General features: G+C 36.4%; 1 protein-coding gene across 1 annotated transcript; it reads left to right on the forward strand.

Annotated features, from left to right (window-relative positions):
• The first annotated feature begins 752 nt into the window (after positions 1-752).
• On the forward strand, positions 753-54,443 carry LOC142344176 (uncharacterized). Its single transcript, XM_075395708.1, has 10 exons — positions 753-1,002; positions 8,987-9,166; positions 10,946-11,412; positions 27,046-27,211; positions 27,583-27,650; positions 33,807-33,945; positions 42,124-42,324; positions 42,880-43,093; positions 53,276-53,524; positions 54,041-54,443. Exons 1-10 carry the CDS (start codon positions 793-795, stop codon positions 54,148-54,150), a joined length of 2,004 nt encoding a protein of 667 aa, XP_075251823.1. The 5' UTR covers positions 753-792; the 3' UTR covers positions 54,151-54,443.
• Positions 54,444-72,089: the final 17,646 nt, after the last annotated feature.

The following is a 72,089-nucleotide window of genomic DNA, read 5'->3' on the forward strand; positions in this document are numbered from 1 at the left end:
TAGTCTTAGTTACCATCTCTTTTGCTTATTGGTATTGATAGTGGTCCCTGTAGCCTCTCTCTAAGAAACAGAAGTATGTTCAATTACGAAATGCCATCAAAATAAATCGGACTTAAAAAATGTTTTTGTACAAAAATCTTTTTTTTTCAATACCCTCTATCCTTTCAATCCCAACCATGCTTATTGGAATCAACGGCGGCTATTTTCCTGCAATCTGCCGGGTATGTTTTGTTTTTGTGAGCATATTTGTCATATATTGACTTCCAATTATTAGTTCATAATTTTTCAAATGAGTTGATTTAGTAGGTCTAGTTTTTTTTTGAAAGAATAGCTTGATGACGGGGACTACCTGTTTCCGACATTTTTCCGGCTACGTTAATTCGGTCGAAATGTTCTGAGACATTTAGTTGGTTTCTGGCGAATTTTCACTTCGAGTCGATTCCGGACTTTTCCGTTATGTTTTTGAGATTTGTGCACACATTTTTCATGAAGGCAAATTGGAGTAGTGATTTTGGCCACGCCGAAACAGGTACTTTAGCGCAAAAATAAATGGTTTGCGGCTTGGAATTTGCAACTTTGTACTCAAAACTGGAAAAATTAAATAGAGAAAGTCTGTTGAACCAGATATTTTGATACATTGCTAGAATTAACTTCGAAACTCTGACTAAACATCTCTAATTGATACGCGGTGCAGGATGTACGTCAGAAGTGTGCGATGACTTCAATCAGAGTCATGTAACCTATGTAATTGACTAAACTGCGTTTGCAGGTTCTGCTAAAAAGTTCATTGACATGAACAGAGAAGCACTGGAGAGTGAGTACGTGTCTGAGAACTTGCATCAGTGGATAGACTTAATATTTGGGTACAAGCAGAAAGGAGACACGGCGGACCAGTTTGACAACCTCTTTCATCCACTAACTTACGAGGGGGGATACGAAGAGGCATTGAGGGGCTGTGGGGAGTTTGTGGGTAGCAACACCGCAGCAGCCCTCAAAACTCAGGTTATTAAAGATTGCTGTTGTGATTTGGTAACCATTCAAATATTCAGGGAGAGCTGAAGTGGCTGGTAAATTTTTCAGGCTATTAGGCTCGCACCTATTGTTGTCTTTCAAGCGATGAATCGTTGAATTTAGGCAGACCGGATTAAGCGTTGTGTGATAGTTTGTAAGTTTGTAACGACTTGTCGTTATTTGAATACTGTCATTGGGAGACGAGTGATTATTTCAAATATAGCGTAAATTTTGGTTTAAATCCTGGCGGCATACAACCACCGAAGCAAGTAGCTTTGGCTATCAACGAGATAATAATTTTTGCTGAGAACTGCATTTTAATTGCAATAATAATACTTAGTTTGATGAGCCTAGTGGTACAAAATATTCAGCAAATCTTGATCCTGATCCTTATTCAGTTGGATTAAAATTGAGTACACCAAAATTGTTTGATTACACTAAAGTTGATCGATGCACACCATAGTTGTGTTGGCCTATATTCAACTTTTGATTGACTTCTCGACTCCTTGGCATTTTGATTGACAAAGCTGTAAGTGAGAGCAATAATTATCTGATGGGAGAATTTGATGTCAACTATCTTGGTGGTAGAGAAAAATTTGTGTATACAAGTCTGACACCATTTAACTTAGAACCCTGTAACGAACAAACCGCACGTCCAAAATTACAAAGAAGCATATTAATAGACGCCGTCAACCTCTCAAAGGCTTTATCTAGGCGCTCTTTTTTACAATCCGAAGGATTTTGATTGTACTGTTGCGCTTTTGAATTGCTCTGGAACAAAGTTTGAAGCATTTATTATAAACGTGTGTCTTTGTTAATGAAAAATTTTTGCTTGATCGTTTTGTCGCGACCTGATAGTCGGGTGGTTAATGCTGCCGTCAATTCACTGTTGATAGCAAATATATACTTTATTAATAGCCGCCCTCATCTTCTCAGCCGGCTATTATTGCGCTCCTAATTTTTTTTTACTTCGTCGAACTTTTTTTGCTTTACCATTTTGCCGCTTTTCCGACATTTTGCGTGAAATCTTTTTGACTTCTCTAGGCTAGTTTCTCTCTTCTCATTCTGCTAAAAGTGAATTTGAACATCAGTTCCTCAGCAAAGCAATTCAAAATGAACAGAGTCAGTATAAAAAATTGAAGTCAGAAATAGAAACGGGATAAACCCATAAAGCCCAATTTTAGATGCCTGCTATTTGAACGTCGTTCCTATAAGTCTTAGTTACCATATCTTATGATTATTGGTATTGATAGTAGCCCCTGTAGCCTCTCTCTAAGAAACAGAAATATGTTCAACTACAAAATGCCATCAAAATAAATCGGACTTAAAGAATAATTTTGTACAAAAATCTTTTTTCAATATCTTCTATTCTTTCAATCCCAATCATGCTTATTGGAATCAACGGCGGCTATTTTCCGGCAATCTGCCGGGTATGTTTTTTAGTTCTCTCAAATTGCCTGTTTTCTCAAATTCAGGGAGGCAAGTATATTTTCGCTTTGAAACTAGTACTTTTGTATATATACTTCTTCCTGCGATACACCAAAAATTCAACTGCACGAAACATCGATTTATCTGAAAGAAACATGAACCAAGACAATGCCTTTGAAATGAGTGAACCCAATGTATCGGTAAATGAAGCAGTGGCAACTAACGATGAGTTACGGGAATGCCCATTAAAGAGCAACGAAAACCAAGAAGTCCTGCCAACTTTAAAATTTCAAGGCAACACGCCCTCTTGTCTTGATGTGCAAACGAACACTCGTCCCGTAATCCATCAACAAACACCACTTAATAAAGGAATGGAAAGAGGATGTGCTGTGTTAAGTCCCGTAAACGAAATTTCACTAGAACCAGCTGTGGTGAAACCAGCTAGATGAGAGCATTCACAAATCAATCACTAGCCTTATTCGAACTATCATGGAAACTATTCGCAGCGAATTGAGAGTGACGATAGAAGAAATAGTTGACAAAAACGTAAATTAGCTGAGATCAGAAATGCAGTGCGAGCTGGATATACAAGCTGCGGACGCCAAATTAAAAACCTTCGCAGAAACAGAAATTCTTGAAACATACAATAGAAGGGACAATATTAAAATCATTGGGTTACAATCAATACATCGCGAATCTTATGAGGAAACGGCCAATTTAATCAATGACTAGCTACTCAAATGAATGCTCAAATATTTATATAAAGAGATATTTGGTTTGCACATCGGTTACCATCAAAAAGTGCAAACAAACCAGTAATTGTCAAGTTTACTAGACGTCTTATTTGGTCTTCCAGCAAATATGAAAATGTACGAATTTACGAAGACCTGAGCAAAGCGCGTTTAAATTTTTAAATTTAATAAAAAATGCCCCGAGAATTGAAAGCGCGTGGTCGAGAGAGGGTGTAATTTTTACAACTGGAAACTTGACTGAAAAACTTATAAGTTCAATGATCTCTATGACGCCGGAGTAAGCCTTGACTATAGTGTTGGATTAATGCTGAATTGTTTCAATGACTTGATGCTTTCCTCAAAAACGAATTACCACACGACTTCCACCCAACTTCCGAAGCCAATCAAATGGAAATAAGAACGGATTGGCATCAAAACGAACAAATATTTTTTCGTCGCTAATGATAATGTAAAAATTAACAACCCTTTGAATTACATAAATATTGTAAACGTTAATATTAGATCAAGAGGGAAGCATTTCAATGATCTGGAGGCATCTGTTTTAAGTCAACAGTGTCAACCTGATGAGCTTTGTATAACGGAAACATGGCTTACTGATGAAGACGACGCTGGTTGCATGCTAATTGCAGGATATACGAGTTTCCTTGTAAAAAATCGGAAATTTAGAGGGGGTGGGGTAATGATTCAATGCAAACCAAGTTGCCAAGTTATTAAGGAACGCGAAACAAGTTTTGATGAATCACTCTTTGCTGACATTAATATAAAGGGTTACAATTTGAGATTAGCTGTTATTTACAATCCACCCAGAAAGAATAAAATTGACTTCATTGAAAAATTCGATCGATTTTTAGAGAACAATAATTCAGCCGATCAACCAATGATCGTCTGTGGGGATATGAACCTCGACATACGCTCCAGAAACCGACGAACTCAAAACTATTTTAATTGCATTGAAGCAATTAATTTCAATATAAAACCACTCGAAGCAACACCTGTGACCCTGAGCTCAAAATCATGCTTGGACGATTTTATTTATCAAAGTTTGTTTAATGAAAAAGTTGAAGTGCTTGAACTGCAAGGTATTGCTGATCATTACCCAGTTAAAATAATGCTGTCAGCAAAAATTGTCAATGCGAAAATAGCAGAAAGTTTTTTCGTGATGTTAGTTTTACAAAAAGCCCTAGTCTTGTATTTGAATATAAAAATTCATTGCTACAACATATACAAGCCAATGAAGATCTCATATATCAAAATAATTGTCCTTGCTCAACTTTCAGCGAATTCTCTCGACTTTTTCCATGAAGTAACTGATTTTGCGCCAATAAGAAATGCAAAGAAGAAATCCAAAATGCCCGTATGGTTTAATAAACGTTTAAAGAATTTACGAAACAAGCGGAACGAGGCACTTTTCAAATGGAAAAGAGAAAAGGAAATCACGAAACTACTTGAGCAGTTTAGAAATCGAAGACATTTGCTTTAGCAGGAAATAAAAATGGCAAAAAGGTCCTTCTATCTGAATAAATTTTATTCTTATTTAGGAAATTCTCGACAGACTAAATGAGTTGAAAGACAAATCGTCAAATTCAACTAATATACCGTTTTTGAGATCAATCATCAACGACAAAACTGAACCAACAGTTGAAGATAATGCAAGTCTTTTCAATAAATTCTTCGCCACTATTGGATATAACATAAGTAAACACTTAAAAAAGCCTTTTACTCCGAATTTTTCATCTGAAGAAACCTCCGTTTTTTACCAGACAAATAGAATCGAAATAAAAGGAATTGTGGCACAGCTGGACAACAAATTTTTGTCAGGCGATGATCTAATGAATAATGTTCTAATTAAGACTTCGGTGGAAGTGGTAATACAATACTTAGTCTTCTTGTACTTAATTTTTCTATTCAGAGGGGAATTTTCCCAAAAGAATTGGCAAAAGCAAAAGTTTTCCCGCTTCACAAAAGGAGATTCCAAACTCAAAGAAAACAACTATCGAGCAATTTCACTTCTAAATGCCTGGAGTAAAATTTATGAGCGTGTTGTTTTTAATCGAATTTACTATTACTTCGAATCACGACAACTCTTTTACTGTAAACAATTTGCCTTTAGATCTAAACATTGTACTGTTGATGCGTTAGTTGAACTTACTGAGAAAGTGAGAATGAGACAGAGCTCCTCAAACGTTTTATGTTTTTTTCTAGACCTGAAGAAAACTTTTGACACAATTAACCGCGATATCTTACTTTATAAACTTGAAAGATACGGACTAAGGTAATTGTTTGAGTTTGTTAAGATCATATTTGGAAAACACATATCAAAGAGTTGAAGTAAATGGAGTATCATCAACTTGGAGAGATATTAACCAAGGAGTTCCTCAAGGATCAATGATAGGACCGTTATTATTTCTAATTTTTATAAATGACATGCCAAACGTCTTTAAAAGTGTTAACATTATTCTTTTTGCCGATGTTACAAATAATGAAACCATAGGATGTACAAACAAAGAAATTGAATCAGATTTTGAAGCAATCAATGATTGGCTTGTATGGAACAAATTAGTACTAAACTTGGAAAAAACAGTTAAGATGAATCTGAAATCATTATCTGTAGACACGATATTTTACCTGAACTCCAATAATATACCAATGAAAACTGTGTGAAAATACTTAGGTATAAATTTAGACAGAAAATTCTCATTTCAGTCCCATATTGACTATTTGAAGGAAAAACTCAGTAGGAATCGTCTCTAAGCTCAGACCTTATATACAACAAAAAATTGTTTGAATATTATATTACTAATGTTGCTCCTATTTTGCAATATGGTGCTTTTTTTTATTGCTGCTGCAGCTACTCGTCTCTAAAACCCATCTCTCTTTTACAAAAGAAGATAATTAAAGTTATTCACTTCAGAAAACAAGCGATCACTGCGACAACTTATTTGCGAAGAATTCAATCTTAACAGTGTATGAACTACACATTTACGAACTTCTCAAGTTTGTTCTGACAGCTATAAACAGTCAACACACACAAAATTTTTGCAATAATCTTTTCACTTTTAAACAATCCTGCGTAAGGGTAACCAGAAGTTCCCAACTGAAATTGTTAGAAGAGCCCTTTTGTAAACGAAAGATTGATCAAAATTCTATTCGGTTTCGAGGTGCTAAACTTTATAACAGAATGATTAAATTTGAGTTATTTCATCAGACTTGAATTTGTCTTCTGGATAGAAATTATCCAATTTTTGCCACCAAGTAAAAATCACCTATTTAGTCAATAATTATGAACTAACAAGGTTCATATTTGAATGAAAGTCAAACATCTTAGATATTTGAAAATCAAAAATTTAACTCGACTGCAATATGATGACTACTCAATCTCTGCATCATGTTTTATTGTAACAAATTTTTCCCCGCTGGACTTTGCATTAATCTCTTTAGAAATACATATCATTAATACTACTCCAATTGTTTGTTATTTCGAAATACTAGGTTTGTTTGATTGATACTAGGTTTTTAATACATTATGATTGTTTCGTGATTGTTTATTTGTAATTAGTGGCTGATTGAAACTGCAGATCAGCTTGATCTCGTTTTCTGTCCTCGCTTATTGTTGATTTGTATCACAATAAGGAAATTAATTCTTTCTTATTACGGTTCGGGGTGGGGGGTGGGACACCTATTTAGTCGGAAATTTTTGCACCCGTAAAAAATATTTAGGCTACAGATTTCTCGAAATTAAATTACCCGCCTGTCATTCGAGAGCAATTTGCCCGACGTTAGTCGGTTTTGTTTTTCAAGATATATATTCACTTTTTTAGACTTTGGAAGTCACATTTGGAGCCGTGATTTTAATCTCTAAGTAGTAAAGAGAGCGAAAAAGCGAGTAGTTGAAAGCTGGGAATTTGTTGATGTTGGACAAATTTTCGGTTTTTTGCTAGTATAAAGTCGTTTAAGGCATAGCAAAAAAACAGGCCTCATGGGCGAGTGGTCAGTGCATCTGGTTATGGATCGGGAGGTCAGTAGTTCGTATCCCGGCGGGGTCAAATGTTTTTCTACCCGCCTGTCGTTCGAGAGCAATTCTTCCGACATTAGTTGGTTTATGTTAGTATTGGGCTTGATACCCTTCAGTTAAGAAGCTGAAGTAAGGATAGGTTCAGAATTTAAATGAAATTGCACACTGAATGAGAACAATTTTTGAATTTTCTTCATCCTGATGTGCGTCTAGCGCGTCAACGGCGGCTATGTTCCGGCAATCTGCCGGCTGTGTAACAGGTTTTCGAATGGTATATAGATTCATTTTTGTGTACTCCCTAATGACAGCTAATAGTTTTTTTGGTTTAAACACAATTTGGTTGCAAAAATTATTAGTGCATTTGAGTTTTGGTCGATTTTTTTATCACTGAATATTTCTAATAAGAAGTGTTGTCTGCTTCCTATTGAGGTGTAATTGAAACTTTTGAATGTTTTCAGTTGATAGCTAATAGTTTACATATTGACAAATTTACCTGTTTTCAAAAACTGATAGTGATATTTGCCCGTATTTTCTTTTTATGTTATGTTGTCCTATAGTTTCATTGGAGATAGATCCAATTGATTTTCTAGCGAGAAATAATTTGAAATATATGTTTTTTGTTAATATAGATTAACGACTATTCTAATCGGTTTTCTAATGAAAAGAAAGTGAACTCATTTAATATAACAGTCTGATTTGGTTTTTATGATTTGACACTTTGTTTCCATAAAAGTTTGTTGGATTTTTGAGTTTGGCCCATTTTTTTTGTTTTTGTCTGGAAGAGGGCTCATCGGGTTTCTTATGCAGCCAAATTTTTCACTCCTGTTTGGTTTAGGATGTTGTTAATGTTTGTTTTTACTTGAAAAAGATTTATTTGATTAATTGAGATTTTTAGTTTTAGAAACTTTGCTTGCCGCTGTAACTTTTCGTTGTCTCTGTGGAAAATAAATAAGATTTTTTATGCTAACCAAACACGATCATGATGTTTTCTATGAGTTTAATATGTGTTTAATCATTGTGAAGTAACTTTTTTTAAATATTTGGTACTTTGCCAGATATCTGTTTTTTTAAGCTTTATCTGGGTTTTTGTAACTTTGTTTCTCATTTGTTTTCCTTGAAATCGGCAATTTTGTCCTCCTTTTTTGCCTTTCGTACTATCCGTCGTCTGAAACGGTCTTGTCTGGTCGTTATTTTTTGATAATTTTGGCACCACAGTTTTTCAAAATACGTATTATGTATTTAAATTCTTTCGTTCACTTTTATGCATGTATGGGCATATGCTTAATGGTTTTTCCTTCCTATATTTCTGCTGATGGTTAGGATGTATTTTTGTTCAATTTTAGTTTGTTCAATTAGATAAATTCGACTTATACGTTTGATTTCTGACTTATCTCCCTCACTGTTTCAATTGAATGGAATGTAGAATTCATTCAGCAAATTTACAAGAATACGTTCAAGGTCAAAAAGCGAAATCAAAAGCATTTGGATGAGTCAATAAAGCCTCTAACCCTAACCCTATCTTGGCCGATTTCAACATTTCAGTCGAGTTCATTGAAACTGCAGACCAAATTAGAACACGTGTTGACACTAAAAAATAAGGGTGCCGTCAAATTTTTTCTAACTGTTTCAATTCCAACGTCGTTCAATGGTGGCTATTTTTCGACAAATGGCAGGCTATTTTTGTTTATATCATTAATGATTTCTTAAATAAAATGGGATACAATAATATCTCCAAATCTAATCTCGGAAATTTTGTGTTGTTAAATGAATTTTATTTGGTCAGGTGTTAGAGTTCGGCCAGTGTCCTGTGCAGCTATTCTCTAAACCACACGTGAGTCGGAACGAGAATGGGCTGAAGAGTACTTGTACACGTAATCCTTTGAATCCATCTGCAGACACGTCTAAGAGTAGCAGTGATCAATCCAAACATATCATCAACCACTCAGCACTTTCTGCTATGTCTGTAAGTATTTACGCTCCTCTGATTTCACTGAAATTCTTGTTTCTGATTCAGTATCAGCGAAGCGTCAGGAAGTTTATTTTTGATTTTCTCGTACTTTTTCTAGCTCGTCGTTTTTATCAAATTTTGAGCATGCGACATCGATTACACATCAAAAGCTTAATATAAGTAATTTTTACAGCTCGTGGCATCATACTTTGTTTTATGAGATGCCTTGAAAATAGTTGATTGAAAGCGCTCTCCTTTTTACAACTCGAAGAGGAGCTATGGGGATCTGTTTTTAGGACTCGAAGAGGAGTTATGGTTTTCTGTTTTTTTTTGATAAGTGAGCGAGCAAGAAAACTGAACTTCAGGGAGTAAATGAAATTTGCAAAAGTTATTTTAGTGACCAAATTCGAAGTGCGGAGAAAAGAGGGAGTGGTTTTTTTGTGCATGCAATCTTTTGAAACAGAGCGAGAAATGTAGGTGTGAAAAATTTCGCTAAGCGAGTTCGTGTGCGGCTTTTTCAATCGTTTTTTTTTTGTTTTTTGAAACTTTTATGTTGTCTAAGAGCTTATTTCAGGCTGAAGTTATAGTTTTAAGGCTGTTTTGATAGCATTTTGTAGGTTTTTGTAATTAAAGGGAGTTTTACGCTGTTTTGAAAGTTTTTCAAATAATTTTTCGATTTTAATGCTATTTTAGCGATTTCTGGCCAATTATTGTATTGTATCGCTTTTACTTGTTACTAAATGTTTTTGTGCTTTTTTGTGCTTGTCCGTATTTGTATGAGCAGTTAAATTGTCTCGATTACTTGCAATATTGTTTTACCTTTGTCTTTGTACAAATCAAAAAGTTAATTAAATTTTTGTTTTTTGTCCAAGTTACTTTTTAGTTAATTTTTTTAAATTCATTTAAAATAATTTTCTCTTCTTTGATGCTCACTGCGATGCGAAACTAGAAATTCAGGCTGTTTTTTTGGCGAAGGTATCTTGGAGTCTTTGCTCGAATTCTGCCGGCTATGTTAAATTGCTCTTGAACGAAGCATGCTGCAATTGATTAGAGCTCTCTCAATCACAATTTCAAGCAGCTGAACTCAATTGGCGGCAATTTAATACTGAAAGTCAAATGAAAAGTGCGCTGAAACTGGTGACGTTTTCCACTTTAAATCTTAATAATAGTGGTATATCTTAACATCTGTTGTTATTTGAAGCCCACTATTGAACTCCTAGTCCCATTTAGGCTCCCCTCCTCCCCCCGCCCCCGACTGAAGCAGGCGCAGGCTGCAATTGATTAGAGCTCCCACTAGTCGTTCGAGAGCAATTCTTCCGACGTTTAGTCGGTTATGTTTTTAATCGGTGACTGCTTTTCACAGGATGCAATGTCAAATGTCGCACGTGAAAACAATTGTTTAGTACGAACTGCTGAATAAAAGTCAAAAGCAGTGCGAAGGAGAGAGTGGTTTTAGTTCATGCAGTATTCTAAGAGAGAGCGAGAAGTGTGAAAAGTGTGAAAAACTTTTCACTGAGCGAGCGATAATGTTTCTCCCAATCATTATGGCTACTAAAAATATGTATGAAAGCATGTTTTACTATGTGAGGCAAATACACGGATTTCAAGTTCAATCATGGATGCATGGATACCAAGTTCAATCAGACTTGAACACGCTTCATTATTCTATTCAATTTGAAAATGGCAACGTAGATTGCAGGTTTTTCTTTCTGGTATACTTTTTTCAATCTTTAGTGTGATCATTGGTATCAATCGCAGACACTTTGAGGATAATAATTGCCTTTTGTATTTGAGGTGCCAAATTTAATCAGCAACCCCTACTTCGATGCACCCAGCATATCATTTATGACCAATAGCAACCATCACAGCGGAGGCTACAACCTCAACACGCCGCTCTCAGTGTCAACTAACTTCGAAAAATTCGAGAACAGCACTAGTAAAGAGATCAATTTGACGTCGTCAACCAAAGAAACATCTACCCAAGAGTCACAGTCAGTAGGTAGAGGAGGGCTCTTCAGCTCTGCTTGGAGAAAAATGACCAGAACATCAGCTGCGACAAGTCCAGAAGATAAAACGTCTAATAGCACCTCAATATTTGGTCTCAGCTACCCCTCTGCAACCACGTCCCCAACCGCCCCGGTAGCAAATAATCTTAATGTCAGTTCTGGTTGGGGTTCTGGCTACAAACATAAATCGGATTACGATTTGAGTCAGACTAGGAGCACTCACCCAATAGAAAATATATCACAGTTGACTCAACCGTGAGTACTTTAGTTTCTAATCTAGTTCTGACGTAGCGCGTATTTGGTACGTAGTACACTATTGAAGTGATTAAGTTGCCTCAAAATATTTAGTACGGCAGTCTGATTTGTTAGTATGTTATATTCTATATATGGATTCATCTGTTAATTTCGAATCTGTTACTATTGCAGGGAAGGGGGGCGTCGATATTAATAGGCATTCTATCATTTTAAGGGCCGAGAAATGAAGTGCTGCGAACCCCTTAAAGCGACATGATAACGTTTTTTCGTCATGTAAATTCTTTCCAATTTACCTGACAAGTTTTTTTTACAATTGCCCCAAAACTCCATGGTCAGGTGTTCAAATTATTTTCTCAATGGAATGATATTTTAAAGACGTATTTCGGAGAAAAAAAGAAGAGAAACTCGGAATAAATAAGGCTTTTAGCCCCCAAAAGATTAGGTAGATTAATTTTATGACAGAGGGAGCCTGCTAACTACACCAGTAACTATCGAATTATTCGGAGCCCCAAATAATTGCATACTTTTGGATAGCCACCGTCATCGCAGCCTTCTATTATTGCGCTCCGTTTTGGTTTCTTCGTCTCGATATTTTGCGTGAAGGCTTCTCTCTGCTAGTTGTACTCCTCGTTCCGCTCAAGTGGTTTTTAGACGGAGATGCTCAGTAAAGCAATCTAAAACGAATGGAGCCAAGGTCAAAAAATGAAATAAAAAATATAAAACCACAACGTCCATGTTTAGAACGGTCAGCAACGAAACGAACGCAGCAATAGGAACCAGATCAACGCAAATATAAATTGGTTGTGCTATCAATTTTTTTCGTGACTAAATTTTAAAGAAAATTTACTTCTGCGGAAATAATAAACTCGATGACGTCATCTGAAGCCCCTTTAGTAAACTTGGTTGCCCCCATTCAAGCAGACTGCAAATAATGCAAGCGCTCACTAGTCATTCAAGAGCAATTTTTACCACGTTATTCGGTTGTGTTTCTGTATTCTCGTGGAGCATAGTTCATGCCTGATAAATTTTTTGATAGTGGTTACATCGGCCATAATTTCTGTTTCCGTATCCTTGAGCAGTTCATTTCAATAAACTCTTAAATTAAGTCTCTTTTTAGTTTCTCTAATGTATGCATGAGTTTGTGATTTGCACAGTTTTTTAAAAAAATGTGTGATGCTATCATTTTATGAAATTAAATTGTCTGATTAAACTTAACAAGCAGTTTCATTCAAGTTCTAAATCATTTGGTAGCCAAAGTTCTAAAGAAATTGGATATTTTGGCTAATTTTGTTTTTATTATTTGCCTTGTTTTCTATCTCAGTGTTATGCGCCTCTTATACATTCGTGTCATGCTCGAACTTATTGGTGCAATTCATGCCCGTGCATTTACCCCATTGTTAGTAAGCTTAACTCATTCACAAGTCCATAAAAATCCGAGATTATAAAGATAAAATTGTGCAATGCTCTTACTATATCTCGTGCAAATATTTAACATCGAATGTTGTGCTCTTGTCTACTTGCCAACTTAAAAACAAAAACCTGGGAAAACCAAAATATCTAGCACCTTCAAAATTGTTCTGATATAGATAGCTAATATACAAGGAAAATGTCACTTGGGTATAGCCAGGCCGCCGTTGACATGGTGACAGGAGTTTTTTGGCAAATTGTGAGTCGAAATTTTTTCTCTTAAAATAAAAATGGCGCCAAATCTAAGTGATAATAAAATCATAAAACTCTGCAATCTCTGTTGTTGTAAACTATGGCGATTCTGCAGCCTTTTCTCAATTTGACACCTTTTTCGGGATCAGAGAAAGACAACTCTACTCAATTTGAGTGACAACTTTGAAGTTGCATTGGATTGGCAGCAGTTGACGAGGATCAACATCGCTACCTGCATCTTCATCTTAATAGTAATGCTTTCTTTTTTTGGCTTACAGAGGCCGTATGCGAAGACTTAGATCAAACACTAGACGCATTGGGAAACCGGTATGTAAATGCTGATAGAATAGAACTTTATAAACTCCAATTCTAAATCAGAAAACTGAAGCCATCGGAGGAAAGCATTCATGATTTTTTAACGGAGTTACAGCATCTAGTTATTCTTGCTTTTCCAAATAAAGCTGCAGGGCCTGCAGCTGCTGGAGAGCCAGTAGTTGCTGCTGAATTTCGTTCTAATGAGCGAGTCAGAAGGGTAAAGGAGAGCTTTTTAAATGGTTTACCAAATAAGCTTAAAAAATATCTACTCACTCTTCCTGATCACACCACTGGGTCAGAAGACTTATGTGAAGGCGCATCTAGAACGGCGATGCTTGAAGATCAATACCCTAAAGAAAGATGATGCTGGAAGGGCATTTAGTGAAATTTCAGCGTCACAAATGACATCACTTATCCAGAGTATGAGTGCTTTAAATAAATATCGAACAGTTAAGACATAAATTAGCGAAGTCGCTGGAGGAGGATAAAAGTCAAAACATGAATGCAAACTCTAATGGTTCGAATTGTTCTTTTTAGACAGACTACTAACCACACCACTGGGTAAGAAGACTTATGTGAACGTGCATCTAGAACGGCGATGCTTAAGAGCAATACCCTAAAGATGATGCTGGAATAGCATTTTGTGAAGTTTCAGCGTCACAAATGACTTCACTTATCCAGAGTATGAGTGCTATAAACAAAAATCGAACAGTTAAGACAACAGACAAATTAGCAAAGTCACTGGAGGAGCATAAAAGTCAAAGCTCTAATGCAAACTCTAATGCTTCCAGTAGTCTTTTTAGACAGCCGTTTGATTTCTACCGAAACAAAGGTCGATTTTACCCAAGACAGCGATTTAATACGCCCTACCTGTTTAACATAAACAGGCAAATGCAAGAACCCTGCCAACAACGAAGTTGGTTTCCAAATAGTCAGAGTCACGATGCACCAGGCCCTCAAAGACCGGGCTACCCAATAACAGGAAAACGGCAGCCATGCTACCTGGCTTATGGTTATCAGTCTCAAGGCCAACGGTCAGCAACATCGGAAGACGCCGGAAACGTCAGACTATACATCTTATGCAGGACGTTGCACTGGTCAAAACACAGTGCACCCAGAAACCAGAAATATTGACAAAATTGTGAACAATACGGAAACACGGAAACAGTGCAGTATTGCTGGTTCGAACCTCAGCCTTATAGAAACAAGCAACTGCCATTCGATCAACAAAAGACTATGTCAACCACATTTATAACAAACCCCATTCATTTGTAACTGCTGTTATGCTTCCTTTTTCCTCAAATCTATTTTTTTTAATCCCTTTGACGTTTAAATCATTATCCTTAAAGTTCTTACTGGACTCTGTTGTTTTTGCTGATGCGTTTACACTGGCCATGCTTGAAAAAATCAAGTTATCTGCAGCGCAGAGATTTAAATACATTAATACAAAGCTCAATAAGAGGTGAATTCAACTCCTCTTCAATAAGTGATGAATTCAACTCCTGCAAAAACCCTAGGTCAAGTTGAAATCACTTCACTCTCCCTAATCAAGTATTTCCAGGGAAGTTTTTGTTGCCCAAAATGAATGACCCAATTTAAGGTTTTCATTCTATAGAAGCAACAAAATTCTAATTGACGTAGCATCGCAAAAGCTATACCTGCCTGGTATTCTTCGCAAAGTTTAGAACTGACAAAGGGTAATGGCAAAAGTAGAATGAAATTAAAAAAAACACATGTTCTCAATACAACCCAAAAGTTAAACATTTTCCCCAAGAGTCAGGAAACAGTGGATTGTTGTCTCGACAACATTTTAGGCGATGATACAATTGCAATAGTAGATCCTACTCCACGTTTCAACAGGTCTTTGCCTAACTAGCTCCAACTAACTTCAGAAATCCAATCTTCAAAAAGGAAAATCGCATTCTTAAATGTAGTTACCGTTACCCCAAATGTAGTTACAGTAAGGAGTAGTAGTCACTCGATTTACCATTTTAACGCCTAAACAAGCAAAATACTTGCAACCAATTGATCCAGCTCTCTTTAATGTAGACAGCAGCGACATGAACGAGCTTGTTGACAACTCCCAGCAAAGTTTACCATAGCCAATAAAACTGTTTTTGGTTTCCTACCCCTGGAACTTGTGGGGATCCAAATGCATGAACAGGTAATCACCAAAGAGTATTTGAGACAATCAAATTCTTGAAAGAAAAAGAAAAGCTTGACCCAACAAAGATTTTGAGTCTAGGAAAAAATGTCTTTTTCTTCTTTGGGTGGGGAAAATCAATTTTAATTGCAAAAAAAAGATCAGATCAAAGAACTTTTAGTTTGTTTCCAAGATGTTCTTGCGCGACACAATTGTGATGTCGGTGGAAGTGTCCAGTTCAAGGTCAGGCAAACACCTGAGACACAGCAGCGACCAGTCTATACTCAGAGCTCATTCACTGCCATTCAATTGCGCGAGGAAATCCTTGTTGATTTAACGGTAATGTAATATTTTGGAGAAGGGCAGTGTATTAATACACACTACCCTACTCTAAATACTCGAGCCCCCATGGCTTTTGGTTCTAAGATTTTTTATATATATTGCAACTGAAATTATAGATTTACGCAAAAGGGTTTGCACGGAGTTCATCCTGCTTTTGAAAATTTTGGACACCTTATGGGGGACTAAAGATCATTCTCAGTGTTGACTGTTAATAAAAGTTCGACCATCTTTTTCCAGGCAAAGACAATTTCAAGTTCCCTGTGGAATGCAATAAATAGATTACGTCCTTAATTGCAGTTTTGTTCTGGGACATGTCCCAGTTAAAGCTAATTTTGCCCTAAAATTTTTGTCTAGAATTTTTAATAATCCGGCTACCAAGCTTCATCTGTAATTGGACACGAGAATTCGAATTCCCACCAAATATTAGCGGCAAGAGTTTCAGGCTTGCAGTGTTACTTAGATGACCCAGAGTCTGATATAATTCCAGTGTTTGACTTTTCCTTGGATCTGCCCTTGATTGAATTCACTTGCAGAAGCTAATTTCTTTGAGTTTGATCTCAGCAGTAACAATCAGCCTGTTCTTTGAAGAGAAACAAAGAGATAGCAATAATTAAACGCTTATCAATTGGAATAAGAGAAATTGAAACTATCGAATTTTTTTCGATAATACTGGACAAAACTTTTTAAGTGATATTGTTATTCCACAAAATTTTTGTGAAGAAATTTTGTTCGCAATCCACAATAGTAAGTTTATAGGACATATAGGACCAGAAGAAACTGCTCAGTTTTGACAGAGATTCCATTTCCCGTCATTTACAGAAACCCGGCTCGATTATAATTCAATTTGTTCATCATGCTTGCAAACAAAATCAGAACAGCGAAAAAGTCTGAGGACACTATTTCTACGAATAGCGTCCGCACATTGTTTTCCAGGATACTTACTTGAATTAGATATAGTAGACAAATTATATCCCGCTGGAGGTTACGGTCACATCCTCTCCGCTACAGAAGTTTTTAGTCGCTACTGGTTGGTACTTCCAAAGAGGAACGCAGGTGCAGAAACAGTCGCTAAATTGCTTTACAAATTAGAAGTCGAAATGAAATTGACATTAGTGAAGCATGTTCAAACAATCAGTGAACTGGAACGTAGTCATGCTATAGTAAAGCGATTTTTGCATATTTACGAGGACATAATTGTAAAGGACTGGCACCACTACACTACGTTGATATTGCAGCTTTTGTGTAAAACACCACTTATAATCCTTCAATAGGGCGCCCCCGAATCTGCTTTTTCATGGCTCTCAGCCAAAACCTCCTGATATGCGATTCATTAACTTAACCATCAAAAAGGCACCTCCAACAAAAAGGCACCGCCAACAGGACTTTTTTCAACAAAGTCAAGACCGAACGAAGACACTTTTTGCTGATGCTAGGGACAATTCCATATAACAATGTAGCCTTTTTTAAAAAAAATCCCTTTCCAAACCTCTAGAAGTGCATTCACAATGTCTTAATGATCCGAAAATCAGTGGTACTAAAGACTTTGCCTTCAAATCGGTAACTAAATGTTTACCAGTCTATCGTTTTGAGCAAGATTTAACAATTTAAAATTATATAGTCCGCAATGTTAATACTAACGATACACAACTCCTACACCGTATTCGTTTACGTCCAATCAATCCAATATACGAGTTTAAAGATTTGAAAGACGTTGATCCCAAAATCCCGACCCAGTCGCAAAATTAGTTAGTGATCTTCAACTTTTTAAGACAAACATTAAAATTTGTAGCCTCTCACCACTCGCCAATCATAGTGGGATCATCTAAAGGTTCCTCAATCATGCATTTTGGTGTGAGGTCACGTTTTAATGCTCCAGCACACCTTGCATGTTATCCTGAACTCACATGAAATACAAACCGATTTGAAATTGAAGATAACACAAATTTAGCTGCTGATAGAAAAATTTCAGACCCCATATTACAATAATCAGAGGATTAGAAACCCACTTTGAGAGCTTTATAGACCCAAAACCTGGAAAACAGTTCAGGTTTTTGTCACAAGTACAGAAATAATAAGGCAATTACCACTGAAAAATACTATTGGCTGAAAAGTTTGAACAGAATCATTTCGGGTTGCCTTTTCCTACTTTCGACCTAACAATTGATATATTTATCTCTAATGTCGCTTAAAGAATGGACCTACTCTGGACACAACTTCACGTCGCAATGGTTTCTTGTAGAAGTCCTTGCAGAGAAAGAAAAATCTCAGAACGACTCGGTGGAACTGCAGCAAGAACTGACATAGCTGTTTCCCTCAAAAATTAGAGCATCAACATCAAGAACGAAGGGGTATTCCAGTTGCCCTAGTGCCAAGTGCTGCAGCTGGAATCTTTGGCTGGACGTGGGATTTACAGAGAAATGATCTTGTACATTAGGACGAATCTTTGTTGGATGCAACCAGGTTGGTAATAGAAATAAAGTAGATATCCCTGCGACAGTTTGATGACGCTGCTCCGTTTTCTTTGGACTCTGTTCCCAACTCTCCTACTGGCAGTTGTTCGCTGCTGCGTCCCCTGTTCGGAATCTGAGTGCTACTTGTCGTTGGCTCTAAGATTTCATTGATTTGATAATTTTCATTTTTATTTCATTGTTTTTTGTTTATGTAAAAGTAAAATTCAGACCAAACTGCTAGATAAGGGACCACAGTTTTTTGTCGTGAGCTCTGGGATTATGTGCACAGTGTGATATGGGTGAAATTATCTGTTTTTTTACTCAAATATTTTTTATATAATGTTTTTTGGCAGAGGTGTATTGTTACTAGCATCTTTAATACGAAAGCCTGACTGATCTATTGGCTCACTTGTTCCATATTCTCTACAGAACTCTTTAGTCTGCTTATTCACGTCGTATGACTACTTATATTTTTGTTCTAATTGAGCTCACTTTTCCTCGGAATGTGTTTTAATCCTTCAGTGTTTGCAATTCTTGAAACAAAGACCTGGCTGTTGTGCTAAACCAAACATAGCCATTCTCAAGCCAACCTTATTTTTAACCTGATTCGTGTTAAATGGGTAGTAGTTTTTATTCGATTGATTATTTTATTGTTTCAAAGAGTATTTGAGACAATCAAATTCTTGAAAGAAAAAGAAAAGCTTGACCCAACAAAGATTTTGAGTCTAGGAAAAAATGTCTTTTTCTTCATTGGGTGGGGAAAATCAATTTTAATTGCAAAAAAAGATCAGATCAAAGAAATTTTAGTTTGTTTACAAGATGTTCTGGCGCGACACAATTGTGATGTCGGTGGAAGCGTCCAGTTCAAGGTCAAGCTAACACCTGAGACACAGCAGCGACCAGTCTATACTCAGAGCTCATTCACTGCCATTCAATTGCGCGAGGAAATCCTCGTTGATTTAACGGTAATGTAATTTTTTGGAGAAGGGCAGTGTATTTATACACACTACCCTACTCCAAATACTCGAGCCCCCCATGGCTTCATCCTGCTTTTGAAAATTTTGGACACCTTATGGGGGACTAAAGATCATTCTCAGTGTTGACTGTTAATAAAAGTTCGACCATCTTTTTCCAGGCAAAGACAATTTCAAGTTCCCTGTGGAATGCAATAAATAGATTACGTCCTTAATTGCAGTTTTGTTCTGGGACATGTCCCAGTTAAAGCTAATTCTGCCCTAAAATTTTTGTCTAGAATTTTTAATAATCCGGCTACCAAGCTTCATCTGTAATTGGACACGAGAATTCGAATTCCCAACAAATATTAGCGGCAAGAGTTTCAGGCTTGCAGTGTTACTTAGATGACCCAGATTCTGATATAATTCCAGTGTTTGACTTTTCCTTGGATCTGCCCTTGATTGAATTCAATGTTAATATTAACGATACACAACTCCTACACCGTATTCGTTTACGTCCAATCAATCCAATATACGAGTTTGAAGATTTGAAAGACGTTGATCCCAAAATCCCGACCCAGTCGCAAAATTAGTTAGTGATCTTCAACTTTTTAAGACAAACATTAAAATTTATAGCCTCTCACCACTCGCCAATCATAGTGGGATCATCTAAAGGTTCCTCAATCATGCATTTTGGTTTGAGATCACGTTTTAATGCTCCAGCACACCTTGCATGTTATCCTGAACTCACATGAAATACAAACCGATTTGAAATTGAAGATAACACAAATTTAGCTGCTGATAGAAAAATTTCAGACCCCATATTACAATAATCAGAGGATTAGAAACCCACTTTGAGAGCTTTATAGACCCAAAACCTGGAAAACAGTTCAGGTTTTTGTCACAAGTACAGAAATAATAAGGCAATTACCACTGAAAAATACTATTGGCTGAAAAGTTTGAACAGAATCATTTCGGGTTGCCTTTTCCTACTTTCGACCTAACAATTGATATATTTATCTCTAATGTCGCTTAAAGAATGGACACACTCTGGACACAACTTCACGTCGCAATGGTTTCTTGTAGAAGTCCTTGCAGAAAAAGAAAAGTCTCAGAATGACTCGGTGGAACTGCAGCAAGAACTGACATAGCTGTTTCCCTCAAAAATTAGAGCATCAACATCAAGAACGAAGAGGTATTCCAGTTGCCCTGGTGCCAAGTGCTGCAGCTGGAATCTTTGGCTGGACGTGGGATTTACAGAGAAATGATCTTGTACATTAGGACGAATCTTTGTTTGATGCAACCAGATTGGTAATAGAAGTAAAGTAGATACCCCTGCGACAGTTTGATGACGCTGCTCCGTTTTCTTTGGACTCTGTCCCCAACTCTCCTACTGGCAGTTGTTCGCTGCTGCGTCCCCTGTTCGGAATCTGAGTGCTACTTGTCGTTGGCTCTAAGATTTCATTGATTTGATAATTTTCATTTTTATTTCATTGTTTTTTGTTTATGTAAAAATAAAATTCAGACCAAACTGCTAGATAAGGGACCACAGTTTTTTTGTCGTGAGCCCTGGGATTATGTGCACAGTGTGATATGGGTGAAATTATCTGTTTTTTTTACTCAAATATTTTTTATTTAATGTTTTTTGGCAGAGGTGTATTGTTACTAGCATCTTTAATACGAAAGCCTGACTGATCTATTGGCTCACTTGTTCCATATTCTCTACAGAACTCTTTAGTCTGCTTATTCATGTCGTATGACTACTTATATTTTTGTTCTAATTGAGCTCACTTTTCCTCGGAATGTGTTTTAATCCTTCAGTGTTTGCAATTCTTGAAACAAAGACCTGGCTGTTGTGCTAAACCAAACATAGCCATTCTCAAGCCAACCTTATTTTTAACCTGATTCGTGTTAAATGGGTAGTAGTTTTTATTCGATTGATTATTTTATTGTTTCAAAGAGTATTTTAGACAATCAAATTCTTGAAAGAAAAAGAAAAGCTTGACCCAACAAAGATTTTGAGTCTAGGAAAAAATGTTTTTTTCTTCTTTGGGTGGGGAAAATCAATTTTAATTGCAAAAAAAAGATCAGATCAAAGAAATTTTAGTTTGTTTACAATATGTTCTTGCGCGACACAATTGTGATGTCGGTGGAATTGTCCAGTTCAAGGTCAAGCTAACACCTGAGACACAGCAGCGACCAGTCTATACTCAGAGCTCATTCACTGCCATTCAATTGCGCGAGGAAATCCTCGTTGATTTAACGGTAATGTAATATTTTGGAGAAGGGCAGTGTATTAATACACACTACCCTACTCCAAATACTTGAGCCCCCATGGCTTTTGGTTCTAAGATTTTCTATATATATTGCAACTGAAATTATAGATTTACGCAAAAGGGTTTGCACGGAGTTCATCCTGCTTTTGAAAATTTTGGACACCTTATGGGGGACTAAAGATCATTCTCAGTGTTGACTGTTAATAAAAGTTCGACCATCTTTTTCCAGGCAAAGACAATTTCAAGTTACCTGTGGAATGCAATAAATAGATTACGTCCTTAATTGCAGTTTTGTTCTTGGACATGTCCCAGTTAAAGCTAATTTTGCCCTAAAATTTTTGTCTAGAATTTTTAATAATTCGGCTACCAAGCTTCATCTGTAATTGGACACGAGAATTCGAATTCCCACCAAATATTAGCGGCAAGAGTTTCAGGCTTGCAGTGTTACTTAGATGACCCAGATTCTGACATAATTCCAGTGTTTGACTTTTCCTTGGATCTGCCCTTGATTGAATTCACTTGCAGAAGCTAATTTTTTTGAGTTTGATCTCAGCAGTAACAATCAGCCTGTACTTTGAAGAGAAACAAAGAGATAGCAATAATTAAACGCTTATCAATTGGAATAAGAAAAATTGAAACTGTATCGAATTTTTTTCGATAATACTGGACAAAACTTTTTAAGTGATATTGTTATTCCACAAAATTTTTGCAAAGAAATTTTGTTCGGAATCCACAATAGTAAGTTTATGGGACATATAGGACCAGAAGAATCTGCTCAGTTTTGACAGAGATTCCATTTCCCGTCATTTACAGAAACCCGGCTCGATTTTAATTCAATTTGTTCATCATGCTTGCAAACAAAATCAGAACAACGAAAAAATCTGAGGACACTATTTCTACGAATAGCGTCCGCACATTGTTTTCCAGGATACTTACTTGAATTAGATATAGTAGACAAATTATATCCCTCTGGAGGTTACGGTCACATCCTCTCCGCTACAGAAGTTTTTAGTCGCTACTGGTTGGTACTTCCAAAGAGGAACGCAGGTGCAGAAACAGTCGCTAAATTGCTTTACAAATTTTCATGCGACCTTCATACTTACCCACGACAATTCTCTTGTGATTGGGCTCAGTTTTTACGTCAAAAGTGAAAGAAACTTTGTGAATTGCTAGAAGTCGAAATGAAATTGACATTTGAGAAGCATGTTCAAACAATCAGTGAACTGGAACGTAGTCATGCTATAGTAAAGCGATTTTTGCATATTTACGAGGACATAATTGTAAAGGACTGGCACCACTACGTTGATATTGCAGCTTTTGTGTAAAACACCACTTATAATTCGTCAATAGGGCGCCCCCGAATCTGCTTTTTCATGGCTCTCAGCCAAAACCTCCTGATATGCGATTCAATAACTTAACCATCAAAAAGGCACCTCCAACAAAAAGGCACCGCCAACAGGACTTTTTCCAACAAAGTCAAGACCGGACGAAGACACTTTTTGCTGATGCTAGGGACAATTCCATATAACAATGTAGCCCTTTTTAATAAAAAAATCCCTTTCCAAACCTCTAGAAGTGCATTCACAATGTCTTAATGATCCGAAAATCAGTGGTACTAAAGACATTGCCTTCAAATCGGTAACTAAATGTTTACCAGTCTATCGTTTTGAGCAAGATTTAACAATTTCAAACTATATAGTCCGCAATGTTAATACTAACGATACACAACTCCTACACCGTATTCGTTTACGTCCAATCAATCCAATATACGAGTTTGAAGATTTGAAAGACGTTGATCCCAAAATCCCGACCCAGTCGCAAAATTAGTTAGTGATCTTCAACTTTTTAAGACAAACATTAAAATTTATAGCCTCTCACCACTCGCCAATCATAGTGGGATCATCTAAAGGTTCCTCAATCATGCATTTTGGTGTGAGATCACGTTTTAATGCTCCAGCACACCTTGCATGTTATCCTGAACTCACATGAAATACAGACCGATTTGAAATTGAAGATAACACAAATTTAGCTGCTGATAGAAAAATTTCAGACCCCATATTACAATAATCAGAGGATTAGAAACCCACTTTGAGAGCTTTATAGACCCAAAACCTGGAAAACAGTTCAGGTTTTTGTCACAAGTACAGAAATAATAAGGCAATTACCACTGAAAAATACTATTGGCTGAAAAGTTTGAACAGAATCATTTCGGGTTGCCTTTTCCTACTTTCGACCTAACAATTGATATATTTATCTCTAATGTCGCTTAAAGAATGGACACACTCTGGACACAACTTCACGTCGCAATGGTTTCTTGTAGAAGTCCTTGCAGAGAAAGAAAAATCTCAGAATGACTCGGTGGAACTGCAGCAAGAACTGACATAGCTGTTTCCCTCAAAAATTAGAGCATCAACATCAAGAACGAAGAGGTATTCCAGTTGCCCTGGTGCCAAGTGCTGCAGCTGGAATCTTTGGCTGGACGTGGGATTTACAGAGAAATGATCTTGTACATTAGGACGAATCTTTGTTTGATGCAACCAGATTGGTAATAGAAGTAAAGTAGATACCCCTGCGACAGTTTGATGACGCTGCTCCGTTTTCTTTGGACTCTGTCCCCAACTCTCCTACTGGCAGTTGTTCGCTGCTGCGTCCCCTGTTCGGAATCTGAGTGCTACTTGTCGTTGGCTCTAAGATTTCATTGATTTGATAATTTTCATTCTTATTTCATTGTTTTTTGTTTATGTAAAAATAAAATTCAGACCAAACTGCTAGATAAGGGACCACAGTTTTTTGTCGTGAGCTCTGGGATTATGTGCACAGTGTGATATGGGTGAAATTATCTATTTTTTTACTCAAATGTTTTTTATTTAATGTTTTTTGGAAGAGGTGTATTGTTACTAGCATCTTTAATACGAAAGCCTGACTGATCTATTGGCTCACTTGTTCCACATTTCTCTACAGAACTCTTTAGTCTGCTTATTCACGTCGTATGACTACTTAAGCTCAATATTTTTGTTCTAATTGAGCTCACTTTTCCTCGGATTGTGTTTTAATCCTTCAGTGTTTGCAATTCTTGAAACAAAGACCTGGCTGTTGTGCTAAACCATACATAGCCATTCTCAAGCCAACCTAATTTTTAACCTGATTCGTGTTAAATGGGTAGTAGTTTTTATTCGATTGATTATTTTTTTGTTTCTAATGAAAAAAATGTTTTTAGATAAAAGTTTGTTGCAGTTAAGACAAAAGCCTCGAAGCGGTTTGTTCAAATGCTTCCTTTTTCTTAACAGACTTCTAAGCTTTTCCCTTGTGTTACGTTCGTATTTCTGTAGTCACTAGACATCATAAACGAGCTAAAACCCTAATTTCATGTTTTTTAAACAGTTTTATAAGAAATATCATATAAAAACAACTGTAAAAGATAGGGCTGTCATTTTTGAGTTTGCTAGTGATCATAGTAACATCGTGCTATATGCCCTTATTCACGTGATTTTGCGCACCACACTATGTTTTATTTCACCTTTATCGGAACTGTATGTCATTTATAAATCTTTTTACAAAATACCAAAAACAAAAGCCTCGGCTTGTTATTTGCGCTACGCAACTCAAATTCAATACACTGAGTTCAAACCTTATACCACGTGATATATGGGTATTACCGCAACTACATTATGATTTCAGACTCACAATTTTTTATCCAATAATATTTGAAAAAAGTGCAGTAAAATTTGATACCGTTTGTCATTAAGCTAATTTTTTGAGCGCTTTGTTCTTTCGAACCGGGACTTCTTCTTCTGTTTCCTCTTACGAGCTGGACTACCAGCACGACTACCGGATGAAGCGATCCAACTTAACCCGTGTAACATCTGGAGACATATCCGTGATCATTGGTGACAATATCCGTGATCACTGGTGACGATAGCAGCCACTGATCCCATGTTCGATGCCTGGGAGACCATTGAAAATGAGGACCATAGTGTCAGCTAATGAACAAGGAACCCGTCAAAACGAACTATAAAATACGCTGCACATCTCTTTTAATTCCGACACTCTGATGAAAGCTGCCGTGTCTGTTTCGACGTTTGGGCATACAATCCAGAGCTTCACGCCACAGAGAAGAACGGGAAGCTCAGGTGGCATGGTTTTGGAATCGACATGAGGCCCTCGGTATGTGTACGAGTTGGCAACTAAAGGCACTGGTCATAGAGACGTTCGTACACAAACACTCGGAAATGAAGAAGCCGGAGAGGTTTTCAGTGTGTTGTGGCCTCGGGTGGTAACTTCGGATGTCACGAGGATACACACCCTCGCTCACCACGACTGAAGCGCCCAATCGGACCTGGTCTTTTCGTTGCTGGTGATGCGTCCCTCGTAATCCAATGGCACATTCTTTTTCGTTGCCAAATGCCTCTACAATTCATGCGATGGACAACAACTACGCCACTACTGCTACATCTATACGTGCTTCAATATTCTTACTTGCATCTCGGAGCTGCCGAACTCCATCAGGAGAATGCCCACACTTACACTCTAGCGCTCAATTTCATCGCGGGTCGTCTCTTACGCAGACAACACCCTTCCACTCGAAACGAAGTTGCTTAGCTCCCTCGCCCACTCTTACATTTTTGATGCTTCTCATCGGATGCTGATTCGCACACAGATATAACATCCTGCGCCTCACCGGCATCACAGTTCATGGTGAATAATGAAGATCAAACATTGAATACTGAAATTTGGAAACTTGACTTTAGTTTTTCAGGAGTGTCATGCCCTTCATACACATTCGTGTCACGCTTGAACATATTTGTACAATACATGCCCTTGTCTGTACCCCATTCTTAATAAGCTCAACTCATTCACACACCCTTATACATCCGGGATTATTAAGATAAAACTGTACAATGCTCTTACTCAATCTCGTGTAAATATTTAACATCGAATGCTGTGCTCTAATCTAATTGCTACTCTCACAGCAGAGAGAACTATAGCTACGGCCCGGTCAACTTGTGAAAAAAAGCTTTTTATCTGGCTCTATAAATATTTTACGACACGCAAGGCTTTGGCATCTAGCTTGGAAATATGCTGGCCGGGTTATTCTACTTTACCTTACCATTAATCTGGAAAGCTTTTGAATAATGAAATTCACGGCTTTTCGTTGCCCAGGGTCGAGAAAATCATGCTGTTGGATCCTAGTATCTACAATTTGGGAATAAAATGTTTGAATTATAAGAGGACAGGCTGTCCAAACATTTTATTCCATCACTTTGTAATATACGACCCCTAGAATCCAACAGCATGGTTTTCTAGACTCTGGGCAATGAAAAGCCGTGAATTTCATTAAAAAGCTTTCCAGATTAATGGTAAGCTGAAGTGGAATAACCCGGTCAGCATATTTCTTAAAATAGTGGCCAAATCTTTGCAAGGAACTGACCATAATCACCGAGAAAAGAGCAGTGTAGCAGAAAAGAGCAGTTTGAAATATGTAAGTGCTGTTTCAGTTTGTGCCTGTCACTTGGCGATAACAAGAGACAGAAGCTGAGAGTGAATGCGGTGGATGTGAGCTGGTCAGGGGACCTGTTCGCACTCGCTATGGCTGACGGAAGAGCTCTTGTGTTGTCAGGCAAAGACAACAAGCCCAAACTCTCACTCAGAGTATCAAGAATGGTACGTAAAACACGCGCAATTGTTGCTATTGCATCAGCTTATTTAGTTATGCCACGTAGAGAATTCATGGAGTATTATTTTATTCCCCAGTAATAATCATAATCTAGAAAAGGACCCAGGATTGTTGTTACATCTTAGGTTTTCTGTTGATTTCCATCTTTTTTATCTATACGGAAATAAGAATAGATGGTTGTGGCATTGTTCTGACGCAGTGCTTTACTGACATTGTTCTGACGCAGTGCTTTACTGACGAGTTTTGCCAATATAAAAATTTATCGAAAAGATCTCGATTGATGCTAATGCTAAGATGCAGATTCCTACTTTATTACACATATAAAGAGGTGAAGCATAAAAATACTTTGTTGTTTCAGCCTGCGACCTGTTGTAAATTTCTCAACCGAAATAACCTTCTGGTCTACACAGCAGAAGACGGAAACATGTAAGACTTGTTGATGCTCGCTGCTTTCGAAACGAAACACAATTTGAACGATACAATAGATTCCTTTATGAGAAGTACAATTTTTCGTACTTAAGCTCAGCCTTGTTCTACTTGTTAATAGCCGCCTCATCTTCTCAGCCGGCTATTATAGCGCTCCTATTTTTTTTTTTACTTCGTCGAATAAAAAAAATTTTCGCTTTACCTCATTTTGCCGCTTTTTCAACATTTTGCGTGATATCTTTTTGACTTCTCTAGACTAGTTTCTCTCTTCTCTCATTCTGCTAAAAGTGATTTTGAACATCAGTTGCTCAGCAAAGCAATTCAAAATGAACAGAGTCAGTATAAAAAATTGAAGTCAGAATTAGAAACGGGATAAACCCATAAAGCCCAATTTTAGATGCCCGCTATTTGAACGTCGTTACTATAAGTCTTAGTTACCATCTCTAATGCTTATTGGTATTGATAGTAGCCCCTGTAGCCTCTCTCTAAGAAACAGAAGTACGTTATCTTCAACTACGAAATGCCATCAAAATAAATCGGACTTAAAAAATGTTTTTGTACAAAAATCTTTTTTTTTTCAATATCTTCTATTCTTTCAATCCCAATCGTGCTTATTGGAATCAACGGCGGCTATTTTCCGGCAATCTGCCGGGTATGTTTATTAATAGCCGCGCTCATCTCCTCAGCCGGGTATTATGGCGCTCCTAATTTTTTTTACTTCGTCGAACTTTTTTTCGCGTTACCCATTTTGCCGCTTTTTCGACATTTTGCGTGAAACGTTTTTAATAGCCGCCCTCATCTTCTCAGCTGGCTATTATAGCGCTCCTATTTTTTTTTACTTCGTCGAATAAAAAAATGTTTCGCTTTACCTCATTTTGCCGCTTTTTCAACATTTTGCGTAATATCTTTTTGACTTCTCTAGGCTAGTTTCTCTCTTCTCTCATTCTGCTAAAAGTGATTTTGAACATCAGTTGCTCAGCAAAGCAATTCAAAATGAACAGAGTCAGTATAAAAAATTGAAGTCACAAGTACAAACGGGATAAACCCATAAAGCCCAAATTTATGTGCCCGCTATTTGAACGTCGTTCCTATAAGTCTTAGTTACCACCTCTAATGCTTATTGGTATTGATAGTAGCCCCTGTAGCCTCTGTCTAAGAAACAGAAGTACGTTATGTTCAACTACAAAATTCCATCAAAATAAATCTGACTTAAAAAAATGTTTTTGTACAAAAATCTTTTTTTTTTCAATATCTTCTATTCTTTCAATCCCAATCATGCTTATTGGAATCAACGGCGGCTATTTTCCGGCAATCTACCGGGTATTTTTGACTTCTCTAGGCTAGTGTCATTCTTCTCAAAGTCTTTTTAAACAGCAGCTGCTCAGCAAAGCAATTCAAAATGAAGAGAGACAGTATAAAATATCAAAGTCAGAAACAGAAACAGGATAAACCCATAAAGCCACTTTTTAGATGCCCGGTACTTGAACTTTGTTCTCAAGTTTTAGTTACTATCTATAATGCTTATTGGTATTGATACTAGACCTTGTAGCCTCTCACTGAGAGACAGGAGTATGTTCGATTAAGAAATGACATCAAAATAAATCGCACTTAAAAATGTTTTTATACAAAAATCACTTTTGTTAATATTTTTTTCTTTCAGTCCCAATAGAGTTATGGGAATCAATGGCGGCTATTTTCCGGCAATCTGCCGGGTATGTTTGTAAATAGCCGCGTCCTCATTTCCAGGCGGCTATTATAGTGCTCCTATTTTTTTTTTACTTCGTCTAACAGATTTTTGTTTCGTCTTACCCTGACTTCTTGGAATTGACTTTTTCAATGACTTAACTCACTCAAAAAAATGGCTTCTGAACTCACTTATGGAACTTTAAATTTTATGAACATTTACTTGTTAAAGGTCAATAGTGTGCATCTAAGTAGTGCCAAACATATATGCCCTAATTCTTGATCATTAGAGTCTTGAGTTTTTGATTTTGAATATTAATTTTGGGATCTTCTCCGTTTGTGCCCCGAGTACGTTATGCGCCCCCAGTTACAGAGCTCGTGCCATTACATAGTAAGTCATTATGTAAAAAAGATTGCACGTGCATCTGTGGGTGCAAATAATATGCGCCCACTAAGCTGAGGGGGCACAAACGGAAGAGATCCTAGTTTTGAATAGCCCTATTAGGGTTTTCTCCTTACAGAGCTTGTGTGTCATAAAAATGACAGTCCAAAGCTAACCCAAAAAGTTTAGTGGTCTATTAAAGGGCTGGTGGTCGATCTGGCTATCTAATCTCTTTAGTTGTTTCAATTCATGTAAGGCCCCATGCGTCTATCGGCTATTTTCCGGCAATCTGCCGGCTATGTTTATTAATAGCCGAACAGCGATAGCTTGGGCAATTATTGGCCTTCTCTTGGTTTTTACGACTCGAAGAGGAGTAATGATAATCTACAGTTTTTTTTTTAGCAGAAAGCAAGTTTGTTCATGACTTGAATTTTGACTTCTTTCTGTTCGAGAATTTACCTCCGTTTTTGATTGTTGACTTCTGTTTTCGAACATTGGATTTTAACAGTAGCTTCGTTTGTAATGTATAGTAATTAGGAGCTGCTGGTAATGTTCAAGGTGAAGAGGTCATTTTTTGTTCCTATATATGTCACCCCTAATTATCTAAATTACATCGCACAACCCCCCCCCCCGCCCCACAACCTATCTACTCCCCCCCCCCCCAACGACTACCTACCCCCCCCCCCCAACCGCACCCCCCCCCCCCGCCACCGCACCCAAATCCCCCCACCACCCTGCTACCCCCGCCCCATCTTTAATGTGGTTTCTTGGGCTACTTTTGTTTTTTTTTCTCTTGTCTATTTTGATATTCTGATTTCGGTAAGGTTGGGTTAGAGATTATGATGCACGACGATTCGAGTCGTTTCCGGTATTCTACCGGCTATGTTTTATTTCGTCGCGATTTTTGTTACGACCATGTGACGTCACAACCACTTCAAATCTGCTTTTTGTTCAATATTCATGCAATTTCAACTAGAGTGCGTGCGTGACGTCATTTTTCGCTCTTAGTAGAGCGAGTTTTTTGTTCGTTTGCGTGATTAAATCTTTGGTCACACGTTTTTTACCTCTATCAAAAATGACTTCCTTTCTCTGAAATTGACTTTTTTAAGTTTCATTCAAAGATAAGGTCAATTGAGTGTATGCCACTTTAATTGAAGGTTATTTAAGAGCAGCTAATAGAAGCAGCAATAAGTTATACAGATTCGTAATCAAAATATAACATCTCAGCTTTTAATGAATTTTTTTCGTCTCTTTCTCTTACTATCTTTTTGAGATTGCAGATCTACGAAGCTATTGTGGCTATGTTCTGGCAACCTGCCAGCTATGTTTGAATTTTCTGTGACTCGAAGCGTATTGGTTTTCTTAAGGTTTTTTTAACCGGAAGTACAATTTGTTCAGGCGCCGTTTTTACCTAATAGTGAAAGTGAGTAAATTTTCCGAGTGAACTAACTTCTTCTGAGCGAGAAAAGTTTGTTCATGCGCTGCGTTGATCGAATGAATTTTTGACTCTGAAAAGTTTTTTGAGAGATTGGCGCTTTTAGATGACTTCGTAGCCGTGCTTTTGTCCGCGCTTTTAGATGACTTCCTAGCCGTGCTTTTGTCCAAGTGGCCCAATTTTTTTAGTGTAACTTTTTTTTGTAGAAGTAAATTTTGATCGATGCCGCATAAATATTCAGCCCTCTGAAATCGATACTACATTATTTTTGAGAGCCTAATAATGCATTTCAAGTGCAAGATTGGCACATATTTCTCATTTATTTGGTCAATTTTTGGCTTTTTACTTTATTTTTTTTCTTTTTTCGGATCTTTGATTTTTCTGTATTGGATCTTTGAGCGTGAGCGGACTTTTGTTCTGACAAATAATAAATATGCTAACTTCTTTTTGATAATTCCTGAATTGGATGCATTTTTTTGATGTGAGGTATTTCTGTTTTATCAAAATGTACCCATACTTATCCAATGCTGGCGATTTGTCCAAGTTTTCTAAATTTATTGTTCGTAGCTTAGTTTTAGTTACAAGAAAGTCTTTTTGTTCGCTGTCTTTATTTTGTTTCACTATTAATCGAACTATTTTATGGCGTTAGGTCTTTTCGATTTAGTGAAAATTTTTTCAGAAGTGCCATTTTAAAAAAAGTTTGATTTTGTTTTTCTATTTTTACATTTTTGATTATTTTTGAGCTTAATTTCCATAAAAAGTCTTTTAATGCACCGTTGGTGATTTTGGTTTCGTTTTGTTGCAATTGAATTTTTTTTGGCGATGAATGTTTGAAATTCAGTGAAATTTTTTACCATGTCTTGGACTTATCAAATTTTTTTTACTGTTACGCAAGTGAGCTGTTTTCGAAGATGGCTATAAACCTCAATTGCTCAATAATAACAACGGAAAAATCCATGAGTTTCCATTTTAACGTCTAATTTGACTTTTCGTATTTTACCAAATTGGTTTTTTCATATTTTTCACAAAATCTGTATTCTCCACATCCTAGAATAATTCTCGTAAGATCTATAGTTTTTTTCGACCTGCCTTTACTAGATTGAAAATGATCGATTTGAACTAGTAATTAGGGTCTTTTACCGTATGTGTATATGACGCTCATTTTGCTTCATTCACTTCGCGGAAAATCCTAGGGCTTGGTTTTGGTTGTATACGGTTTATTGCGTTTGAATTGTGTTCTGTCTCTTTATTCTTTCTCTTGATTAATTTCGATTTGATAAAATATTGGCCATTGTATAGTTTTATTTAGTTCATTGTCATTTAAAGCGACCACTAATATTCAAAGGGTATTAGTTACCAATTAATTACTGTTTTATTTTGTAAAGTGTTTCGATTGAGAGAACTTACGGAAATTGATAAATTTTGTAATAATTTCTAGCCATTTCCAGCAGTATTCAATTTTTTTTCCAGAAACAAAGTTTTGGGAGCCTAACATGGCTTGACTTTTGCTGCTTGCCCATTTTGATGTTTTCAATTGCGTTCAAAGTTTGGATAGTTTTATATATAGGAGTAATGTATTTTTTGAATTAGTTGGTTTTATAGGCTATTTTTTTTTTTACTGAATTTGGTTTTGGTAGTCTCTTTAGTAGGTACCAATTGATTTAAGAGGTAACTGTTTCACGAAGACGACTCTTTGAGGAATTCTTACGGCTATGTTTTTACAATTCAAAGAAATTGAATTGTATTGGGGCGCTGTCTTTTTTTAAGATCTGTTCGCACATTCTCATGATTTTTGAAGTCAAATTGGAGTAGTGATTTTGGTCACGACGAAACAGGAAGTGGAGCGAAAAAGCGAGTGGCTTTGCGGCGTGAAATTTTTTTGCTCTTATTTTAAAGTAGAGTGAGAAAACGGTGTTTGAACAAAAATTTGCTTTCTCGCTAGTGGTTTTTTTGTTCACATGCTGCAAGTTAACTTCGGTTTTTCCGGTTTTTTTCGATTTTTTGAATCGAATCTTTTCTAAATGGTTTTCCCAATCCATTCATAGTCCGTTTTAGGTCTAGTTTTCTGTTTCGTTAAAGAAAATTCTTTGATTGGTACGTCAGGACTTGTCCTGCTATGTTTTTTTAGTCATCTGACGCTCTTTTTCGTTCTACATTTGTTCACACAGCAAAGCTGAAAAAGTCATTTTTCTGACTGACTTCTTCCTCTCACTAACGGCCCTTGCGCCTGTAACGTCATTGCTCACTCATTTTAGCCAATGTTTTTAGGTCACTTGCGTGGTTAGATTTTGGTCATACGTGACTTCTTCGTGATTTTGGTCATACGTGACTCAATAAAGTGACTTTTGGACTTTAAAACTTAAGTTTATTTCGAGTTTGTATAAGGTCAAAGGAACTCATATGTGTAATAAAGGTCCCTAATGAAAGGCTTCTGTAGAATGAATTTTAAACAATCTTTATTAATTTATCCCGGAATATTTTTTTACTTAGCTTTCTGAGCGGTGTCAATTTTTTTTTCAATTTAGATCTGTATCTTTCTATCACTATTATACGGCACGCAAGTCTATTCTTTCGCAGCCATTCCGGCAATCTGCCGGCTATGTTTTAAGTTGTTTTATGTTCAAAAATGTGCACAATAACCGATGCTTGTTTTCAGCTGCGTGGTCTCATTGAAGTCGTGCAAAATCATCTCTAAGTTTGAGGCCTTTAACCACCTAGGCCCAATTGCTCGCGTATCAGTCTGTCACTCTAACTCACTTCTGGCTGTGGCCTTTGCACGCAGAAACATCATCAAGGTATGTAATATAATGTTATAATACAATTTACATAACTTTTATTGTATGGCTAGGAAATGTAACAGCAACTCCCATCTCTTTTTTGGAGGCGAGAGGAAGACACATTTCAAATAAAATTCAATTGTTTAAACGCAGTTAGTAGCTCAAGTATGCTAGAAGTAAGTATGCTAGAGCTATAGATTGCCGGTGTGTTCAAAGCTTAAAATTGAGTGTAATTAACTTCAACCAAGTTTTAGTTGTGGTGTACAGCTGTCTTTTGGGCAAATTAATTCAATCATATGATGATTTGAATATCAACTAAATCGCTATAAAGCTGAGCGACTGCTCCTGTTATTTGTTCGAGATAATTTCCCTGTGAATTGTTTGGTACATATTAGGTTCACAACTAATTTGCTTGTGGTTATTGGTTTGTTAACGAAGCTGAGTTGAGACGAGCCGATTCGGAGCTCAAGCAAGGCATTGTACTATAAATGGTTTTTTAAAAGTAATCCACGTAGAATATGTTCGATGAGTTCCCTAATCAATTTAAAGTCTCCTGACACGTCCCTTGTGCTTTGTTTACTTTGGTCGATAACCTGGCTGGCTGTTATATTGTCAATGACACTATTTATGAGCCGTCGCTATTTTAGGTTATTTGCGTCTTTTTAATAAGCAAGTAGTGATTAAGTTCACAAGTAGTCAATAGCTGCCGTCATTTACTTAAATTGTAGATTTAGACGCCCTAATCCTGTTTTAATAAAGGGCTCTCAAACGAAGTTTGGAGCAATTATTTCCGTTCTATTTTTATGCAATTTTTCGCTTGACCGTTTTTTTGTCTGACCCCTTTTACTTTTCGTCCTCGGAAACGGGATAAACTGGTAACGCCCGGAGGGCAGTAAGTGCGCTTATGGTCTTTAGGATTACTAGGTTCCGGGTATGCAATTTACTGCAGCTGCTTTGGAGACATCATTGGGCGGTTATTAGAGTTTGACCCACCACAAAACACTTCATCCCACCCACATCACCAACCCTGGACATTGATCCGCTCGTAGCCCGGCGCGCTCCAAACCCCTCCCTGTATAACCCACGCCCCTTTAATTAAGTTAAAGCTACCCTCCCTCAACCGTAGCTAGCTACCCAGGAAACCAACCTCTCGCCAATTGTTTAAGAGCATTTCGCGCGTTCGTTGTTAGTCGGTGATGTTTTAAAGATTGTGACATGTATTGGCGTCCTCGTTGATTTTTAATTGCTCTTGAGCGAAGTTCATAGCAATTATTGTTAACGCGTTGGTCTTTTTTTAATGCAAATTTTTCGCTTGACCATTTTGCGCTTTTCTTCTAGAACATTCTTTGACTTCTCAAGTGACTTCTTCTAGCTTTCGTTCTTCATTTGATCTCTATTGTTCTCACTAAAGCTTTTTGCTAATATGAAATGGATTGAAGCAACGCAAATATAAGGGCCTGATAGCCGAGTGGGCAGTGCATCTGGTTATGGAGCGGGAGGTCCGTGATTCGAATCCCGGTGGGGTTAAATGTTTTCCACCCGCCTGTCGTTTTAGAGCAATTCTTCCGACATTAGTCGGTTCATGTTTATCAACTGTGAAGCTGTAAGCTACGCGTAGATATATTACGATGCTCTTGTTTTTTTTGCGTTTTGTCGTTTGACGCTGTTTTAGTTGCTCTCAAACGAAGATTGTAGCAATTATATTAGTCCTGCTAATCTTTTTTCTGTTATGCGATTTTTCGCTTGACCGATTTTTCGTCTGACGCTTTTGACTTTTCTTCCTCAAAAACGGGATAAACAGGTAGCGCCCAGCGGGCATTAAGTGCTCTTAGAGCCTTTCAGCTGTTTCAGCTCAAACTGTTTAGGAGACTTATACTTGTAGTGTGAAGGGCGGAAGAGAGTTTGAGGATACCCCCCCCCCCCCCCCCTGTTGACCCCCGCCACTATTGCCCCAACCCCCCCCCCCCCACCGCAATGTTTCCCACCCCACACCCTCTCCATCAGCCCTCCGCTGCACCCCACCCCCTCTCCCCCACCGTGCCTACGTTCGAACAACCGATTGCAAAAAACACTCAATTTTATACTAATTTTATCATTTTCAAGTTTTCACAACCAGTTTCAAACATTTGAACGTCACGAATGTTAGCATTTTTTTTTACAAAACGTTCAAATTCTTTCAATTTTTTCATTTAGTTCTCATTATTCAAATTTTTACAGAACCAGGGGCCAGCAAACCTCCTCAAGGTTTTAAAAATGGGTCACTGAAAAATTTCATCGGCCAGGAAATAGTTTTAAGTTTTTTATTGTCACAAATTTCAATTTTCAAGTTTTTTAAAAAAATTTGTGTCGGTTTCTAGGTTTCTCTCGCCTCAAGAGCCGAGGAACCTCCTATAGGGTTGGAAAATAGGTTACTGTTTAGTTACTAAGTGTAATGGAATGTTTCTCATGATTTCAACAGCACGAGTTTTAGCATTTTTTAAAAACTTGCTTTCTTTTTTTTTAACTTTTTGACATTTATTGTCATTATTCAGGTTTTTCAGCCTAACTCTCCAGTAAATCTCCGTGAGGGTTTGATAATCAAGTACTGGGATATCTTTATTTGTCATAGATTAGTTTTCAACTTCTATTATCACAAAATTTTGCAGTTTTTTTATGCAACTTGCAGTTTTTTTGTTTTGAATTTTTTGGTCTGTTTTTGGGTTTCTCTAGTCTCAAGAGCCACTTAAAGTCCGATTGGTTTTTTTTTATAGGTTACTGTATAAAATACTTCCAGATGTAATCAAATATTTTTCAAGATTTTAATATCAGCAATTATTAAAAAAAATTTTGCCTTTTTTCAAGTTTTTGAATCTTTTTCAATTTTTCCGGTCCTAGGGACCTCAATTTTTATCATTTTTCTCGAGTCCTAGGGACCTCCTCCAAGCGTTGTCGATAAGTTTTTGCATAGTTGTTTGAGTTAATGGAATGTTTATCAATATTTTTATGTCTCCAGCTTTAGCAATTTTTTGATAAAATTAATTTGTTTTCAAATTTTCGAAAATTAATATCATGTTCCAAATTTATGAATCTTTATGAGCCTGTGAAAATATTTAAAGCTTGAAATAAAGATAAAGGATAGTCTCTTGAGACAATGAAATGATTTTGATCATTTTATTATCTTGAATTTAAGCAAGATTTTGTTAAAATTTGCGATTGTTTTCAAAATTAAAAAGTTATTTTTGTCTTTTTCTGAGTTTAGAGTAAGATCTTTACTGGCCAACGAATCTTTTCAATTCTTGCAGATGGGTTACTTGACAGAACTCCAGAGACAAAAAATGGCTTTAATATTTTTTACTGCGAAATCTGGAAACTTCTGTTTTTAAATGCAATATTTAGCAACTTTTATAAAATATCAGTTTTTTCTTTGATATGTTTACTAACAGGGCTAGAAAACTAAAAATTGAAGAGTCGAATCAAGCTAAAGCTAGCCTCACTAAACCGTGGCTAGCTACTGACGAAGCCAACAGCTCGCCTTTCGTTAGAGAGCAATTCGCCCGACGTTAGTGGGTTATGTTTATCAACGTTTCTTTCCGCAAAAGAAATGATGATCTTTTTATGCAGCTATTCCACCGCTCCTTTGCTGCTTTTATCTGCGTGACGTTATTTCTTAAACTAGTTGGTGGTGAGTTTTAAGCTGAACTGTGTGATAACTTTTTGATCAAAAGTGACATGCCTTGCTAACTAAATGACTTCTAACTTTATTAAGGTCATTTTAGATTACTCTAACGCCTTCCAAGCTCAATAGATAACTACTATATAATGATCAATGTTGACAATAAAGAATGACAACAAAAATAAAATAACGGATTTCATTTTTAATAGTTGCCTTCGTGTTCTCAGCCTGTTATACCTATTTTTTTTTACTTCGTCGAACTAATTTGTTTCGCTTTGAGTCAGTTGCTTGCTTCTTTTTCGACGTTTTGCATGAAAACTTTTTTTTACTTCTCGCCGTTAGTCAGCATCCCCAATGCCTTTTGTATTAATACTTGGCCCTGTATCCTCTCATCAAGAAGCAGGCTTATGTTTATTTACGAAATCAATCAAAATAACGCTCACTTAACAATATTTTGTAATTTGTTTTTCATTTTTTTCCTTTTCTTTCAATCACATCCTGAGTTATGGGAATAAATGACTGCCTCTTTCCGGTGATTTGCGGGTATGTTTTTCATCAACTTTTTTAGTATGAAAACATTTTGGCGTCAATAATAATTTAACCCATTTTCAATCAGAAAAGTTTTTGCCTTTGGGTTAGTTTGAAACCCTATTGACTCCCCTAACATCATGAGGTAGCTGATTTGGACACTCTATAACAAACTGTTGTTTGACAGCAAGTCGTGATGAATCCGTTGGCCATATTTCACACTGCAATCAGAATTTGATCTGCTGTCTAGGTTATTATGTTTAATTGCTCTCAAACGAAGTTTGTAGCAATTATATTAGTCCTGTTGGTCTTTGTTTATGCGATTTTTCGCTTGACCGATTTTTCGTCTGACGCTTTTGACTTTTCGTCCTCAAAAACGGGATAAACAGGTAGCGCCCAGCGGGCATTAAGTGCTCTTAGAGCCTTTCAGCTCTGTTTCAGCTCAAACTGTTTTGGAGACTTATACTTATACTTATGGTGTGAAGGGCGGTTCTGAGAGGTTGAGAACCCCCCCCCCCCGTTGACCCCCATACCCACCGCGCTGTTGCCCCCCCCAACCCAGTGTTGCCCCCACCAGCCCCCAGTGCACCCCCCCCCCCCCGTGGCTAGCTACTGACGAAGCCAACCGCTCGCCGGTCGTTTGAGAGCAATTCGTCCGACGTTAGTCGGCTATGTTTTGTATTTTTTATCAGTATTGTTGCCATTAACACGTTAGTCGGTTATTTTTTTCTGTTGATTGATCTGGCGCTTTAAAAAAGTTCAATCTATTCTCTAAGAGGGGCTAATATTTTTAAACACTGTATTTTGTGTTTTTATAGCTGCGAAGCTGTAAGCTGAGCGAAGCTATATTGCGGTGCTCTTGGTTTTTTACAATTCAAAGAATTTTTACAATTCAAAGAATTTGAATTGTATTGGGGCGCTGTCTTTTTTTTTAAGATCTGTTCACACATTTTCACGATTTTTGAAGTCAAATTGGAGTAGTGATTTTGGTCACGCCGAAACAGGAAGTGGAGCGAAAAAGCGAGTGGTTTTGCGGCGTGAAATTTTTTCGCTCTAATTTTAAAGTAGAGTGAGAAAATGGTGTTTGAACAAAAATTCGCTTTCTCGCTAGTGGTTTTTTGTTCACATGCGGCAATTTCACTTTGATTTTTACTGTTTTTTTCGATTTTTTTGGATCAGGTTTTTTCTAAATGGTTTTCCCAATCCATTAATAGCTCCTTCTAGGCCTAGTTTTTGTTTAGTCAATGAAAATTCTTTGAATTGTACGTCAGGACTTGTCCTGCTATGTTTTTTTGTTTCGTCGTCTGACGCTCTTTTTTCGTTTTACATTTGTTCACACAGCAAAGCTGAAAAAGTCAATTTTTCTGAATGACTTCTTCCTCTCACTAACGGCATTGGCGCGCGTGACGTCATTTCTTACTCGCTTTAGCAAAAGTTTTTAGGTTATTTGCGTGATTAGATTTTGATCATACGTGACTTACCTCACTCAATAAAATGACTTTTGCACTTTAAAACTTAAGTTTAGTTTGAATTTGTTTAAGGTCAAAGGATCTCATTTGTGCAGTAAAGGTCTCTAATAAGAGGCTTCTGCGGAATGAATTTTAACAAGCTTTATTAATTTATCGCTGAATGTTTTTTACTTAGTTTTTTGAGCGGCGTCGATTTTTTTTCAATTTAGATCTGTATCTGTTTCTACCTCTACTATATGGCACGCAGGTCTATTCTTTCGCAGCTATTCCGGCAATCTGCCGGCTATGTTTTTTTAATTTTTAATAGCCGACCTCATCTTAGCCGGCTAATATTGCAGGCCTATTTTCTTAAAATCGACTGTATTGGTGCGCTGTCTTTTTATAAAGATCTGATCTCACTTTTTTCGGTCTTTTCACGTCAATGATAAGTCAAATTAGAGTGGTGATTATAATCATGATGGTGTAGTAAAGTGAGCAAAAAGCGAGTAAGTTTGTTCCTGTTTTTTTTTGTTAAACTACCTAATTTGTCAAACTACCTAACCAAGTTGGTAATTAAATATTTTGGAAGCGACTTTGTTCACGTGCCGCAATTTGATTTCTTTTTTCGGTATTTCTTCTCTAGAGCGATGGTAGTATTATACATATATCTCTAATTCGGCTATTTTCCGGCAATCTGCCGGCTATGTTTTAAAGAAAAATCTTGCAGTTTTTCAAGTTTTTTGATATTGTTTGAAATTTTTTGGCACCAAGGGCCCCGAAACCTCCTCCAGGGTTTGATGATAAGTTCCCGGATAGTTGTTAGAGATTATTATTAATATTTTATTAATACGAGTTTCAGCAATTCTTTGAGAAAATTTATTTTCTCAAATTTTCTGGCTATTGTTATGTTCCAAGTACATCGAACTTTATGAGCGAGTGAAACTATTCAAGGCTTTAAATAGGGTTACTGGATAGTATCTGGAGCCAATGAAATGGTTCTGAATATATTTTTTTTCACGACTTTTAGCAAGATTTTGTTGAGATTTTATATTGTTTGCAATTTTTTTGAGTTTTTATTTTCTGACTTTAACGATCTTTACTACTTGCCAACAAAACTTTTTAAGTCTTGCAGATGTATTACATGACAGAACTTGAGAGGCAAAAATGGTTTTCAACATGTTTTTCACTGCGGAACTTTACGACTTTTCTGAACTTTTCAGTTTTTTTAAACATTTGTTTTTTTTACGTTTAGCGGCGAATAAATCTCTTTAAAGGCTTGTGTTTGATTTAATGATGATATTGAATGGTCTCATAATTGGCCTTCAAGGTAAAAGCTGCAAGAGTTTTAGCAATGATTAATTTTTGTTTAATTTTTATTTTAGTTTTTCCTGAAATTTTGTCTTGCTGGGTTTGTTCAATTGATCTGCTGGTGAGGTACATTAGTTCTCAATTTTCATTCAATTCTTTGGATTGTTTTTCAGGACTTGTCCTGCTCTGTTCCTCTTTACTTTAATCCACAGCTTGTTCAACATTTTGCGTGAAATCGTTTTCACTTCTCTCAGCTAGTTCCACTCTTCTCTCATTCTGCTAATTGTTTTTAGACAAGTTGCTCAGCAAAACAATTCAAAATGAACTGAGTCAGTATGAAAAACGAAATCAGAAATGGAAACGGGATAAACCCATAAAGCACAATTTTAGATGCCCGTCACTCGAACTTCTTAGTTGCCATCTCTATTTTTCGACAATCTGCCGGGTATGTTTCTCATGGCAGGTGTCATCGATTGCTAATGAAGATTTAGTTTATTCGAATAGTTGTTTCTGCCCTGAGATATATTTCTCACTATTTCTCAAAAAATATTTTGACGGGTTTTGCAGAAATTGGTTGTATTTTTGTATCATTTAATCCCACTAATGACTTGTTCTACTGGTTGCAAGTAAAGAATATGTGAACCTAATTAGTCACTGGAGTTTATAGAAGTTGTTTTTCGACACTTTCTTTTTAAAAGATTGTATTTGATTTTAAAATCTTGCTTGTATTTGTTTTTTTGTGGTCGCTTTTCCTTCGTTAACGGCTTGTTGAACATTTTGCGTGAAATCATTTTGACTTCTCTAAGCTAGTTTCGCTTTTTCTCATTCTGGTCAAAGTTCTTTTAAACAGCAGTTGCTCAGCAGAGCAATCTAAAATTAAAATACCGAAACATCGGAGTCAATACCGAAAAAGGAAATGCTTTATTGATACTAGCCCTTGTATCTTCTCATTGTAAAACAGAAATATGTCTAACTGCAAAATGAAATTTAAGAAGTTCGCACTTCCAAAATGTTTTTTGTACAACAATCAATCTTTTACATTTTCAGTTCTTTCAATCACAAATCGGGGTTATGGGGATCAATGGTGGATATTTTCCGGCAATCTGCCGGGTATGATTGAAAATTGGATACCATTAAAAGACTTTGTTCAGCTACTCGTGATTGGCTTTTCGTGCACCTATTAAAGTACTTATTTTTTGTGTATAACAGACCGAATGTTTGAGTTATCCTTTTGAATAAACTTGTATTCAATTTTTTCAGCTGCTTTCGTTTGCCTTGGATGCACCGAATTCTTGTATAATAGAGGAGAGGGGCGAGTTAGATGAGCCCTTACAAGGCAATGCCATTACATATCTCAGTCTGGACAGTTGTTTGTTCAACTCTAATTTCGGCAATGTTGATGCTACCCAAACACAAAATCCGGATGGCAACAGTCCCAGCTCTCCAGCTGGCATGAGTGAGGTATTGATGGTTTTTATCTTCAATTGCAGTTATAACAATTCTTGGGTCTCCCATTATAGCAAACCCCCCCCCCCCCCCCAGCTTAGTGGTCAGATAACCTATAGCCCCCCAATCATGGTAATTATAACATAATGGGGGGGGCTATAATGGGAAAGACCCCAATTCTTGAAGTATGGCTGGTCTTTTGTGACACAAAAGAATGTTTGCTGAAAAGTTTGACCTGAAGTTAACTTAATTTTGCAGCGAATTTCTGAGAACCTAAAGGATGATAATTATTCATGGCCGTGCAAATTAACAATGATTGTAATTTGGCACGTGTGCTTTTAAGTTAGAGAAAGGTTGTAAAAATCTACCTCCCATTATTGCATCACCCCTCAAAAAAAATTGTGCGGAATCCAGGCCTTGGATGACAAAGTGTCCAAATTAAATGAAACATATTTTAGTCTTTCTACAGACCTCCCAGAGGAGGTAGCTTTTGAAGATGTTTTTGAGAGCTGCATAGTTGTACTCTTCACGAATAAAATAAATAGTGATAGAAGACAGAACTGTTTTCAGATATCATCTTGCTCACCTGGTACATCAGATGAGTCAGCAGTGGACGAGATGTCTCTTAATAGCCGTACTGGTGACAGACTGTCCAGTGTTGAGAGAGGAGGCGACAATGGTCCCTGCAACACTCTCCTCTTGATTGGGACCGATGTGGGTGCAGTATATGTTGTAGATGCACTACTCCTCTCAATCGAACACCAGTTACTGCTTGACTTTAATGGTCAGTTATTTTTCGTACAAACGCTCTTCATTTGTCTCATTTTTAATCGCTGCAAAGCTCTAAGATAAGCGTAGCTATATTGCAGTGCTGTTGGCTTCTCGGCAATTAAAGGAGCTGAGATTTGAATGGTGTGCTGCCTTTTTAAGAATTGAAGTCTTTATGGTGGCCTGCTATCTTACGACTCGAAGAAGAATACTGGATAACCGTCGTTTTGTCTTTTTAATAGCCGCACAGCGATAGCTGGGGCTATTATTGGCGTTCTCTTGGTTTTTTTTTACAAATCAAAGAATTTGAATTGTATTGGGGCGCTGTCTTTTTACTACTCGAAGAGGAGTATTGGAGAAGTCCTTTTTTTTAAATCACTTTAGTTGGAGTGAATTTTGAAGCAGGAAATGAAACGCGTAAAAAATTTTAGAGTGGTTTGGGTGCTGAACAAAAGTGAAGAGGGGAGCGAAAAGAGAGTGGTTTTTTGTTCATTCCGCTGTTTGCGAGAGAGCGAGAAATTGAGGTGTGAAAAAAATTTCTGTAAGCGAGCGAAATTGTGTTCTTAAACGGCTTTTTAAAACCGTTTTTTGTTAGTTTTTTTGGTTTAGAAGTCTTATTATGATATTGTGTGATTTTTAAGGTTGCTTTAATAGTGGTTTGTAGGTTTTTGGTCATTAATAAAAATTTTATACCATTTTGATGGTTTTTCAGCTATTTTGCTGAATTTTAGGCGAATTTTAGCAATTTTTTTGCGTTTTGTATTGTTATATTGCTTTGTTTGGGCTTTGAATAGAGGCATGTTAGTTACTGAGTCCTTAGATACCAAGTGATTACATTTTTTAGGTTTTAAACGATTTTTTTAAGAAAAATGACAATAAACTGAAACATTTTTAATTATTCTTAATTTTTTGCTGTTTTTTCGCTTTTTTTTCTAAACCTGGAAATGTGTCTTAGCCTATTCGGTTTTCCTATTGTTTTGGAAGTTTTCAGTTTTCTTCTTGCTCCATTCAATTTTTTTGGCTCTATGTGCTCTTGTGAAATCAAAAAAGCTTATTTTTTTCTAAGATTTCTTTCAAGTTGTTTTTATATGCTCTTTGTGTTCTTCAAGTTTTTATAGCATTTGGGGATGCCTATAGTCCAATTTAGTTGTATTTGATGTTTGTTGATGATTTTGATTTCAGTTTTGAGTCATTTTTATTAAAGATAATTGAGTAGTTTTTTTGAAGATTTCCGCGAATTTTTGTGATTTTTTTTGAATTTTTGCTGAAATCTTCTGATTCTGCTTTTTGCTACTTTTTAGTATTCTAGCTTTTGAGCTTTTGATAGGAACTTTTCTAGAGGCTTTAATGGAATATATTTAGAGCACTTTTCTTAATCTCTTTTCTTTTTTAAATCAATTTTATTGGAGTGATTTTGAAGCGCCAAATGAAACGCGTAAAAAAATTTGGAGTGATTTTGGCGCTGTAAAAATCTGAAGAGTCGAGCGAAAACGGAGTGGTTTTTGTTCATTCAGCTTTTTTGGAGAGAGCGAGAGACTGATGTCTGAAAAAATTTTCTCTAAGCGAGCGAATTTTTTTTCACTTGCGGCTTTTAAATGCAGTTTTTTTCTAACTTTTGATGGTTATGAAGTTTGATTATGATATTGTATTAGTTTTGATAGGAATTGAAGTGTTTAAGTTGTTAATTTGATTTACTGCTAATTTGGAGGATTTTGATCAGTTTTGCTGATTTTTAGACAAAATTTAATGTTTTTTTGCCTTTTTTGTTTTAATGCTTTAAGTGGGAATGGAATAGGAGCTTGTTACTTAAGATATTTTCAGTTACCAATTGACTAAAGTTCCCTTGGTATCAATTTATTTTTCTTGGGAAATTTGGTAGACAAATTGAGAAATTTTAAACCATTTTTCTTATTTTGGAGTTTTTCTATTTTTTTAAATCTGAGAAGTTTCCTAGCCTATTACGACTTACCCATAGTTTTGCGAACTTTTCATTGCTCTAAGTGCAAAGGAACTTTACTCGGTTTTATGCTTCCTTGTACTATTAAAAAAACTCATTAAGTTTTTCTAGTTTTTTTGTTCAATTTGTGTTCGAATGCCGTTTCTGTTCTTCCTTATTTTTTATCGCATTTGTGGAGTTTCAGGGTTCACAATAGTTGTTCTATTTATTTAGTCATAAGTATGGGCAATTTTATCCTTCGAGTCGTTTCCGGAATTATTCCGGCTATAATTTTTTAAAGATCTGTTCACATATTTTCATGATTTTTGAAGTCAAATTGGAGTAGTGATTTTGGTCACGCCGAAACAGGAAATGGAGCGAAAAAGCGAGTTGTTTTGCGGCGTTAAATTTTTTCGCTCTAATTTTAAAGTAGAGTGAGAAAATGGTGTTTGAACAAAAATTCGCTTTCTCGCTAGTGGTTGTTTGTTCACATGCGGCAATTTCACTTTGATTTTTACTTTCGATTTTTTTTGGATCGGGTTTTTTTTCCCAATCCATTAATAGCTCATTCTAGGCCTAGTTTTTTGTGTGAACCAAATGTTCATTTCCCGCTAGTTGTGCTTTGTTCACATGCGGCATTTTGACACCGATTTTTTGTGTTTTTTTTTGTAAAGTTTTTTATCTGATTTTTTTTAGAAATGGTTTTCCCATAGTCCGTTATAAGTTGTTTATTTTTTAGACAATGAAAATTCTTTGAATTGTACGTCAAGACTTGTCCTGCTATGTCTTTTTATTTCGTGGTCAAGATTTTTGTTACGACCATATGACGTCACAGCCACTTTTTGTTCATTCGTTCATGCAATTTCAACTGAAGTGCGTGTGTGACGGCTTTTTTCGCTCTTATTGGAGCGAGTTTTTTGTTCATTCGCGTGATTAAATTAAAGGTCACACGTGACTTACCTCACTCTTAAAAATGACTTCCTCAATTTGAAAGTGACTTTTATTTACTTTAATTCAAAGAGATAAGGTCAAATGGGTGTGTGTCACTCTAAATGAAGGTTATTTGAGATCAGCTAATAGAGGCAGCAATATCTTATACAGATTTTTAATCAAAATATAACAGATCAGCCTTCAATGAAAATACGAATTTTTTCGGTCTGTCTTTTTTACTGTTTTTTAGACTGCCGATCTACGAATCTATTGCGGCTATTTCTGGCAATCTGCCAGCTATGTTTTTATTAGCCGCCGTCAGCTCCTAAACCGCCATTAGGCGCTCTCCTTTTTTTAGATTTCAAAGAATTTCAATTGTATTCAGGATCTGTTCACATGGTTTCATGACTTTTGAAGTCAAGTTGAAGTGATGAGTTTGGTCACGCCTTAATCGGAATTGCAGCACAAAAGCGATGTGGTTCTATGACCTAAAAAGTTCTCACTCTAATTCTAAAGTAAAGTGAGAAAACGGAATTAGAGTGAAATACTCCTTGATTTTACTCCTTTTCAATAGCCGCCCTCATCTTCTCAGTGGGCTTTTATTGCGCTCCTATTTCATTACGACTCGAGGAAGAGTTACGTTGATCTATTTTTTGAAACGGCCCAGTTGTTCTGAAAAAGGATGTAAAAGTCCGTTCGCACGTGCAAAAATTGTGATTTTCTTTTCTTGTTGAACAAATAGCTCTACATCTGGTAACATTTTTGACCATCTCAAATATATACTGGAGTTTTATATGAAATGTTGAGTTTTTTTATTTCGCCGTTTTAGACGCTTTTTTACCGTTTCTTGTACTTTTCATGTTTTCACGTACGGCTTGGCTTTTTCGAACAGGTTTTTTTAGTTTTTACTTTGTAGTTTTTAGTAATTAAGTTTTGAATAGAGTGGTTTTCTAAACCATATTATCAAGTAACTGCATGTTCCGGAGTATTTTTGACCATCTCAATCATATACTATTTTTTATATACAATTTTGAGGTATTTTTGTGATTTTGCCGTCTTAGATGCCTTTTTTACCGGTATTTTGGCTCTTTTTAATGTCAGTAGTGTTTCAGGTAATCTGTATTGAAAATTGTTTTCATGTTTGTACTTGTGGACTTTTCATCTCGTTAATATCAATTTAAATTAGTTTTAGTTGAACTATTTTTTTGCTTAGTTTTTCTCTTTTTGTAATATTTTGTCTAATTCTTGTTTTTCTGCCTTTCAGAGTATTTGTCATGTTGAATTGTTTTAATAGGGTTAGTTCTGGGGTCATTATTACTAAGTGAATATAATTGAAGATTTGATAACACATTCCAAATTTAAATTTTTCAGTTCTGATTGTACTTTTAATTATTTCTTGCTCATGTTTTAAGTGTTTTACAGTGGGTTTGGGTGTCGTTTTAGTGCTCAATGCGTAACAGGGACTGTTTTTCAATGTGTGTTATTGAGACTTTTCAATGTGAGAGCAGTTATTGAGACTTTGCAACTTTTAGCGAGGCGAATATTATTAAATAACAGATTTTTTAAATTTCGTCCTTTAATTTTTTTTACTGTTGACTCGGTTTTGCTGCTTTTTTGATATGTATTGTTGGTTATTTTTTTCCTATCGCCTGCTGATTTTCTTTTGTCAAACACAATAAAGTCATAATACGCAGTTTATTATAAACAATGCATCTGCTTTTTTTGATATGTATTGTTGGTTATTTTTTCCTATCGCCTGCTGATTTTTTTTTGTCAAACACAATAAAGTCATAAAAGGCAGTATATTTTAACCAATGCATCTGGAGTTGTAACTCATGAAAAGTTTCCAAACAAAAAATTTCCTAATTTTTTCCCTGATAATTTGTTTCCTCAGTTTGTTGTTTCAAATTCAATGGTATAATGAAGTTAGTTTTATCATTAAGTATTTAATTGCACTCGTAGAGAAGCAATTATTGTAAACGTGTGGGTCTTTTTTTATGCAAAATTTCTGCTTGACCGTTTTGACTTTTCGAGTGACTCCTAAGCCCTTGACTTTTTGCGTTTTGCGTGATCTAAAATTGTCTCTCAAATCACAATTTCAAGCAGCTAAACTCAATTGGTGGCAATTTAATACTCAAAGTCAAATAAAAAGTGCACCGGAACTGGTGTCATTCTTCACTTTAAATCTTAATAGTGGTATATATTAACCTTTAATGTGGTTATTTGAAGCCCACTATTGAAGTTCTTAGTCACATTCCGATTTAGGCTCACCTTACCCCGACTGAAGCAGGCTGCAATTGATTAGAGCTCCCACTGGTCGTACGAGAGCAATTTTTCCGACGTTTAGTTGGTTATGTTTGAGTTAGGGTTTAGGTTGTATTTAACTTCTAGTGGATTCCGGATTCTTCCGGCTGTATTTTTTTACCTCGTCGAATAAAATTTTGTTTTGCTTTACCTCAAGTTGCCGCGTTCCGACTTTTTCCGCTCGTTCTGCTGAAAGTGATTTTAAACGGTAGTTGCTCAGCAAAGCAATCTAAAGTGAACAGAATTAGTATCGAAAAATGGAAACGGTATAAACCCATAAAGCCCAATTTTAGATGCCCGCAAATTTAGCTTTGTTCTTATCTTATAAGTCTTAGTTATGTCTGTGATGCTTATCGGTATTAATACTCTACCCTGTATCCTCTCATTATCAACAGCATTATGTCAAACGCCGAAATGAAATTTAAAATGTCACTGGAAAAATTGTTTTTTTTACAACAATTAATTTTTCTCTGTTTTCTGTTCTTTTATCCCCATATGTGATATGGGAACCTATGGTGGCTATTTTTGGCAATCTGCCTTGCATGTTTTGTTTTCATGATCGGATTGTCAATTCCTGGTCCATTCCTGTTCTAGTTTTTTCATGTGATAAACCGGTAAAACCTGTTCATGTAGTCATAGTGCATTAGGTTATCGAAGTTCACTAGAGTGATTGGTAGCTCGTATTTGTATTAAGCTTGGTAGCTTTCAGTTTCGAAGCTGAGTTAAATATAGCTGTAGAATCTGATTGAAACAACAAACTAAATTAGAAAACTTTTTGACACTTAAAAAATCTACTATCTCTTCTTTTGCTGTTCCAATCCCGATGCGCGCCAAAGGCAATTTGCTGGCTAATATTTGTCTTTAATTTTGTTGGAATGGAATTAAAAGAACGCGTAAAATTAGTTCTGATTTGACTGCTGAACAAACTTGAAGAGTGGAGCAAAGAGTGAGTTTTGCTATTCAAGTTTGTCTTTTGACTAATAGCGATATTCAGATTATAGTGATAGTGTGCTAACCTTTTAAGATTTTTATTTGTTATAGCTGCAAAGCTGTAAGCTGAGCGGAGCTATATTCCGGCGCTCTTGGTTTTTTTTTGTCGTCTGACGCTCTTTTTCGTTTTACATTTGTTCACACAGCAAAGCTGAAAGTGAATTTTTCTGAATAAATTCTTTCTCTCACTGAAGGCATTTGCGCTCGTGATGTCATTTCTGGTTCTCTCTATTGAAAGCTTTTAGGCAGTTTGCGTGATTAGTTTTTGCTTATAGTTTGCGTGCCTCACATTTGCTTTCTGAAACTTGAAGGTTCAGTTGAATTAGTTTAATGTCAAAGAAATTCGAATGTGGAGCTAAGGTCCCTAATCCATTCTGCAGCTCTTCCGTCAATTTGCCGGCTGTTTTTTTACAGGTTGCTACAGTCTACGACGAGTTTTTGTGGTTGAAATTATCATTGCGTTTGAATTGGTTGACCCATTTTGAGTATATCAGCTTTTTGGGAAAAGTTTTCGAGGAAAAGTTATTAAATTATCTCAATTATTGTTGCTTTTGTAAACTTTCAGTTTTTTTTGTGTCTATTTCGAATTTATCAGTCTATGAACATTTTTTTATCAAACAAATTTAGTTGAATTTTTGTTCATTCGTGAAATTTTTTGACTGATTTGCGCTTCTAACTTTGTTCAGTTTTTGGAGCTAGTTTTATTGTTCCTTTGCGTGAAAATTTTTTAGTCATAGATTGTTTACCTCTCTCAAGATTTTTCTCTCAAGTGGATGCTTGTTCACTGTATAATTTTGTATATACACAGCAATTTGTAGCCTCTTTTGATTTTTAATTTGAGTCTACTGGTCTGTGGAGATATCGGATTTTTTCTCAAGCTATGTTGTCATTGCTGCCTCTTTTGTGTTGGGCAATTTATCCTCCGTGTCTTTCTTTTGTTTTCTATGGTTCTTGCAACTAGTAGCAGAAACTTTTGATTGTGACAAACTTGAAGAGTGGTGCAAATAGTGAGTTTTGCCATTCAAATTTGTCTTTTGACTGATAGTGATATTCAGATTATAGTGACAGTGTGCTAACGTTTTAAGGTTATTATCTGTTATAGCTGCGATGCTGTTATAAGCTGAGCGGAGCTATATTCCGGCGCTCTTGGTTTTTTTTTGTTTTGTCGTCTGACGCTCTTTTTCGTTTTAGATTTGTTCACACAGCAAAGCTGAAAAAGTGAAATTTTCTGAGTGAATTCGGCCTCTCACTAAAGGCATTTGCGCGCGTGATGTCATTTCTCACTCTCTTAAGTCAACACTTTTAGCTCATTTGCGTTATTAGGTTTTGATCATACTTGACTTACCTCACCCAATAAAATGGCTTTTGCATTTTAAAACAAGTTTAATTTGAATTAGTTTAAGTTCAAAGGAACTCATATGTGTAACAAAGGTCCCTAATGAAAAGGCTTCTGCAAAATGAATTTTCACAACCTTTTTTAATTTAGCGCTGAATGCTTTTTACGTAGTTTTTTTGCGCCAATAACAAATTAGATCTCTAATTGTTTTTATCTCTTATACGGCACGCAAGTCTATTCTTTCGCAGCTATTCGGGCAATCTGCCCGCTATGTTTTTAAATTTATTTTTTTTTGAGTAGATGCTTTTTTGGCGTTTGTCTTTGTTTCAAAAATTTTACCGCCTTGGGTTTTTCCGGGTTGAAATTATGTTTTTTTTTTCGTTACTTTCGGCAATCTTTCGGTTCCATAGATATAAATTTAAATTTGTTTTAGTCGAAGAAAATGGGCTAAATTAGTCATTTTTTGATTATTTTTCCATGTTTTTTCTTAATTTTTTGTTAGTTCTGGCTTTCAAAGAAATCTTCTGTGTTCAGTTGATTTTCTGGGGTTATGTAGAGTTTTCCTGGGGGTATTGTTGCTAGGTGCAAACAAATAAAGGGTTTTCATAAATTAAATGATTAATAGCCGCCCTCATCTTCTCAGCCGGCTATTATAGCGCTCCTATTTTTTTACAATTCAAAGAATTTGAATTGTATTGGGGCGCTGTCTTTTTTTTTTAAGATCTGTTCACACATTTTCATGATTTTTGAAGTCAAATTGGAGTGGTGATTTTGGTCACGCCGAAACAGGAAATGGAGCGAAAAAGCGAGTGGTTTTGCGGCGTGAATTTTTTTCGCTCTAATTTTAAAGTAGAGTGAGAAAACAGTGTTTGAACAAAAGGTTTCTCGGTAGTGGTTTTTTGTTCACATGCGGCAATTTCACTCTGATTTTTACTGTTTTTTCGACTTTTTGGATCGGATTTTTTTTTCTGAATGGTTTTCCCAATCCATTCACAGCTCATTCTGGACCTAGTTTTTTGTTAGAATCAAAATTACATATCTCACTAGTGGTTTTTTGTTCTCCCTAGCAGCATTTTGACATTGATTTTCTGTTTTTTTTTTGTTTTTTTTTCATCTGATTTTTTTAGAAATGGTTTTCCCAATTCTCACCCATTGTCCGTTCTAGGTCTAGTTGTTTGTTAAGAATGACAATTCTTTGAATTGTACGTCAGGACTTGTCCTGCTATGTTTTTTTACTTCGTCGAATAAAAAAATGTTTCGCTTTACCTCATTTTGCCGCCTTTTCAACATTTTGCGTGAAATCTTTTTGACTTCTCTAGGCTAGTTTCTCTCTGCTCTCATTCTGCTAAAAGTGATTTTAAACATCAGTTGCTCAGCAAAGCAATTCAAAATGAACAGAGTCAGTATAAAAAATTGAAGTCAGAACTAGAAACGGGATAATTCCATAAAGCCCAATTTTAGATGCCCGCTATTTGAACGTCGTTCCTATAAATATTAGTTACCTCTCTCTAATGCTTATTGTTATTGATAGTAGCCCCTGTAGCCTCTCTCCAAGAAACAGAAGTATGTTCAACTACGAAATGCCATCAAAATAAATTGGACTTAAAAAATGTTTTTGTACAAAAATTTTTTTTTTTCAATATCTTCTGTTATTTCAATCCCAATCATGCTTATTGGAATCAATGGCGGCTATTTTCCGGCAATCTGCCGGGTATGTTTCATTTCTGCTGTTTTCAATTACAGAGCTATAAGTTTTTTAGTAAATGTTATGAACAGATTTTTGAATTTGGTTTTATAATTCTTTTGTTTTGCTCGATTTTTCTTCGTGTTCTCCTGTGTCGATATCCGTCGTTTATTTTAAAAAAACCATATGGTTGTCATCCGTTCAACATCAACTAACTATATCAAACTATTCTTTGAGTTGTGCCAGGACTTGTTGTGTAGACATCTGTTCACACTTTTTTGAGACTTTTGATGTCAAATTTGAGAAGTGCTTTTGGTCACGTCGAGGCGGGAATTTTAAAGTAGTGAGAAAATTCACTTTGGTGCCCAATAATACTTGTTTTCATTGTTTGGCGGAGAAATCGCTGCGTCTCATGTTCTAACAAAGCTTACTAGTCTATCAGTTGTCTGAACCATGCGAGAGAAAGTTTATAATGACAAGGTCGTTTGATTTTGATCGGCAGAAGCCTCATTCAGGATGCAACATCATTGACTAGCTTGACATCCCTGACCGCAGGACCCTTCAATTAAGCCAAAGCTAACCTCCCTTAACCGTAGCTAGCTACTGAAGAAGTTCGCCAGTTTGAGTGCAGTTCGGCCGACGTTAGTCTGTTATGTTTTTGGTAAATTTTGCAAATTATTGTTGAATTTCTTAGAGTTAGCCACGTTAGTTAAAAATGTTATCAAGTAGCCTTTCAATTTTTTAGTGAGGTGCAATTACTGAAATCGATTTTTTAAGATACCGTTGACAATGGTCATATTGTTTCGACAATGAAATGCATTGAACAACTTTGTGGGTGCTCCTTAGGGCTTCCCCTGATGTGTTCATTTTCTATGCGCTTATGTTAATAAGAGTTATTGCATCATGTTGAACTTTATGCGACTTTATTTAACATGCGTGTTTTCCTGCATTAAAACTCCTCGAGATATCTGTTGTTTATATCTGCCGATTTTTAATCTGGATATTCCTTGTGTGACAGATAGCATTGTGGCGGCATGTGTGAATGCAAGCGAGACGGTGCTGCTGGCGTGTAGTGTGAGCCAGATGAAGCTATTCCAAATCAGCCAGAGACCCTACTTGGCTGTGATGCAGTCTGGCAGAATGGGCACACCTATCGGCTGTGCAGTCTGTGTGCATGTGGACCAGATTATCTACTCACACGAGGAGGGATCTGTTCTTAATATAATGAATTGTGTTTCGGGACAGGTCAACGATATTCGACTCAATGGTAAGTGAAGCCCCCTCCCTCTAATGCTTCTTATCAGTCTCTACTGCTGTCATGGCAAACCACCCACTCACAATATACTCAATATTTTTTAAAATCTTATTGTTAAAATTAATAAGAACAACTATTTAGCATAGTAATATCTAAGTGAGATAGATAACTTAGAGTGTTATAAAGTATTCGCCATGCCTTGTGGGCTATGACCATACCTGAGGTGCCCGTGGGACTTTATATGAAACTATCACAACCGAACATTGGAGTAAGTTATCATGCTTGTACCACCGACTGCTAATTTGTAGTCAAATTAATGAACAAAATGATTAACGGGAATAAGCTGGGTATAATGACATTGGGTATTTTGCTACATTGGGTTATTTTTCATTTGGTAAATTGTCATACAACTGTCTCTATTGTATATATTACGGGTTAATACAACCTATTTGCAGCAAACCTGCAGCGAATCCCGTGCCAATAGTTTTACTTCCGGCCAAATTTGGGACAAAATTTGATGTGTTCTAGCAAAGAGTCTTGACGTGATGAGTATATCGAGTAACAATCGCTTCCTGGCCATCCTCTGCACACAAGACAACCAATTGAAGCTACTAGTCTGGCATGCTGAAGGAACCTGAATTACAACCCATGTTCTCTTCTCTTATTCGAAGTAACATCACAACCGACCACCACAAACTAACTACTTCATGCGCTAGCTTTTCAACCACTAAACTTCACTTTCACTGACTATTAGATTACAGCCCAATTTTGTTGAATTGCTTCGACGAATGCTGCGAAGTCTATCTTAAGCCTTCTATCTTGTAAAAAATGACCCCTTTGTTATTGTTATTGATGAAACAGTCACCGCTCGGCAAGCTTGTTTCTATATTGCGTTCATCTTGATTCCTCAAAATAGCAAGGCACCAGCTTAACTGTTTTAATTTACTTCTACGTTTTTGATTTCGAAAGCGCACCCTCTAAAATTTCTCGTATGAATCACACAAAAATCATGTGTTACCACACCATTTTTTGGGAGAAAAGTGACTCAGGAGAAAAGGCCCGGTCAGACGATAATTAGTGTAAATTTATTGTTGGAAATTATTGTAAACGTGTGCATTTTTATGCAAATTTTATGATTTTTTGAGTGATTTGGATAGCGCTTATTCAGAAATTAAGTTTGTTGCTAAAATAAAATCGATTGTGAGCGAAGTCCGTACATAACCGTGATAGCGAACAGTTTAATGTCAAGGACTCTCTTTCGAGAGGTCTCAGGATCGAACCCCTCTACAGTGAGCAGTTTTACACAATAAGTTTTTTAAGCCTATGCCCCCATCTAATTTTTTTCCCTCGCCAATCGTTAGTGAGCGATTCGTCCGATGTTACTCGATTTTTAATTAATAGCCGCCGTCAGCCTCTCAAACGGCTACTTTTTAGGCGCTCTCCTTTTTACAGTTCAAAGAATTTGAATTGTATTGGGGCGCTGTCTCTTTTTTAAGATCTGTTCACACATTTTCATGATTTTTGAAGTCAAATTGTAGTAGTGATTTTGGTCATGCCGAAACAGGAAGTGGAGCGAAAAAGCGAGTGTTTTTGTTGCGTGATTATTTTTGCTCTAATTCAAAAGTAGAGTGAGAAAACGGTGTTTGAACAAAAATTCGGTGTGAACAAAATTCGGTTTGAACAAAAATTTCTCGCTGGTGGTTTTTTGTTCACATGTGGCAATTTCACTTTGATTTTTAACTGTTTTTTCCAATTTTTTGGATCCGATTTTTTTCTAAATGGTTTTCCCATTCCATTCATTGTTCATTCTAGGCCTAGTTTTATGTTTCAACCAATTTTGCATTTCTCGCTGGAGGTTTTTTGTCCACATGTGGAATTTTGACATGATTTTGTTTTTTTATTTTTTTGTATCTGATTTTTTTAGAAATGGTTTTCCCAATTCACTCAGTCAGTTCTAGATCTAGTTTTCTGTTTAGTCAATGAAAATTCGTTGAATTTTACTTCAGGACTTTTCCTCCTATGTTTTTTTAATTCGCTTTACCTTTTGATCACGTTTTACGTAAGTCTCGACTTTCACGTTTGACTTCCGATTTACCTCACTCACTGTTTCGAATGAATGGTTGCTAAATTCATTCACTCAATGAATTACGCAAGATAGTGAATACAGTCAATTTCCAAAGATCAAAATCAAAAGAGACGGGATAAACTGATAAAGCCGGGTCATTAAATCGTCGAGATTTAGGTTATCAAAGTTCATGAGTGTTTGCTAGCTGACATTGGTATTAAGCTTATTAGCTTTCAGCTTAGAAGCCGAATTAAGTATAGTTTTAGAATTCAAGCGAAACTGCACGCCGAATTAGAACACTTCGACACTGAAAAAATTAGAAAAAAATTTGGTCAATTTCTCATTTTATAGCTGCGAAGCTGTAAGCTGAGCGGAGCTATATTCCGGCGCTCTTGGTTTTTTTTTGTTTTGTCGTCTGACGCTCTTTTTCGTTTTAGATTTGTTCACACAGCAAAGCTGAAAAAGTCAACTTTTTTGAATGACTTCTTCCTCTCACTAACGGCATTTGCGCGCGTGACGTCATTTCTCACTCGCTTTAGCAAAAGTTTTTAGGTTATTTGCGTGATTAGATTTTGATCATACGTGACTTGCCTCACTTTTGCACTTTAAAACTTAAGTTTAATTTGAATTTGTTTAAGGTCAATGGAACTCATTTGTGGAGTAAAGGTCCCTAATAAGAGGCTTCGGCGGAATGAATTTTAACAAGCTTTATTAATTTATCGCTGAATGTTTTTTACCCATTTTTTTTGAGAGGCGTCGATTTTTTTTAATTTAGACCTGTATCTGTTTCTATCTCTATTATATGGCACGCAGGTCTATTCTTTCGCAGCTATTCCGGCAGTCTGCCGGCTATGTTCGTCTAACAGATTTTTGTTTCGTCTTACCCTGACTTCTTGGAATTGACTTTTTCAATGACTTCAGTGCCTTCTACTGCTTTGCCGTTAAAATTTGTGTTCGTGACGTCATTTCTGCTTTTAGGTCAATTGCGTGACTTACCTCACTACAAAAATGACTTCTGAACTCACTTATGGAAGTTTAAATTTTATGAAAATTTACTTGTTAAAAATCAATAGTGTGCATCTAAGTAGTGCCAAACTTGTATGCCCTAATTCTTGAGTATTAGAGTCTGGTCAAATCTGTATCTTATTTCTTTAGTTGTTTCAATTCATGGTTGGCCACAAGCGTCTATTGCGGCTGTTTTGCGACAATCTGCCGGCTATGTTTTTATTAGTGACAAAAAATTGAGCAATAAGTATGCTAATTGTTTCTTGGTGCTAGCTTATCAAAAATACAGAAATCTTTACATTGATTGAAATAAAAACTACGAAAGACCTTGCATGAAAACTATGAAATTAGATGGTCCACTCCCAAGTTTGCTAATTTAATCGTGATTTAAAGAAACCAAGGTTGACTGATTGGTATTTTTGTATTGAACAATCAGGATGTTAGTTTTCACGAAACAAATGTTCTCAAAAAGATACCGAAAAAGCAAGTTAGACGCAATAAAGTTAAATAGCAAGTGCTTGTGTGTCTTCGGCGGTGTAATATTCCATGGCTGTAAGCTTAATGGGAAATGTGTAGTAATAGTTAGATGTTATCAACCCTTGTTCCTGTGTCCGATGTTGAGTTGTATAGAATAACAATACTATAAATTATCAATGAAGAATTGTTCCTAATTAGTGAAATCATCAATGAGTTACCTTAACTTAACCCGATCCTCTCTATCATATCAAATATCTTTGCCACACCAGTTGATTAGTAAATAAACGTCTCTATATTGTATTAGAAATATTACCAACTGTGCTTTTTGTTGATAGTCATTACGTTTCCTCAATACAATTTTTTATTGAGTATCGTTTTCCTTCAAGTTGTGATGAATATTCAAGATAAGTCACCTGTTGAGACTCGCATATTCTCATCTCTCTATAATAACGTTCGCACATGATGTTCCGACCCAAGCTCATCTGTATTTTTGACTAAGTAAGACAAGTAACATTAATAAGACTAAGTAACAAGTCGACAAAGAGAACGAACAATGAGGCGAAGTTCAAAAATAAATCAACGTTTTTTAAACCAAGAAATTTCAAAAGTCTTAAAATTCATTAGCTTTTAACTAAAAAATCCTTGATAAATTACTAAAAGTCATTACAAAACCAAAAAGACTTGTCTTTGGTTAAACTACTAAGCCGTAGAAACGAACTAAAAAAAACTCAAAAAAAATACAACGAATTGCGAAAACACAAACTATTGCTACCATTAAAATCATTAGCTATTATCTGAATTTTATGTATTTTTAATTAAATTGTTGTTTCTACTAATTCATTTGACGGATAGATAGTGAGAGACTAAATAAGTTTACTTGGGCCACATCCGAAAACCATCTGTTTATACGCGATTGTTCTGAAAGAAGCGAAAAGGAAACACAAAAAGTGACCACCCAATAAACGTTTTTAAAAACGCATATTGTCCAACGAACAAAACATCAATGACAAATAACATCAGTAGATATGTTATTTTTTGAAATACAAGAAATTGTATGGGATCTCTCATTGATGAAAATAAGTTACAATTTGACGAAAACAACAACAAAAACTGAAAAGTTTGAAAAATATTTGAAAATGTATATCAACACTATCCGGTATGGAATGAGTGCTTCCGGTAACTTTATTTATGCAACCTCAATTACAAGCTTATGAGACCTTTTGGCATTAACGGCTAGCTAGAAAACAAAAACAGCAATTTCAGAAACAAAAATTGATGGAGAAAAGTGTCAAAGGAATTAAAAAACTGAGTTTTTTTACAAAAATAATTTCTTTTTTAATTGATTTTCAAGAGCAATGGGATTCCTTTTTTAATCAATTTAACTTAAATCAGCAAATTGAACAGATACAATAGAAGTTCGAAATTGTTGAGAAAAATCGTAAAATCAACGCCATCAAATTCATAAATTCATAAGCTGTCAACGGAAGACAGTAAATACGCTCAAATACAGTATGTCTCGATTGAAGGACTGGAAAACTTGTCATGCATAGGTAATCAATAAGACATTACAATGAGCCTTATGACTATAGAAACAACAACAAAAACAGGCAAAAACCAAAAATTCAGTAGAAATATGCGAGAAGAAAATGTCGAAGCCATTTAAACAATAAGCTTTACTACGAAAACTTCATATGTGATCCACCGAATGTCTTTTTTTTAAGCCAATAGGAGCTATCAATATTTGGATAAAGTGATAAGACTTCAAAAGTATGTGTGCGTAAGTGTGTGTGTGCGTAAGTGTGTGTGTGCGTAAGAATGTGTGTGTGTGTGTGTGTGTGTGTGTGCGTGTGTTTGTGTGTGCGTGCATATTTGTGTTTTTGTGTGTGCGTGAGCGCGCGCGTCGTTCAGGAGCGCATATTGTTATAAGGAAAATTGTTAACTTCAATCCTAATACTTCGAAAATAAAACTAGTGTTCTGCCGAGAATGTCGTTTCGAAAAAGTATTCAAAATAGTTTTAATTGTGTTTGTAAAACTTTTGGGAGCGAAAAATGTTTTTTCTAGAACTTCAATTGGCAATTGCGTGCCCCAAGTTAAATACAATCCGCAATTTTGCAAACCAGACTTAAAGTTAGGGAATGCACCAAGTCAAGCTTCAAGTTTACGTTTTTCTTATTTCTTACAGTTTTAAAGAAACCAACTTTGATTATTTTCATTAAATTTATATGAATTTTCGAGCTTTGCCAATATTTATTGTTCTCTTTGTCTTACATCTTAGTTTCAAACAGAAAAACTTAAAATGTTACTTAAAATTTTACTGTCTTGCCACTCTCAAAAATGCCATTTCCTTTCTTCTTTCTAATGAAGAATAGCTCAAGCGGAATTTAGCAGTTTTAGTTCAATCTAATTATTCCCAAGGCTATTGGAAACATGCTCCAAGAGAAGAGGGCAGGGGTTGAAGGTCATCTTGATTGTTGTTTTTTCTGACAACTTTGAATCTACATATCCTGAAATTAAATTAATGTAATAGTAGTAAAATCATATGGGGGGCTGGATGAAGCTCATGTTGTCCACAGTTCGAGCGAATTTTTTTTCAAAACTTCGGAGAAAAAACCTGTGCGAGGCCGGTGACCGAACGCACGAACAAGCCGTAAACATTTTACATTTTTTAACTTGTATTTCACCGTCTTGTCCAGTGGAGGTTTCCACGACTCTTCCAAGGGGCCAGATTCCTCTTGGCACACAGTCTTTCATCTCCGACTTGCAAAGGAGTCTGGTTGTTGTCTGTCTATATACGTCTCTTGATTAATGTCAGCAAGTACTCCCTTATCACACGCAGCCACACGTTGTTTCTTCAACTGCTGAACGAGCTTCCATTTCATGAAACTAGCTGGCTGTTGATCTCCAAAGTTTCCGGGTGACAGAGAACTATTGAATTAGGAAAGGAATAGAAGTGAGTGGTTCTTCGTTGCCAGGTTGATTGGCAACATTCGTCAGGGCTCTGGAATTCAACATTGCTTCAACTTCAATCATTATTGTGTCGAAGGAGAGACGCTCAGACCCTAGAAGGACCAAGAGTGTCCCCATGGTGCTCTGAATCAGTCGCTCCCACCCGTCACCAAAACTAGGGCCGTACGGTGGTTTTAGTTTCCATGTGGTGTTGACTGCAGCTAGTGCCTCATAGGTCTTGTTTTTGTCAAAAACCGTAACCGATTTCTTCAGCTCTTTGGAGGCGTCAACAACTTATTTTCCGTTATCGTTTTACGGCAAAAATAGTTTGGCATCTTTGGCAGGTGAACCGTTGAAATGCATTAAGGCAAGTGTCTGTCTTGAAGTCTGGACATGTTTGCAAATGGACTGCTAGCGTAACGGGGCATTTAAAAATAAGTCCATAGTGTCTCTCGATTTTGTCTTGTTTGTCTTCAATATAAAACCGCCTGAAAAGAGTCTAGTCTTGTGTTGGCGAGCGAAAAAACGAAAATTTGCTCTCTGCTGTGGGAAAGCGGAATTCAGGAAGTGGGGCGATTATTGATTGTATTTTCTGAGTTTCAAAACGGCAACACAGAAAACATCAGTATTATCGTTATGAATGTTTTTGGCAGTCCGGTGAAGTAGTAAAGTTGTTGTACGAAAGCTTTGGCCGGCTCTGTTACTTGATGAGCAAAAATTTTCTGCGCATGTTAAACGTATAGTCTTGTGATCTTTTCTTTTGCGACTAAAATTATTGGACTTTTTCGAGCTCCATTTCTGCTGGCGCAAATAGAAGAAGGCAACTAGATCGCAGGAGTCAAATTGACTCTTGGTGTCCAAATTTTGTCCACTTTTCACTGCGTTAATTGTTGACGAGAAAACTTTGTTTGAGAAAATTTCCGCAGAAAAATTTGAGACAAACGACTCTTACTTTTTGTGTGTTGACATTTGTCCGAACGATTTTTTTAACTCTGCAAATTAGATTGAAGAAAGTTGCAAGGGTTAAAAGATGCTTGTTCTAAGATCAAGAGCGTTCGGGTTTAAAATAGGCTCGATTGATGTTTTTTTATTCTGATTACGGCAGCAACGATGTTTTTCATATCTTTCCAAGAGCTCTCAGTGCTTTGCAAAAACTGTGGTGCTGTAAATCATTTCTTGGGGATTTCCGATGGGCCAGGGCGACAATTTCTGTGGTCGGCTGGATTAATATTAGTTGGGTTCTGATTGCACTCGTCAGTTTTAGTTCCCTTTTTAACTTCTTGCAGTCAATTGGACACGAAAACGTTTTGCTTCTGAGTTGAACTGATTCAATCTAAAACAACGCGACTATCGGTCCACAAGTAGACTTTTTCGAATTTCAATGTCTTTCCGGTTTGTGTTGAGGTGCGGAGGCGTGTACCTTAAACGGCACCTTCAAGCACGTTCTAATTCTGGAAAGACGTTTGCAAGTTTTTCCTGCTTTTGGGTGCGAATATAAGCAGGTGCTACCAATGCAACAGTTGAGGCATCAAAAAAGACATGAAGCTGGTGATTTTTTTATTGATTCGTTGAAGTGTTCAATTATCTGGGGATTTTCATATCAGGCATCGCAAAGTAACTCTTAAGCACTTTTGTAGGTTGTAATGTAGTTCGGTGGGAAATGTTTCATCCCACTTATTGCCTGGCTTCTAGACTCGCTGTAAAAGTTTTTTGATTCTAATTGTGAGTGGAGACAATCTTCAGAGGGAATCGAAACTGGTTGACACTGAGCTGAAAGTTTTTCTTTGTGGATACTTGCACGCATTTTTGGGAAATTTTTCCAATGTCTTCTTTTAAAAACAGCCAGTTCTGGCATTCCATTTCTGACCGAGAACTCTATTGTTTTTTTCAGTTCATCTCAATCTTTTTGCTCATTGAAATTTAATGCTTAATGTTTGTTTGACACAAATTTTGGCAAGCGAAAGTCTTTTTTACGAAAACTAAATTTTGTACGGTTAATAATTTCAATATCTTCTATAGACGACAAAAATCGTCCATATAAATATGGTTTTACCTTGCAGGAATTGCTTTTGGAAATTGAATTGCATGATTATCGCGCAACGAATCGGCATGAAAATTGTCCAAGACAGGGACATGTCGCCCCGAAATTGATTCTCGTGAACTGATTTTGGTTAAAAAACTCTTCATTGAACCAGAAAAAGCGTCGTGAGATTGTTCATCATGCCGTTTTTCAATCTGCTTTAACATGCCTTCATTATCAGAAAGAATGGCAATTGGGTTTTCAGAAAAAAACCTCTGAGGGATTCCTATAAAGTTGTACAGCAAATGTGGTCCTGTGATTAAGTTGGAGTCCAAAGACTGGCCTCTAAATGTGGCCGCAACACTTGCTATTCTGCGCTCTTTTCCGAGCTTGTTTGAATTGACAACTGGATGATGCGGCAAATACCAAATTTCATCGGGTTCTGGCTGCTTCATTTCCACTGGATTGACATAAAATTTTTGAAGATCTCTTCTGAGTGTTTGTTCGTAAGACTCTTTCAATTGGAAGTCATTACTGAGACGCTTATGAAGACTTTTCAGGTGGCCGAGAGCTGCAAAATTAATTGTTCTCAATTCTCAATGGTTCTTTCCAAGGAAATCCAATTTGGTACGTCTCACTATTGTAGCAGATTGTCTTGTTCAATTTGTTAAGGGCTTACTTGTCATCGAAATTTCTAGATTCGCTCCCCGGTTGAGTTTCTTCGGCTTCAATGTTACAGATCTGCTCAAGCAACTCATCGAGGCGCTGATCGTTGGGACTCTGTCGTGATACGTGATACACGTACGGTTTCTACTCGTGTGATCCCTGTTTAGGTTGCTTTTGTACTCTTTCATACTCTCCAGCTACTGGTCAATTCAAGCTGTGTCTTTGCGCCGAATGGCTGGTTTTTGGTTGCTGAGATGACCTGAATTTGATGTGTGAACGCAAAAGTATCTATTATTCCCAAAAGCCAATGATTTTGCCTTCGGCTTTTTCTAGTAAGTGAATGTGACGCAACCCTTTAATTGCATTGCAAAACTGGTTGAGTTCAAATGCTCCTTAGCAGGTGCTACATTTAGACAGTGCGTGCTATAAGTGGTTGATATTTCGAACTTTCAAAAGTTTTCAAAAGTTGCAACTGTCACTGGTTCAAAAATATTTGACAGTGGCATATAGTGCTCTGTGTTCAGATGCTGAAGAGTAGTGTTTTCCTGATCTTCCCAGGCAAGAGCAAAAAACTCTGTGATTTTGTCAAGAATAAAAGTAAGTTGACTTTCTGGATCAATCAGAGTGTAAGTATCAAAAGCTTTCTGTACGTTTAAAAAAGACACTGCGATTAGTTGAAGTTGTTCGAACCATTCTTTTGGTGTAGACTGTAGATGGTTCCTGCTAAAAATTTGGTGAGAATGGTTCAAATTAGCGCACTGAAATTGATTCTGATATTTGTTTGCTGTAGATTGTCCGTAGCGGTTCTTTTGTGATTTTCACCAGACGCTTGCGTTGCTGTGACTTTCTTGATTGAATTTCTGGTTTCGTAACGTTTTCACAAGGGTCCGCCAGCTGCCTTTGCCACCAGTGGGATTTTTGGTGGCAAAGGCAGCTGGCGGACGCTTGATGATTTTGCCAGGGTCTTGTGGCGTTGTGTGGTGGTAACCGCTGCATGTTTGGCAGTGTTTTGTTGAAGGGCAATTTTGCTTCTTTTGTTTTTGTGATTTGGAGAAGAGGCTTGCGTTGCTGTTGCTTTCTGATTCAAATTGCGGTTTGACTGGTTGAAATTCTTGTTTTGTAACCTTTGCAAAGGGAGCTGGCAGACAAGAATGATTTTTTTAGGATCATCTGGCTGCAAGTTTGACAGCGTTTTGTTGAAGGGCAGTGTCGCTTCTTGTGTTTATTGCTCAAGCAATTCGAGCAAAAGTTGTCCTTGCTATTAATGACAAATAGCTAGCTTGGGCTGCACTTTTTTTAATTGTTTCAGGCGCTAGTATCAAGTTTAGTCGACATTTTTTGCAAGAACCCTTTGATTTGCGTTGTTTAGAGGTGCAAATGGTGGAGCTTTAGGTGGTTTCACAATAGCGTTGCTAATGAATGTTGTTGATTGTTTTTGTTAATCTGCTGTACTGAGAAACTTGAACTTTGGGCACCTAAACTTTGGCGTGTTTATCGCTGTTGTTCAAGTTCCCAGAAATATTAAAATTGTTTCTACGAAGTTTGTTTTATTGGATGACTTCCCGGCTTATCTTACCGTACAAGTGTTCTTGAACTTCTAACCATTTCTGAAATTCAATTAATGTATCTGGTGTCTCGATTAATGTCACGGTGTGTTCTGTCCATTTGAGGAAGAGGCAATGCGGGATTTTTTCTTTAGCTTTTTTCTATGTAGCTCCACTATGTATCACAGGTATTGGAAAGCTTGCTCTAAACCTTCCAAGAACGAAGCGAAGGCTACAAAGTTTTCCTCGTTATAGTCAATAGTTTTTCTCCAGGTTTCCAATTGATTTGTGAAGGCGTTCATCACTAATGTAGGACCAACAAAATATGACATGAGTTCGTTTAAAATTGTGCTATAAAAAGCAGGATCAAACGAATATGCTTGGATTACTTCTTTTGTTTTGCCAGTTACTGAATTTTGCAGGTAAATGATACGATGTGCGTCAGTATCACAGAAACACAGTTGTTGTTATTTACGAGACAAAAATTTAATGATCCGCTTGTGGTACTTCAATGGGTTGCCGTTGAATTGTTTGAGGTGGTAACTTGTTTGAAAGCTCAATTGTTAGATGCTGCCAATATGGAGATGGGTTTGAGCTCTACAGTAAATATTTGATTTCATTTAAGGGGTTAGTGAACTTTTCATTTGACATTGGATTTATTACGCTGGATATTTGAAGTGAATGTGGAAATTGTTGCTCGGGTTTTCTCCCTACTGAAAGCGTTGATTGTAATAGGATCGCTGAGATTGAAAAAGCAATGGGAACACTTTCAGGTTTTGTTTTTGAACAGGCGGTTTGTTGATCATCGAAAGGGTTGATGGGCTCATTGTCAACGGTTGCGACTTGTGACTGTGGCTGGAATTGAGTAGAGGTTACAGGATGATTTTAATCTCAGTAACTTTCATTCTTGTCCATTAATCATTGTTAAGGAATTTCTGTTAGACGCTTGAAAATTAATTGTTTGCATTTTTACAGGCTTTTTCAGAGAACTGACAAAAATTTTGTCATTGTATTACTCAGTTCCAATGGTTGCTTTGTCTAGGGCGGATTAAAATCTAACGTCTGTAGATTTTTTTGACTGTAATTTTCGATTAAACTGGGATTTATCAAGCAGGGATTATGTGTTTCTTGGTATTTGAGCAACCTATGCTCCTTGGTCAAAACATTTGCGTCTGAAACCGTTCCACGTCGATATCTCGAGAAAATTCAGTAGGCAATTTTTTTCACTAAAAATGATTTTTAAGTTTTTCCAGAAGAAGTTGGTTTTTTTTAAATTTATTTTGCGTGCTTACAAACTAAGCGGCTGGATTCAATCCCTGTCTGAATAAGGTTGCTAGTTGTTGACTCTAAAATGATCAACGGCAGAGAAAGTTGTATCGCTGAGAGCAAAACGATCGGGAGATTTTGCTACGTTCGTGTCAGGTTTGATAATTTTTGTATCTGAGTGTTTTGCTTCTGTTTTGGATTCGGCGGAGTCTTCGGCTATGATAATCGATCAGAATAAATTTGCTGTAGTTATTCCAATAGTAAAAGGATTCTCGTTGTTGCCATTGTGAAACACTGACAAAAATGATTTGGTTTTGCGGCATTCAGACAAACACAGGTATGCTCTCTCTGGTCTCGTTTGGAGAGGTGGCGCTTTTTGGAGAATGATGAACCTTCTGGGTTGCTTGCTTCAGGAATCTCGTTCATTGATTATGAGCATCTCCGTGAGGTCGGACATCTGGCAGTTGTATGAGTTGTTACACTGACATCATTGCGTATCATATTTGAGGATTGGCTGAGTAGTCTATTTTGAGTTTGAATTTCTCTAGGCGTGACAGGAGGTTTGAATATCGTTCCATAACTGATGAAGTACTGCTGCAGTTTTCAGCAAGTGTTCTTTTTAGCTCGTCAACTGACGCTTTTGCTTCATTGATTAGGGTGAGTGATCTTGAACTCTTTGGCTAACCAATTGCAGATTGTAGGAGGTCCAGTTTGCTCTTCAAACTCAGCTCTGCGATTTTGATTTTGTTTAATGTGTTTTGGCAACTCTGATTGTTCTTCTTTGTCATTTTGCTCTTGTTCGTCTTTTTCATACTGATAGGTAAAAAAGGTCATCGAAACCGGAGTGGCGCAAATTTCAATGTTGAAAATCAATGTTTATGGCTTTGTGAGTTTAATCAGCCCGAGTTTTTTGTTGTTGAAAAACACGACGCATGTTTTTGAAATATAAGATTCCTTGTGTTTTTTTTCGTAATTAATTTAGCTAACTCTATTCAATACTAAAAGTTACCGTTTGCGCGCTCTTGTTTCGTTGTTTCAATAAACACGACCAAATATTGCTAATCTTGCGAAAAAGAAAATGTCTGATAGAAGAGAGGGTATGTGGCTTTTGAATGGTTTTTGTTCAGATCATTCTACTGAGATCGCTACTGCTTAGACCTGTGTTGAAAAATTTCAAATGTTTTTTAATTGCAGATCAACTAAGCAGCGCGAGCTACCGACAAGCACACAAGACAAACCTTTTTGTGCTAAAGCTCGTTTAAAATTCTTTGCTTTTAAGTTGAACTTCTTATTTCTTGTTTTCTTTTCAAATTTTTTGAAATCTTTACAATGACATTTTCTTACACTCAAGTAACTACTGACACAACTTATTGCAGTTCTTCGGCAGTGGTTACTACTGACGCCAAAAATAACTCTCTTCGTCTATCTGGTGACTACTCAATTCAAAAATTGGGCAATTCTTGGTAATTTCTGAGACCGCGGACAAGAAGAGGCGTTTGAGTTTTCTAACTCAAAGAGATTATTTGCGTGAGCAATTTATAGAGGGGAATTATTTCGCAGCTTTTGATTTTCCTGCTTTTGAGCTTAAAAAGTCAAGTGTAATCTTTCCTTTTTCGTTTTTTTCTTGAAAAGGTGTTTTTAGTGCAAACGACCCAATTAATTAGGCGCGCGACTTGTAGTATGCACAAAACGAAAACAACATAACAGTGATTGTCTGGTTTTCTCAAGAATACATATGTCCCCAATAACTAGGCTTCTGGCTAGTGTTATGCAACTAAGATCAAAGAAAACACAAGCCACTTTGTAGTTTTTTTGAAGAAATGTTTCAGTAACTTTTCTCTCCTTTTTTCACGGTTTTTTAGAATGGTTGAAATATTATCTCAGCTGGATTTGTAATGAACTGAGGAGGATGATTTCATCGTTTTCAAACTCGGTTGGTAAATCAAAAAGGACGTTGGAAAAAACGTTTTTTTGATTTCTATGAGTCAGAGAAGCAATTCTGTCAATTCTCTGTTGCTTCTTTGCAGTTCTGCAAAGAGGATAAAAAATTTATTATCAAACAAACTGAAGGCTCTTAAAGCTTATTTGTTATCCACTGAAAATTTCCAATGAAAGGTTAGAAAAAATTCGAAAATTTTGCCTCTATACAAAATTGCAAAATCGATCAATTATTTTTGAAGCATTTTTTCTTACAAAATGAGAGAATTGATCTCAATAGTTTTTTTGGTATCTATTGAAAGTCTTTAACAAAACGCTTTTTGAATTTTTTAAGTCAAAGAAGCAAATTTGCCCATTTATAATAGCATTTTTTCAGTTTTGCATAATCAATAAAATAATTTCGAAAATTTTTGTAAAACAGACTGAGAGGGCCCAACCAATAGGTTTTTTTGGATCTATTAAGTGTTTTTTTAAGAGAATTTATTGAGAAACTTTGACTAAATTGGTTTAGTTATGTGGCATTCAGACAAACACAGGTATGACTTCTCTTGTCTCATTGAGAGAAGTGGTGTTTTTTGGCAGTCGTATAAGTTGTTACATTGACATCATCGCGTATCCTATTTGAGGCTTGGCTGAGTAGTCCATCGTCATCTAAACTGTCAACTTTGTATTTGAAGTTCTTTAGTTTTGACAGAAGGTTTGAATATCGTTCCATGACAGAAGAAGTACTGCTGCAGTTTTCAGCAAGTTTTTTTTTAGCTCGTCAACTGATGTTTTTGCTTCATTGATTAGCAGGGTGAGTGATCATGAACTTTTTGGCTGATCAATTGCAGATTGTAGGAGGTCAAGCTTGCTCTTCAAACTCCGCTCTGCGATTTTGATTATGTTTAATGTGTTTTGGCAACTCTGATTGTTCTTCTTTGTCATTTTGCTCTTGTTCGTCTTTTTCATACTGATAGGTAAAAAAGGTCATCGAAACCGGAGTGGCGCAAATTTCAATGTTGAAAATCAATGTTTATGGCTTTGTGAGGCTAATCAACCCAAGCTTTTTGTTGTTGAAAAATACGACGAATGTTTCTGAAATAAAAGATTCATTTTTAAAATTTAATTTATCTAACTTAATTCACTACAAAAAGTAATCGCTTGCGAGCTCTTGTTTCGTTGTTTCAATAAAGACGACCAGATATAGCTAATCTTGCGAAAAAGAAAATGTCTGATAGAAGAGAAGGTATGTGGCTTTTGAATGGAATTTGTTTAGATCATTCATAAGGACAAACGATTTTTGTAAGAACAAGAACAAAAAAATGCTTAGAGATTGCTACTGCTTGAACCTTCTGTTAAAAACTCATATTTTTTTAAATGCAGAGCGCATAAACAGCGCGAGCTACCGACAATCAGACAAGAAAAATGTTTTTTTTTTTTGCTGAAGCTCGTTTGAAATTCTTCTTTTATGTCGAACTGCTTGTTTCTGAATTTCTTGTCAAAGTTTTTGAAATTTTACTTCGAAATTTTCTTCCTTCCTAGTAGTTACTGACACGAATATTTGAATTTCATCGGCAATGATAACTACTGAAGCCAAAATTACTCTCTTCGTCCGGCTGGCGACTACTAAGTTCGAAAATGTGCAAAGGGACTTCTTTTGGTAACTTCTGTGACCGCGGACAAAAAAGAACATGCGTTTGAGTTTTCCAACTCAAAGAGAATATTTGCGTGAGCAATTTTTAGAGGGGAGTTTTTTCGGAGCTTTTGGTTTTCCTGCATTTGAGCTAATTAAAAATAAGATGTTATCTTTCCTTTTTTTGTTTTTTTTCTTTAAAAGGTGATTTCAGTGCATATTACCCCATTAATTAGGCGCGCGGCTAGTAGTGTGCTGAAAAAACTGTGATCGTCTGGTTTTCTTTAAATTACATACGTCCCCATTAACCAGGCTTGCGGCTAGTGGTATGCAACTAAGATCAAAGAAAACACAAGCCATTTGTAGTTTTTTGAAGGAGAGTTTCAGTAAGTTTTCTCTCCATTTGTCACGGTGTTTCAGGATTGTTAAATAATATCTCAGCTGGATTTGTAATGAACAGAGGATGATTATTTAATCTTTTTAAAACTCACTTGATACTTCAAATAGCACGTTAGAAACGTAGATTTTCCAGTTTTGCATAATCATTAAAATAATTTCGAAACTTGTTGTACAACAGACTGAAAGGGCCCAACAAATAGGTTTTTTTTGGATCTATTAAGTATTTTAACCAAATTGTTGTGAAAAAATTTTTCGAATTTTTTTAATCAAAGAAGCATTTTTGCCAATTTTAAGTTGCCTCTTTTCAAAAATGCAAGATCGATAAATAAACTTTAAAGCATATTTTTTGACAAACTAAGAGGATCCAATCAATATATATATATATATATATATATATATGTATATATATATATACATATATATATATATATATATATATATATATATATATATATTTATATGTCACCCAAGAGAACAATTTTGCAAGTTTCTCGTTTTTGAGCAAAAATTTTGCATGAAGAGTTCAACCAAAAGAAGATGAAAATAAGTCAAACTGAAGTGTTCAATTCAACTATTAGTCTTACTTTCATTTAGTTTTTGGCGAAAATTTCAGAAAAATGTTTTTAAATTTTTCGGTTGCAAAAAAATTAGTTATCGTTTTTTCGTACAATTTATGTTCATCGTTAAAAGCCCGTTTGGGAAACATTTTAATGCCCTCCCCGTATTTTAAACGGTAAAAGCCCGTTTTGGAGATTGCTTGTGGCAAAAAAATTAAGTTTTTTGGATACGGGGGAGGGACCTCTGAGGTGATGTCGGGCAATCTTCTCTTGGTGACGTCTGGAACCAAAATAATCAGGACTTCTTACTCGCTTGATGACTGGAACCCTTGAAAAATTCTTCCTCTGGTGACGTCTGCAACCAGTCAAAAAATCTTTTTGGGGGCTTTTCTTGATACTGATTGTCTTTGCACAAACTTTTTATCTGTGAATTTTTCGACTGCAGTTAGAAATTTGCTTTAAGGATTGCAGCATCCTCCGTGTCGGTCGTGGTCTTAGCTCGACAGGTTTTTTGTGAGTGAATATGTATTTCGGCGTCACGCTGCGCTCGATTTATTGTGTTGCTGGCTCCAGTTGGATCATAGGGTCCGACTCTGACTCATTGTCGAAAACCGAGTGTTAGATATCCTTTGTTGGTGAAGTTTGCTTGGTGAAACTCGGCACTGTTTTTTTAGGGTAGGGGGGTTGATGTCACCCACGTTGTTTTTTTTTAAAAAAAAATGGTAGACAAGGCTTCATTTTAATCACGGAGTTAGGTCTCCAAATTTATGTAAAGAAACATATATCTAGACATGTTTGGTTAATCTTATTTGGTTGCGATTTCTTGTGAGATGTTTTATGGGAAAGAATGAAACCCTCTGGTATTTTTGGCGGTGGTTTAATCATCGGCAAGTGCACGTTTTGACATCGTTCTTTGAATTCCCTAGGTCACAGGGAACATAATTATTCAAATAAATGTGTATGTGTCTGTGTGTTGTGCGTGTGTGTGTTTGCTTATGAGCCGTGTGTGTCTTTTTGTGTTTGTGTGTGTATGTGTGGGTTTGTGTGTATGTGTGTGTTTGTGTGTGTGCCATGTGTGTGTGTGTGTGTTTGTGTTTGTAGGCATGTGTTTGAAGGTGTGTGTGTGTGTGTTCGTGTATGCGTAAGTGTGTGTGTGTTTGTCTGCTTAAGTGTGTGTGTGTGTGGTGTGTGTGCGTGCGTGCGTGCTCGTTTGTGTGTGCGAGCGTGTTTGTGTTTGTTTATGTGTGTGTGTGTGTGTGTTTGTGTGTCTGTGTGTGTGTGTGCGTGCGTGCGCCGTGCGTGGTTCCTGTCCGCATATTGTTATAAGCAAAATTGCCAACTTCAATCCTAATATTTGGCAAATAAAACCAGTTTTCTGCCGAGAATGTCGTTTAGAAAAGTACAGAAATTTTCAGAAAAATTTTAATTGTTTTTGCAAAGCTTTCGGATGCAAAACATGTGTTTGCTGTTACTATATTTGCCGATTTCGCGCCCCAAGTTAAATACAAGCAGCGATTTTGCAAACCAGACTTAAATTGAGGGAATGCACCTTAAGTGAAGCTTTAAGTTCACGTTTTTCTTATTTCTTACAGGTTTAAAAATCCAACTTTATTTGTTTTCATTAAATATATATGAGTTTTTGAGCTTTGCCAATATTTGGTGTTCTTTTTGTCTTACATCTTTGTTTCAAACAGAAGTTAAATTGTTTGTAATTTTACTGTCTTGCCGCTCTCAATAATGATATATCCTCTCTTCTTTCTAATGAAGAATACCTCAAGCTCAATTTAGTGATTTTACTTCAATATAAGCTTTTTTTTTCTGAGCATCAGTTCTTTTTAATGAATTTGCGTGGAATGTTGAGTCAGTCCTCTATTTGTTGTTAGTTCTGTCATTTTAACCTCTACTGTGAATGAAATTCGATGCAAATTAAAATATTTCTGACCATGCAATTCTTCTATATACAGTCCCTTTTACTTTTTCATTCATTGACTTTTTCAAAATTGGTGTAAGCTTTGTATTTTGTGTAGTTTCGTAATTTATATTAGATTTGAGAGCACTCAAATTGTTCATTAGATTGT

This window comes from Convolutriloba macropyga, chromosome 8 (assembly GCF_964194025.1).
Source record: "Convolutriloba macropyga chromosome 8, txConMacr16.3, whole genome shotgun sequence".
NCBI lineage: Eukaryota > Metazoa > Xenacoelomorpha > Acoela > Convolutidae > Convolutriloba > Convolutriloba macropyga.

Excerpts from the sequence above, each read along its gene's own strand:
- LOC142344176 (XM_075395708.1), top strand. The coding sequence starts at position 793 with ATGAACAGAGAAGCACTGGAGAGTGAGTACGTGTCTGAGAACTTGCAT. Across the intron at positions 9,167-10,945 it reads CAGCACTTTCTGCTATGTCT|GTGCCAAATTTAATCAGCAA; the intron begins GTAAGTATTTAC and ends TTTGTATTTGAG. Across the intron at positions 43,094-53,275 it reads GTTACTGCTTGACTTTAATG|ATAGCATTGTGGCGGCATGT; the intron begins GTCAGTTATTTT and ends CTTGTGTGACAG.